We start from the raw sequence: 71908 nt of genomic DNA on the forward strand, positions 1-71908 counted from the left end.
GTATCTCCGTCTCTTCCTCACGCGAATGACGGGGATCTGGGCCTTGTCTGGAGTCTGTAGAATATCCTTCGCGAACGCCTCGTTGAAAAAAAAGTGTTCGTCCAACGCGAGGTGAGTAATCGCTGTCCTGATATCCAGAAGCTCTCTTTGGTTATAAGAGACGATGGCATAAACATTATGTACAAAATAAATTACAAATAACGCGGAAAAACACACATAATAGTACAATTGGTTAGAGGGCTGTAAAACGGCAGCCATCTTCTTCCGGCGCTGTTCTTCACATTCTTTCATTACTAAATACATGCTTTATCACTGTTTCTTTAGCATGCTGATGAATATCTTGAACAATCTCTTCCATGGAAATCACTACAGTATTTACTGTACTTTGACCAACACCTGCTGCCTTTAGATCAGAAATAACAGCTGCACAACTATTTACAATGTATGGCGAAGATAACTCTGACTCAGCCTCTAAACATTCAGTCGACACTTCAACATGAGAAATATTACTGGTGTTGACGGTACTTTGAGGGTCTGAAAGATCATCTTCTATAGAATCTACTAAACTTTCTCCGTGGCACTTGTTAAGATGTTTTCTAAAACCAGAAAAGCTACCAAAAGAACGTGAGCATCCTTCTTGACCACATTTCAGAAAAAGAGTCCTGCCTGTACATAGCCCATGAATTATCTTAAGGTGCTTAACAAGGTTGTTTGGACTTCCATGGTCACTTTTGCAAAGAAAACACTTCATAGTTTTATCTCAACTAACGCACCATTCTTGCTCGCAACTCAGCAACTCTAGGAGTCTCCTTTGTTTCCCCCATGTCGATGTTATAGATGGTTGTTTGCACAAAAGTGAAAAAGCTGCTCAAGGAAGAACTGTATGACGTACCAAATACGTAATGGGCTTTAAAGACTTCGTCAAAAGCTCCTACTGAACCTGTTGCCTTGCATGGAAGAGTATGCTTGTCAACCACAATGAAGTAGGAGTGAATGCTGCTCTGTGTGGATCCCTGGGCGAGAAGGTAGGGCTGACTGCTTTGGGTGATGTTGTCAAGATGCTGCTGCACACTGGTTCCAACCTACAAAAAAAACACATTCAACAGAATTGTTTTGGTGACTAACCTCTGACAATAGATAAGATCACCTCAAACTGTGCACAAGATTGAGATGATGGAATATATATTTTAAACAACTGTTAAGCATACCTTTTGAAATCTGATGAGCTGATCTACAGCTTGATATGCAGACATCTTTCCCGGCCTCTTTCTACCTTGTGCAGATGGTGGTAGCAAATGTAGCAGCAGCAAGATGGCAGACATGTCACTGTCCCAGCCTACAAATAAGTAAATAAAAACCTGGTTAACATTGTGCCGTAGCATAACATTCTTATTCACAACTTGCACCATTATGGACATATAATGCACACCTACATTATCCACATAAAAAGTAAAACAGTTCATTCATACCATTCTCAACTTCAGCAGCTGACTCAGCATTGCGCATCAAATCCAAGAGTTCTGTGGTGGATACAAGTCCATGGCTTTCCTTTATTACTTTTGCTTTGAAAGTGGTTGGCCACTTCTCCAAGAATTTGTTGGCTGTGGCCTCACCAAACAGAAGTCTGAAATCTTGTTCTATCTGCAATGTAACACACAAAGACAGAAATAATGAGTGTTACCTTATTCTTCATTGGATATTTTTGGTGATGCAGTGAATTAAGTTGTCATACCAGTCCTGGTGTGTCCAGAAATCTTGGGAAGACCGAGAAGACATCTGATGATTTGGCTTCATCGTTGACCATTGCTTGCCGATATATGAAGGTCATTTTCATCTTCTCACGGACAGTGTTTTCATCAGCAGAGTGTCTCAAAACAGCAATAGCTGCTTCCACATCCTCATCAGATGGCTCTCTGTCATAGGTGAAGGGCTGACGATCACGGCCTGGCCCACCAACTTAAGACAAAATACAGTGTTAAGAAATCCTTTCTGTACAATTCACAGGTCACCATTATAATTACATGTCACTGATCAGAAAACATACCTTTAGGAGATTTGCTGACTGAGGCACCTCTTTCCTCTGCTGTTATTCTTTGTATGGTCTTCAATCGCCATGCAAGGTATCCGGAACCACTCTCCGGATCGTAGTAATGATCCTATATTATTATAAATAAATTATAAAGGAGTACTATTCCCATTTCATAGAGTGAATATGTGCATAATGTTGCAATAACCCATTTACTTACATATCCATGTTGTGAGTATGGGTCTTCTAGATAGGGAAACAAAGCTACTATCCCCTGTGCATACATCACTCTGACACTTTTGGGGGGGGATGTCCTAGCATATGAATTCAAAGTTAACATCACACTGAATTGATATTGCACAACACATTTTACATAATTAATAACCGGAAAATAATAACAATGTTTCTTTACAGCCCATCTATATGCTTAATGCTTACCCATGTGTTTCTGTCATCTCAGCAGCAAGTATGTTGATCATCTGTCTTCTGGTGGCATCTGTCAGAGATTTGGTTTTTCCATACTCTTGCATAATGCGTTCACCACCAGGCTTTGATGTTAGGATTTTTTCAATCAGCTATAGGTGGAAAGAAATGTGCTTTCCGTAATTGTAAAACAATATGTAATGCTGTCACATGATGAAACAACATTCAGATTGGACTTAACAGCAATGTTCACCACTTACTGCTTTTGCCTCATAGTTTATGTGGTGGCCTTTTAGGCTGGCTTCCTTCGCCAGCCGCTACTTCTTCAACATCGTCACACACAGTGAAATTCAGAATGATGGTGTCATCAGATGTACCCGAGCATGATGATGAATGAGAGGTATCTGTTCATTATGAAATTTGTGCAAAACATAGAAACATATTACAATAAACTGTTATTTTTAAGACAATAAAGGTTCTCATTCTGGCCTTTAAACTAAAAAACTAATTGAATGAATGAATACCAAGTCCATTGCCCAGCATGATTCTGAAAGTTCCAGGTGACTCCTTTACTAATTCTTCAAAAACATCTGAGTCAACTTCTGTGTCAGACTGGTCATACACCTTAATGTCTGGCTTTCTGCTTTCTGGTATGTTGAATTTTAGACACACTGTTAAAAAAAGAAGAAAAAAAAGAAAAACATGCATTCCCTTCTCACAAGAATCCAAGTTCATACTTAAGGTTGCCTCATGTGTTCACAAAATGATGAAAGACAAGGATCTGCACCTGATTTTATGTTACTGAAAATATAAAGCACAGCAGAAATGACTATAGACCTAAATAGATATCATAAGATAATAGCTTAATGCTGTATTATTTTGTCATTAGGGTGATATGTATTGCTTTAACCTATTATACCTACCTTCTTTCAAGAAAGCATTGAATGTCAGCTCAGACAGCTTGACGTATTTCTGCTCTTCCCCGAGCTGAACACGCAACAGCATTTTGCCTCTGTTAACAAAGAAAATATATATTCAAAATCATCATTTAGTGCTGGTTCAACTAAGCGTTAGCTAACTATCCATTTATCTCAGTAGTACTAGCTACGCAATGCACTATGCATTACTTAGACGTTACACTGCAATTACAAAGGCTGAAGTAGACAAAGTTGTGCTGGTTGAATATAACGTTAAGCTGCCATTTTCTGCAGCAAATGGGTGTAGGCTAGTTCAAGTTTAGAGGCACATTGTCCCATTAGCTACCAAATAACTAGCTATGTGTCAAAGTTAGCTAGCTCATTAGCCATTTTAGTTCGAACAGTAGCTAACCATTAAAATGGTTAAGCAATGTTAAACAAACCCGTCATGCAAATCAGTGATCTAAGTTATCGTTTTATAACACCAACATTAGCTGGCTAACTATCAGAAGCATGCTAACATTACCGTTATATATAGCTTTATAAAAAACAGTTAACGTTAGTGTAAGGAAGCCTGGGAAGCTATACAATAACGTTAGCTAACAATACTATCTGTATAAATGTTTTGTTGTTAGCGAACGTTATATTACGTATTTACCATTCTGACAAACTTCATTCGTGAAAATATTGCAACACAAAGAAAGACAGTTACCGATACTGATTGCAAGCTAGCTAACCGCATGACAAGCACAATCTGCGCTCATGCCAAACGGTGGTGTCCTTCAAACGAACTGATTAGCTAAGTTAACGTTACCTATTTTTAGCCATATGAAACAGCAAGCCATTCACAAAAATATCAAACATATTCCATGGGTATATCATATAACAGTTATTACTGTCAACCATCTGAACTTACAAGCTAATTTAGCTGGCTGATGACGAGCTCACTGCAAGGGGGACCGCCGCATGGAACTCGTAACTTAAAATATGACCTTGACATCAGCACAACTCTAAAATTATGTAAAGTTAAAAAATACCGGTTTGGTGTTGAAAAAACGGGGATGTAACTTACCTAGCAATATCTGTGGCCTAGCTACTCCTTCGCAATCTTCCTCCACCAACGTACGTGCCAAACTTCAGCAAAGCAGAGTGGCGGGTATTCATCACTGCTGTAGAGTTGAAATTGTCACTGCGTATCTGCAGATTTTTACACTCACTTTTAACTCCACTGATAGAGCAACTTTACTCTCAAAAATGTTGAAAATACTCTATCTGGGTTAAAATAACTTTACTCTGAAATATTAACACCCCATTTTTTACTGTGTAGGCAATTAGCAAGACACCCCCAATAAAGGACTGGTTTTGCAGGTGGTGACCACAGACCACTTCTCAGTTCCTATGCTTCCTGGCTGACGTTTTGGTCACTTTTGAATGCTGGCGGTGCTTTCACTCTAGTGGTAGCATGAGACGGAGTCTACAACCCACACAAGTGGCTCAGGTACTGCAGCTCATCCAGGATGGCACATCAATGCGAGCTGTGGCAAGAAGGTTTGCTGTGTCTGTCAGCGTAGTGTCCAGAGCATGGAGGCGCTACCAGGAGACAGGCCAGTACATCAGGAGACGTGGAGGAGGCCGTAGGAGGGCAACAACCCAGCAGCAGGACTGCTACCTCCGCCTTTGTGCAAAGAGGAGCAGGAGGAGCACTGCCAGAGCCCTGCAAAATGACCTCCAGCAGGCCACAAATGTGCATGTGTCTGCTCAAACGGTCAGAAACAGACTCCATGAGGGTGGTATGAGGGCCCGACGTCCACAGGTGGGGGTTGTGCTTACAGCCCAACACCGTGCAGGACGTTTGGCATTTGCCAGAGAACACCAAGATTGGCAAATTCGCCACTGGCGCCCTGTGCTCTTCACAGATGAAAGCAGGTTCACACTGAGCACATGTGACAGACGTGATAGAGTCTGGAGACGCCGTGGAGAACGTTCTGCTGCCTGCAACATCCTCCAGCATGACCGGTTTGGCGGTGGGTCAGTCATGGTGTGGGGTGGCATTTCTTTGGGGGGCCGCACAGCCCTCCATGTGCTCGCCAGAGGTAGCCTGACTGCCATTAGGTACCGAGATGAGATCCTCAGACCCCTTGTGAGACCATATGCTGGTGCGGTTGGCCCTGGGTTCCTCCTAATGCAAGACAATGCTAGACCTCATGTGGCTGGAGTGTGTCAGCAGTTCCTGCAAGAGGAAGGCATTGATGCTATGGACTGGCCCGCCCGTTCCCCAGACCTGAATCCAATTGAGCACATCTGGGACATCATGTCTCGCTCCATCCACCAACGCCACGTTGCACCACAGACTGTCCAGGAGTTGGCGGATGCTTTAGTCCAGGTCTGGGAGGAGATCCCTCAGGAGACCATCCGCCACCTCATCAGGAGCATGCCCAGGCGTTGTAGGGAGGTCATACAGGCACGTGGAGGCCACACACACTACTGAGCCTCATTTTGACTTGTTTTAAGGACATTACATCAAAGTTGGATCAGCCTGTAGTGTGGTTTTCCACTTTAATTTTGAGGGTGACTCCAAATCCAGACCTCCATGGGTTGATAAATTTGATTTCCATTGATAATTTTTGTGTGATTTTGTTGTCAGCACATTCAACTATGTAAAGAAAAAAGTATTTAATAAGATTATTTCATTCATTCAGATCTAGGATGTGTTATTTTAGTGTTCCCTTTTGTTTTTTTGAGCAGTGTATATACATTATATATATATAGTGTTTAATGTGTATTTTATATTGTTTTATACAGGGCACATTTGGTCTCATGGGTCTCAATATGTTTTCCCTGTCAAAATAAAAGTTAAAAATACTATAAAAAATTAAATAATGAGACCCCCTTCACGCCTTGTACTAACACACTGTAACCAGTTGCTGAAGTGTCAGACAAAGGCAAAACACCCTCCAACATGAAGGACTGGGCTGCCCAAGTGTCTCGCAGTATATTTACCAGCTGCTTAACAGCATCGCCACTCTGCAGAGACACCAACCCATACACATCTACTTAACAGCATCGCCACTCTGCAGAGACACCAACCCATACACATCTGCTTAACAGCATCGCCACTCTGCAGAGACACCAACCCATACACATCTGCTTAACAGCATCGCCACTCTGCAGAGACACCAACCCATACACATCTACTTAACAGCATCGCCACTCTGCAGAGACACCAACCCATACACATCTGCTTAACAGCATCGCCACTCTGCAGAGACACCAACCCATACACATCTACTTAACAGCATCACCACTCTGCAGAGACACCAACCCATACACATCTGCTTAACAGCATCGCCACTCTGCAGAGACACCAACCCATACACATCTACTTAACAGCATCGCCACTCTGCAGAGACACCAACCCATACACATCTGCTTAACAGCATCACTCTGCAGAGACACCAACCCATACACATCTGCTTAACAGCATCGCCACTCTGCAGAGACACCAACCCATACACATCTGCTTAACAGCATCGCCACTCTGCAGAGACACCAACCCATACACATCTGCTTAACAGCATCGCCACTCTGCAGAGACACCAACCCATACACATCTGCTTAACAGCATCGCCACTCTGCAGAGACACCAACCCATACACATCTACTTAACAGCATCGCCACTCTGCAGAGACACCAACCCATACACATCTGCTTAACAGCATCGCCACTCTGCAGAGACACCAACCCATACACATCTACTTAACAGCATCACCACTCTGCAGAGACACCAACCCATACACATCTGCTTAACAGCATCGCCACTCTCCAGAGACACCAACCCATACACATCTACTTAACAGCATCGCCACTCTGCAGAGACACCAACCCATACACATCTGCTTAACAGCATCGCCACTCTGCAGAGACACCAACCCATACACATCTGCTTAACAGCATCACCACTCTGCAGAGACACCAACCCATACACATCTACTTAACAGCATCGCCACTCTGCAGAGACACCAACCCATACACATCTGCTTAACAGCATCACCACTCTGCAGAGACACCAACCCATACACATCTGCTTAACAGCATCACCACTCTGCAGAGACACCAACCCATACACATCTGCTTAACAGCATCGCCACTCTGCAGAGACACCAACCCATACACATCTGATCCAGAATGCTGTTTAGGAGATCCACCAACCAGAGACTTAATGGGCTGGAGTGCTCCCACAAGAACAAACTGCTTTTTCTCTCTCATTTTTCTGTTTCAACTTAAGACACTGAGAAACAATGTGTAATTTCTCACGGCAGTAATGACAAACTGGCGGTTACGAAAAAAACAGTTTTCTGCCGATCCTTATCTGTAGAAAAAGACTGAAACCTTGTAGTAGGTGACTTCTCGGATTGCTTTTTGCGTAGGGATAGCTACTGGGTGCTTTGTTTGTGAAGGTAGTTTTATGTGTCAACACAAACTCATCTGCCAGAACTGCAGCTGTCTCAAGAGTGAGATCCTTGTGCTCATAAATGTAGGTAGCAACCCTTTCATCAAGGCAAGTCTTTCAATCCTCAAGAACCTCGATCTCTTGAGAACCACACCACCGATGTAAAAGACATGCTTGTTCCCTTGCCAACGCAACATGGCTTTGTGATTCTGTCTTTTGTAATTAACAGAACTGTTGTCTGTATGCCTCTGGGACCAACTCTCCTCAACTCGTATGCCTGAAGAATAGCAGCTTTAACAAAATCTGATCTAAAGAGATAAAGCGCCGTACACTTTGAGCATTTCCCACAAGAACACTTTGGAGGGGCAGTGACCAAATGTCTCACAGACATTTTAGGGATGTTGGAATCCACTCAGAGTAAAATATACTGTACATCCAGCTCCCATTCGTTGAAAGGCGGTACAAGTTGGCTGTTCCGACCAAGATCAACCTCTGTTGAGGGTGCAGGACGGCCTGACTGGATTCGGAGTGGCTCTCCTAATCTCATCCTCACGTTCCTGTTCCTTTTCCTTGTGCTCTAATTTCTGTTTCCAACTTTGCCGTTTAGTTGCAGCTCCCTCAAAATGATTCCACCAATCTTGTAACCCCTCAGGGTAAATGATTCCACCAATCTTGTAACCCCTCAGGGTAAATGTCAGTGACAGAAACTGTACCACAAAAGTGTATTTTTAATACTCAAATATCGGGCCACAGCAGAGCTTCAGAGTAGGTGTTTGAAGTGACTACCATACTCATGGGAAACAAGATCCTGGACGAGCTCCCATTTTGTTATGTTCCACAGCAAGAAAACCTAAAATGTCGCTCAAACAGAAGGGGAACTAACAAATAGTCACTGACCACAACCAAAACGAAACAGGTGGGGTTTTAGGAGGGGTTCTGAAAGACAGTCATGGGGGGGTCCACTGGAGGTTGACTAGCAACAACTACTGGGACCTAACAGACACCCACCACTAAATGTGACCAAGAAGAAGAAAACAAAAGAAAAAGCCACACCAAACTTAAATATATAAATAAAGACCGGAAGCAAACCATAAAGTGGAGCAAAACAAAAACAGGGAAGATCAGAAAAATGATTGTATTTTTTAAATAAATCAAATAGGGAGAGCCAACTAAAGGTGTTGACCCTCCACATCTCTCAACACAACTAAAGGTGTTGACCCTCCACATCTCTCAAGACAACTAAAGGTGTTGACCCTCCACATCTCTCAAGACAACTAAAGGTGTTGACCCTCCACATCTCTCAAGACAACTGGAGCACTGGGCCAGCCACTCTTAAATATCAACTGGGACAGCACAGGTGAAACACCTTCCCACTAACGAGACGGACAAACCAGCACAGGTGCAACACATACTGACCAATGAGGTGAAACCAATCGGTGCGACCCATGTGCCAACGTGCTAACGTCCAACCTCGAAATATAAATGGAAAAACCAAAGCCTGTAGCCTATATAATATTAGGTATAACCTACACTATACAGAAGTATGTGGACACCCCTTCAAATTAGTGGATTCGGCTAGTTCAGCCACACCCGTTGCTGACAGGTGTATATAATCGAGCACACAGCCATGTAATCTCCATAGACAAACATTGGCAGTAGAATGGCCTTACTGAAGAGCTCAGTGACTTTCAACGTGGCACCGTCATAGGATGCCACCTTCCCAACAAGTCAGTTCGTCAAATTTCTGCCCTGCTAGAGCTGCCCGGCAGCCGCACACAAGCCTAAGATCACCATGCGCAATGCCATGCGTCGGCTGGAGTGGTGTAAGGCTTGCCAACATTGGACTCTGGAGCAGTGGAAACGCGTTCTCTGGAGTGATGAATCACACTCCACCATCTAGCAGTCCGACGGACGAATCTGGGTTTGGTGGATGCCAGGAGAACGCTACCTGCCCCAATGCATAGTGCCAACTATAAAGTTTGGTGGAGGAGGAATAATGGTCTGGGGCTGTTTTTCATGGTTCGGGCTAGGCACCTTAGTTCCAGTGAAGGGAAATCTTAACGCTACAACATACAATGACATTCTAGACGATTCTGTGCTTCCAACTTTGTGGCTACAGTTTGTAAAGGCCCTTTCCTGTTTCAGCATGACAATGCCCCCGTGCACAAAGCGAGGTCCATACAGAAATGGTTTGTCAATATCGGTGTGGAAGAACTTGACTGGCCTGCACAGAGCCCTGACCTCAACTTCATTAGACACCTTTGGGATGAATTGGAATGCCGACTGCGAGCCAGGCCTAATCGCCCAACATCATTGCCTGACCTCACTAATGCTCTTGTGGCTGAATGGAAGCAAGTCCCCGCAGCAATGTTCCAACATCTAGTGGAAAGCCTTCCCAGAACAGTGGAGGCTGTTATAGCAGCAAAGGGGCGACCAACTCCATATTAATGCCTATGAATTTGGAATGAGATGTTTAAAGAGAAGGTTTCCACATACTTTTGGTCATGTATAGTAGCATTTCAAAGATAGGCATCTGCTAGTGTGTTTATCTTTCTACAGAACTTTCTTTGCTTTTTAATGTTGGTAAATGTGTTGATTCTCAGTCAGATGTTGTGCTGTTACCCCAGGGGACTTTGCGTTGTGAGTTTAATCACAGCCAGGAAATTATGCCTGAATTGGGTGTGTAATATCTGTTTTTATTTATATTTATTTATTGAACCTTTATTTAACTTTGGGGAAGGCCCTTTCCTGTTTCAGCATGACAATGCCAACGTGCAACCCTTGATACAGTTCGGAAATCAACTTTAGAGGTTTGTCAGACTGCCTTAAAATAATTTTAATCTTTGAAGCTTCTGGTTTGTCCAGTGTTTGTTGCACAGAGAGAATAAAGCGTTGCATCTGCAAAAGTTCACCTCAGTGCTGACTGGTCTTTCCTGGTTCCCTGACCCTGCACCTCAGTGCCATCGCAGACTGGTCTTCCCTGGTTCCCTGACCCTGCACCTCAGTGCCATCGCAGACTGGTCTTCCCTGGTTCCCTGACCCTGCACCTCAGTGCTGACTGGTCTTCCCTGGTTCCCTGACCCTGCACCTCAGTGCCATCACAGACTGGTCTTCCCTGGTTCCCTTACCCTGCACCTCAGTGCCATCACAGACTGGTCTTCCCTGGTTCCCTGACCCTGCACCTCAGTGCTGACTGGTCTTCCCTGGTTCCCTGACCCTGCACCTCAGTGCTGACTGGTCTTCCCTGGTTCCCTGACCCTGCACCTCAGTGCCATCGCAGACTGGTCTTCCCTGGCTGCCTGACCCTGCACCTCAGTGCCATCACAGACTGGTCTTCCCTGGTTCCCTGACCCTGCACCTCAGTGCCATCACAGACTGGTCTTCCCTGGTTCCCTGACCCTGCACCTCAGTGCTGACTGGTCTTCCCTGGTTCCCTGACCCTGCACCTCAGTGCCATCACAGACTGGTCTTCCCTGGTTCCCTGACCCTGCACCTCAGTGCTGACTGGTCTTCCCTGGTTCCCTGACCCTGCACCTCAGTGCCATCGCAGACTGGTCTTCCCTGGTTCCCTGACCCTGCACCTCAGTGCTGACTGGTCTTCCCTGGTTCCCTGACCCTGCACCTCAGTGCCATCACAGACTGGTCTTCCCTGGTTCCCTGACCCTGCACCTCAGTGCCATCACAGACTGGTCTTCCCTGGTTCCCTGACCCTGCACCTCAGTGCCATCACAGACTGGTCTTCCCTGGTTCCCTGACCCTGCACCTCAGTGCTGACTGGTCTTCCCTGGTTCCCTTACCCTGCACCTCAGTGCCATCACAGACTGGTCTTCCCTGGTTCCCTGACCCTGCACCTCAGTGCTGACTGGTCTTCCCTGGTTCCCTGACCCTGCACCTCAGTGCCATCACAGACTGGTCTTCCCTGGTTCCCTTACCCTGCACCTCAGTGCCATCACAGACTGGTCTTCCCTGGTTCCCTGACCCTGCACCTCAGTGCTGACTGGTCTTCCCTGGTTCCCTGACCCTGCACCTCAGTGCTGACTGGTCTTCCCTGGTTCCCTGACCCTGCACCTCAGTGCCATCGCAGACTGGTCTTCCCTGGCTGCCTGACCCTGCACCTCAGTGCCATCACAGACTGGTCTTCCCTGGTTCCCTGACCCTGCACCTCAGTGCCATCACAGACTGGTCTTCCCTGGTTCCCTGACCCTGCACCTCAGTGCTGACTGGTCTTCCCTGGTTCCCTGACCCTGCACCTCAGTGCCATCACAGACTGGTCTTCCCTGGTTCCCTGACCCTGCACCTCAGTGCTGACTGGTCTTCCCTGGTTCCCTGACCCTGCACCTCAGTGCCATCGCAGACTGGTCTTCCCTGGTTCCCTGACCCTGCACCTCAGTGCTGACTGGTCTTCCCTGGTTCCCTGACCCTGCACCTCAGTGCCATCACAGACTGGTCTTCCCTGGTTCCCTGACCCTGCACCTCAGTGCCATCACAGACTGGTCTTCCCTGGTTCCCTGACCCTGCACCTCAGTGCCATCACAGACTGGTCTTCCCTGGTTCCCTGACCCTGCACCTCAGTGCTGACTGGTCTTCCCTGGTTCCCTTACCCTGCACCTCAGTGCCATCACAGACTGGTCTTCCCTGGTTCCCTGACCCTGCACCTCAGTGCTGACTGGTCTTCCCTGGTTCCCTTACCCTGCACCTCAGTGCCATCACAGACTGGTCTTCCCTGGTTCCCTGACCCTGCACCTCAGTGCCATCACAGACTGGTCTTCCCTGGTTCCCTGACCCTGCACCTCAGTGCTGACTGGTCTTCCCTGGTTCCCTGACCCTGCACCTCAGCGCCATCACAGACTGGTCTTCCCTGGTTCCCTGACCCTGCACCTCAGTGCTGACTGGTCTTCCCTGGTTCCCTGACCCTGCACCTCAGTGCCATCGCAGACTGGTCTTCCCTGGTTCCCTGAACCTGCACCTCAGTGCTGACTGGTCTTCCCTGGTTCCCTGACCCTGCACCTCAGTGCCATCACAGACTGGTCTTCCCTGGTTCCCTGACCCTGCACCTCAGTGCCATCACAGACTGGTCTTCCCTGGCTGTCTGACCCTGCACCTCAGTGCCATCACAGACTGGTCTTCCCTGGTTCCCTGACCCTGCACCTCAGTGCCATCGCAGACTGGTCTTCCCTGGTTCCCTGACCCTGCACCTCAGTGCCATCGCAGACTGGTCTTCCCTGGTTCCCTGACCCTGCACCTCAGTGCCATCACAGACTGGTCTTCCCTGGCTGTCTGACCCTGCACCTCAGTGCCATCACAGACTGGTCTTCCCTGGTTCCCTGACCCTGCACCTCAGTGCCATCGCAGACTGGTCTTCCCTGGTTCCCTTACCCTGCACCTCAGTGCCATCACAGACTGGTCTTCCCTGGTTCCCTGACCCTGCACCTCAGTGCCATCACAGACTGGTCTTCCCTGGTTCCCTGACCCTGCACCTCAGTGCCATCGCAGACTGGTCTTCCCTGGTTCCCTTACCCTGCACCTCAGTGCCATCACAGACTGGTCTTCCCTGGTTCCCTGACCCTGCACCTCAGTGCCATCACAGACTGGTCTTCCCTGGCTGTCTGACCCTGCACCTCAGTGCCATCACAGACTGGTCTTCCCTGGTTCCCTGACCCTGCACCTCAGTGCCATCGCAGACTGGTCTTCCCTGGTTCCCTGACCCTGCACCTCAGTGCCATCGCAGACTGGTCTTCCCTGGTTCCCTGACCCTGCACCTCAGTGCCATCGCAGACTGGTCTTCCCTGGCTGCCTGACCCTGCACCTCAGTGCCATCACAGACTGGTCTTCCCTGGTTCCCTGACCCTGCACCTCAGTGCCATCGCAGACTGGTCTTCCCTGGTTCCCTGACCCTGCACCTCAGTGCCATCGCAGACTGGTCTTCCCTGGTTCCCTGACCCTGCACCTCAGTGCCATCACAGACTGGTCTTCCCTGGTTCCCTGACCCTGCACCTCAGTGCCATCACAGATTGGTCTTCCCTGGTTCCCTGACCCTTCACCTCAGTGCTGACTGGTCTTCCCTGGTTCCCTGACCCTGCACCTCAGTGCCATCACAGACTGGTCTTCCCTGGTTCCCTGACCCTGCACCTCAGTGCTGACTGGTCTTCCCTGGTTCCCTGACCCTGCACCTCAGTGCTGACTGGTCTTCCCTGGTTCCCTGACCCTGCACCTCAGTGCTGACTGGTCTTCCCTGGCTGCCTGACCCTGCACCTCAGTGCTGACTGGTCTTCCCTGGTTCCCTGACCCTGCACCTCTGCTCCATCACAGACTGGTCTTCCCTGGTTCCCTGACCCTGCACCTCTGCTCCATCACAGACTGGTCTTCCCTGGTTCCCTGACCCTGCACCTCTGCTCCATCACAGACTGGTCTTCCCTGGTTCCCTGACCCTGCACCTCAGCGCCATCACAGACTGGTCTTCCCTGGTTCCCTGACCCTGCACCTCTGCTCCATCACAGACTGGCCTTCCCTGGTTCCCTGACCCTGCACCTCTGCTCCATCACAGACTGGTCTTCCCTGGTTCCCTGACCCTGCACCTCTGCTCCATCACAGACTGGTCTTCCCTGGTTCCCTGACCCTGCACCTCTGCTCCATCACAGACTGGTCTTCCCTGGTTCCCTGACCCTGCACCTCAGTGCTGACTGGTCTTCCCTGGTTCCCTGACCCTGCACCTCAGTGCTGACTGGCCTTCCCTGGTTCCCTGACCCTGCACCTCAGTGCCATCACAGACTGGTCTTCCCTGGTTCCCTGACCCTGCACCTCAGTGCCATCACAGACTGGTCTTCCCTGGTTCCCTGACCCTGCACCTCAGTGCCATCACAGACTGGTCTTCCCTGGTTCCCTGACCCTGCACCTCAGTGCCATCGCAGACTGGTCTTCCCTGGCTGCCTGACCCTGCACCTCAGTGCCATCGCAGACTGGTCTTCCCTGGTTCCCTGACCCTGCACCTCAGTGCCATCGCAGACTGGTCTTCCCTGGTTCCCTGACCCTGCACCTCAGTGCTGACTGGTCTTCCCTGGTTCCCTGACCCTGCACCTCAGTGCCATCACAGACTGGTCTTCCCTGGTTCCCTGACCCTGCACCTCAGTGCCATCGCAGACTGGTCTTCCCTGGTTCCCTGACCCTGCACCTCAGTGCTGACTGGTCTTCCCTGGCTGCCTGACCCTGCACCTCAGTGCCATCACAGACTGGTCTTCCCTGGTTCCCTGACCCTGCACCTCAGTGCTGACTGGTCTTCCCTGGTTCCCTGACCCTGCACCTCAGTGCCATCACAGACTGGTCTTCCCTGGTTCCCTGACCCTGCACCTCAGTGCTGACTGGTCTTCCCTGGTTCCCTGACCCTGCACCTCAGTGCCGTCACAGACTGGTCTTCCCTGGTTCCCTGACCCTGCACCTCAGTGCTGACTGGTCTTCCCTGGTTCCCTGACCCTGCACCTCAGTGCCATCACAGACTGGTCTTCCCTGGTTCCCTGACCCTGCACCTCAGCGCCATCACAGACTGGTCTTCCCTGGTTCCCTGACACTGCACCTCAGTGCCATCACAGACTGGTCTTCCCTGGCTGTCTGACCCTGCACCTCAGTGCCATCGCAGACTGGTCTTCCCTGGTTCCCTGACCCTGCACCTCAGTGCCATCGCAGACTGGTCTTCCCTGGTTCCCTGACCCTGCACCTCAGTGCCATCGCAGACTGGTCTTCCCTGGTTCCCTGACCCTGCACCTCAGTGCTTACTGGTCTTCCCTGGTTCCCTGACCCTGCACCTCAGTGCCATCACAGACTGGTCTTCCCTGGTTCCCTGACCCTGCACCTCAGTGCCATCGCAGACTGGTCTTCCCTGGTTCCCTTACCCTGCACCTCAGTGCCATCACAGACTGGTCTTCCCTGGTTCCCTGACCCTGCACCTCAGTGCCGTCACAGACTGGTCTTCCCTGGTTCCCTGACCCTGCACCTCAGCGCCATCACAGACTGGTCTTCCCTGGTTCCCTGACCCTGCACCTCAGTGCTGACTGGCCTTCCCTGGTTCCCTGACCCTGCACCTCAGTGCTGACTGGTCTTCCCTGGCTGCCTGACCCTGCACCTCAGTGCCATCACAGACTGGTCTTCCCTGGTTCCCTGACCCTGCACCTCAGTGCTGACTGGTCTTCCCTGGTTCCCTGACCCTGCACCTCAGTGCCATCACAGACTGGTCTTCCCTGGTTCCCTGACCCTGCACCTCAGTGCCGTCACAGACTGGTCTTCCCTGGTTCCCTGACCCTGCACCTCAGTGCCGTCACAGACTGGTCTTCCCTGGTTCCCTGACCCTGCACCTCAGCGCCATCACAGACTGGTCTTCCCTGGTTCCCTGACCCTGCACCTCAGTGCCATCACAGACTGGTCTTCCCTGGCTGTCTGACCCTGCACCTCAGTGCCATCGCAGACTGGTCTTCCCTGGTTCCCTGACCCTGCACCTCAGTGCCATCGCAGACTGGTCTTCCCTGGTTCCCTGACCCTGCACCTCAGTGCTGACTGGTCTTCCCTGGTTCCCTGACCCTGCACCTCAGTGCCATCACAGACTGGTCTTCCCTGGTTCCCTGACCCTGCACCTCAGTGCCATCACAGACTGGTCTTCCCTGGCTGCCTGACCCTGCACCTCAGTGCCATCACAGACTGGTCTTCCCTGGTTCCCTGACCCTGCACCTCAGTGCCATCGCAGACTGGTCTTCCCTGGTTCCCTTACCCTGCACCTCAGTGCCATCACAGACTGGTCTTCCCTGGTTCCCTGACCCTGCACCTCAGTGCCATCGCAGACTGGTCTTCCCTGGTTCCCTGACCCTGCACCTCAGCGCCATCACAGACTGGTCTTCCCTGGTTCCCTGACCCTGCACCTCAGTGCTGACTGGTCTTCCCTGGTTCCCTGACCCTGCACCTCTGCTCCATCACAGACTGGTCTTCCCTGGTTCCCTTACCCTGCACCTCTGCTCCGTCACAGACTGGTCTTCCCTGGTTCCCTGACCCTGCACCTCAGTGCTGACTGGTCTTCCCTGGTTCCCTGACCCTGCTGAGACCCCTGTCACCATCAGATCCTGCTCAGATGAGGCATGACAAAGAATTACCTTGGTGTACATTTATACATTATATTATCCAAGAATAGAATCAATGGTTCAATAATTGAAATTACCTTTATTCCCAGATCCCAGACTGATTGTTATAATATACTGCAAAATTCCCCTGAGCTCCGTAGACTGGTCTTCCCTGGCTCTGACCCTGCAGGGACACCTGTCACCATCTGATCCTGCTAAGACATGATGAGCATAGTGTTGTGTACTGACTGTGCACCATGACAGTGAAGGCTGTAGAGCTGTTTATACCATGTCAGTGTGAAAAGTAGGGAATTAGCTAGGGAAACTGACAGATCAATAACGTTACATTGCTATACTGACTGTGATTGAGGCAAAAATAATATCTAACGTTAGCCAACTTTTGGCTGGCTCTAATGGTACATCAACTGGTGAAAACAAGCCAAGTTAATTTACTTCTGTTGAAATGGGACAAAACAAAGGTTACAAAACATTTCCGTACACGCAACAGCTGTTAGATACAGCTACCTGTTTGGACAGGTATTACTAGAGACGTTGGTTTTGGAATTATTATCCAAGCATGTGCGTTAATCCAGAGGACGATTCACACAGGATTAGTTTTCCCAAACTGCCCCATGTAATTCCATATTTTTTTATTTTTTTTTTAATGTAATTGATTAATGACGGAAGCCTGGAGGTTGTTATTGTAGGTGTGAAGCTATTTCAACATGTCTAAACATTAATAGGCTACACTGATATCTCGTGCTTGGCTGCCAAATGTATAGGTCTCCCCATAATATTTAAATTGATGAAGTGTGATCATAGTAATTATCTTAGTGATCCATGGTAGACGTCCCTCCTCATAACAATGCCCCCCATCCTGCTGATTTCAGCTGCTGAGCCGTATTTCCACTTGACTGTGTTTATGGATGAGAAAGTGAATTTGCCATTTCCAAAAAGTTTAGCAGGGATGCTGCTTTGCGATCTATTGCCTAGGACAGGGCTCTACAACCCTGTTTGTGGAGAGCTGGGTCATTCCTACCATGCGGTGCTTTTTCTGTCCCCAGGAAATATCAGTTCTTATTTGGTGTAAAATGTGGATTCCAAAAGGCTTTAAATATAAGGTCCGGTGTCATTTACCTTAAAAACACAAAAATATGTGTTTAAAATTGTATGCATTTTAAAAACTTTTTGTCAGTGGATGTAGGTGTTTTTGCCATGTCCTCAGGTGCTATCAACTTTCACAAGAAATATAAGCCTAAAATAATAAAATGTTTAAAATCTTAAAGTCTCTTTCATCAATAAAGTTTTTCATGATTATTGTATTTTTTATTTCAGATTTTCTGTATCCCTGATATCACTTTCCACCCTGTTAGTTTGTTGTAATTCTCCATTGAAGAAAACAACCCCTTCCTACAATAACACCACATTTTTCTTTACATTTTACGTCATTTAGCAGACGCTCTTATCCAGAGCGACTTACAGTTAGTGAATACATATTTTTTTTATACTGGCCCCCCGTGGGAATCGAACCCACAACCCTGGCGTTGCAAACGCCATGCTCTATCAACTGAGCTACATCCCTGCCAGCCATTCCCTCCCCTACCCTGGACGACGCTGGGCCAATTGTGCGCCGCCCATGAGTCTCCCAGTCACGGCCGGCTGCGACAGAGCCTGGATTCGAACCAGGATCTAGTGGCACAGTTAGCACTGCGATGCAGTGCCTTAGACCACTGCACCACTCAGGAGACATTCAGGAAGTGCCAAAAACCTATGGTTTAAAGGTACATAAATATAAACACTCAGTTGTATCTATTTGTCCATGTTTCATGTCCATGTCTTAAAACTGCATTGTTGGTTAAGGGCTTGTCAGTAAGCGTTTCACTGTAAGGGCTATACCTGTTGGTTAAGGGCTTGTCAGTAAGCGTTTCACTGTAAGGGCTATACCTGTTGGTTAAGGGCTTGTCAGTAAGCGTTTCACTGTAAGGGCTATACCTGTTGGTTAAGGGCTTGTCAGTAAGCGTTTCACTGTAAGGGCTATACCTGTTGGTTAAGGGCTTGTCAGTAAGCGTTTCACTGTAAGGGCTATACCTGTTGGTTAAGGGCTTGTCAGTAAGCGTTTCACTGTAAGGGCTATACCTGTTGGTTAAGGGCTTGTCAGTAAGCGTTTCACTGTAAGGGCTATACCTGTTGTATTCAGCGCATGTAACATTTGATTTGATGTTGTTAGTTTGTATGTCCCACTCATACATTTCCACCCTATTAGGCTAAATTATTGAGAGATAAAAAAATCGAAATGTTAAAATATGTTTGATAGAGCAGTTAAAATTCTGTTCAAATGTTCACCATTATGCTAGCTCAATCTTGCTCACTCACAGAGCTATGGCTAATTTAGGCTCAACATCTCCTCCCTGTTAGGTGCCATCCACCCTTTTAGGATTATGGACAAATTGGAAAATGCACCCAAAAATGTGTGCCTGAGCTTGACCAATATGTTTTTCGTATAGGTCAAACATGTCCTTTTTCTGACGGAATACTGTTTTTTTTCTCAAAGGTTTTGAGGTCCAAATGGCACCCTATTGTAGGAATGACCCAGCTACCCTCCTGTAGGTTTTCTCTCCAACCCTAATCCATCGCATCTGATTAAATAATGATGGTTGATAAACTGAATCAGGTTAGTTACTGGGGGTGAAGCAAAAACCTACTGGAAGGTAGCTTTCCAGGAACAGGGTTGGAGAGCCCTGACCTAGGACATCAACAGCCAGCCAGGGTTTCATTAAATAAACTATCGGTACAATACTTTTTATTTCACATTTGGGCCAAATTAAACTGATGCATTTGGCGATGTTCAACTTCAATTCAATGGCACTATGAAGAATAGCTTAGCCATACTCATTGATAGCCTAATATATACTTTAATATACGTTTGGTGAATTTATGAGGCATTGCTAGACAAGACATTGCTAGACACAGATGACCAAGATATAGCCTATGCGCACGGTTCTGACTGTCGGTCTGTCTGCCCCGATCCTCTCTCCCCATTGCGGTTGCCCCTGCGGGCTAGTGTGTGATTAGTCTTCGGTCTGCTGCTGGTAGAATAGCTCAGCCTACTCATTGATAGCCCCTACTTTAGTGAAGGCCTTTAGCCGATGCACGGTTCTGTCTGGTGGCTGACACGCCTACCTATGCCTGGCTGTGCCCCTCCCATCTCACTCTCTCTTTCTTTGCTGTGAAAGATGAGATAGTTTTGTGTTCTCGAAGTAGACTACGGCAAATAGTTTCCTCCATTGCAAAATACTGAATATTAGGAGTCAAGCTTGACGCCCAGAAATGCGAGTCGACGGGCAAGGTGTTGAGGAATCGATTATTTTGGAGTCGACTCCTCACCACTATCTAAAGCACACCGGGGGAGGTTACAAAAATGCAATTTCAGAATGTGTGTGTGTGTGTGTGTGTGTGTGTGTGTGGGGGGGGGGGGGGGGTCATGTCCCCCGTCCCCAACGAAAGTTGTGCCCCTGAGTACAATGCAGTTGCAGAATAGAATGATATTATATGAAAGTATATACATTAGTAGTGAAGTAAGGTGGCATAACTATTGCATTGGTTCTGTAGACAAAACTGATTTCAGTGTGTACAGAATATGAATAAATGGTAAGTGTGTGGTAGGGTGCAGTAGTCAGCCCAGGGTTCAGTGTGTGGGACAGTCTTGTGGCTTGGGGGTAGAGTCTGGCTTTGAGACAGGTGGTCCGAGACTTGATGTTGACCTGGGCGTTAGGAAGGCGGCAAATAGCAAGCAGGAGGACATTTTTTATTATCTGGGAAGCTGTTTACTAATCTGCCTCCACCTACCTAGTAAAGTAGCCTAGCATGTTAGACTCTGAAAAACATATATACATCTTACATAGCACTGAGCCTGGGAACGTTTGAAACGCAGTTTCCCATTGTTTAGCTAGCTAAATAACTGATGGTGAAATGAACAGCTGAGATAAGATTCGTTGCATTTAGTGGAAGCATGGAAATGAAAGGTTCGTAGTTAAACATCTTATTTTTCAATTTCCCCTAGCTAGCTAGCTACCAGTACTGTACCAAGCAAGCTAACGTTAGCTAGCTAATATGTTTTCCCTCAGAGAATAAGCATGTTGTTGGACGCCGATGTATTTCTTAAACAATATGAGCAAACAAGCCTTGTAGCTAATTACCAATCATCACGTATTTTAGCATCTGTAGCCAACTTGTACGATGTGTTTTTAAAAAAATATTACGGTGAGGGGCCTTTGTTTCTAAGCGGTGCTTGATATTGACCAATTAGCAACAGTGATTTTAGCTACCGCTAGCTAGCAAGCTAACTTGGTTAGCCAGGCCTGGTCAAGCAGAGCAACCTTGTTAGGTAGCTAACGTTAGCTAGCTACAGTTTCCATTTAGTTAGCTACGAGTTATACCATCGTGGTATTGTTAGCGAACTAGTCAACCAGTTATTTAGTTGTAATTTTGATAGCCATCTCGCAGACGTTAGCTAGCTAGCTAATTAACTAGCTTGCTACCTAGCATGAAGCAATGCTAGCAATAGTGAGATTACAGCTTCACCAGCTAGCTAAAAATGTCGCTAGTTAGCTACAAGGCTTGTTTGCTCATATTGTTTAAGAAATACATCGGCGTCCAACAACATGCTTATTCTCTGAGGGAAAACATATTAGCTAGCTAACGTTCAACACTTTTTTTTTTAATTGCGCCTGCTTTTAACTTGCTATTGAGGCCAGGGGCTAGTTTGCTATATTGAATCTAGCTGGTTAACTTCAAAACAATAAAACCAGCTAACGTTAGCTAGCCAACAAAAACAACCTCAGAACTGAGTCTGGGCCAAATCAAGGATGACATCTTCTGGCTCATATTGTCAAATTAATTGTAGGCAGACAGACAATACCTCTGTCTTCACAGCTGATATTTCAGTACTGATAAAAAAGACCGGTCGTTATCTGGCTAGCAATGCTCCTCGACTAGCTAGCTAACCCATGATGGCTAACATTACATTTACATTTACGTCATTTAGCAGACGCTCTTATCCAGAGCGACTTACAAATTGCTAGCTAGTTTTGCCTGAAATATGTGGCCATTATATAGTAAAATGGGTCTCATCAAATTACATTCATAAAGCCCTAATAAGTAGTTTCATGTGGGATGCCTGATGATCAAGGTAAACGTTGATCATTTTGAGAGTTAACTTCCAGTAGGTAGCTAGCTGAAGAATATCAGACTACCTGTGTCATTTGACAGTAAGTCATAGCTACATCCATCATAAAAATATTCTAACATACATAGAATATAATTAACTTATTCTGACATTTCTGTTGGCTATTATCTGGGCATTGGTTGATCTGTGGCCATTTCAGGTCACTACTGCTATTTGAAAGACACTTCAGTTCAGGGCCAGACAGCAAAGGGTTTTACATCAAACTAATTGTTGATTGGTCCCAACAACTGTCTGAATGTTCTGTCCTCAGAGTGGGGCCTCCAGCCCGTACCATGAAGCAGTCAGTGATAACCTAGGTCCTAGGGAACACTGATCCATTCCTATTAATTAGATCACCCCATTTGAGAGGTGCGCACATGGGATTACCATCAATAGCATGAAATATAAGCCTTCTGGTGAGTACAAGTCAGACAGGTCGGATTTCTTACCAATTTAACCTTATTTTAGATGTTTGTCAATATGTCACTATGCATATATCCAGTTATTCACATTAATGTGTATTTGGATTACATAATCACCAGTCTAAATTAAAATGGTATGTCCAGGCAAATAAGAAACAGAAGTTGGAAAGTGGCAGGTGACATAGTCTAGCAGTGTCAGGGCAACAGCATTAGTGTTGTCTTCCAGACGTGTCTAGGGTGGTAGCAGGTCAGTTGAGACAGGCCATGAACCACAACTAGCTAGATGCTGAGGAGTCAGTTGAGACAGGCCATTAAAAACAACTAGCTAGATGCTGAGGAGTCAGTTGAGACAGGCCATGAACCACAACTAGCTAGATGCTGAGGAGACAGTTGAGACAGGCCATGAACCACAACTAGCTAGATGCTGAGGAGACAGTTGAGACAGGCCATGAACCACAACTAGCTAGATGCTGAGGAGACAGTTGAGACAGGCCATGAACCACAACTAGCTAGAAGCTGAGGAGACAGTTGAGACAGGCCATGAACCACAACTAGCTAGAAGCTGAGGAGTCAGTTGAGACAGGCCATTAAAAACAACTAGCTAGATGCTGAGGAGACAGTTGAGACAGGCCATTAAAAACAACTAGCTAGATGCTGAGGAGACAGTTGAGACAGGCCATGAACCACAACTAGCTAGATGCTGAGGAGACAGTTGAGACAGGCCATGAACCACAACTAGCTAGAAGCTGAGGAGACAGTTGAGACAGGCCATTAAAAACAACTAGCTAGATGCTGAGGAGACCGTTGAGACAGGCCATGAACCACAACTAGCTAGAAGCTGAGGAGACAGTTGAGACAGGCCATTAAAAACAACTAGCTAGATGCTGAGGAGACAGTTGAGACAGGCCATGAACCACAACTAGCTAGATGCTGAGGAGACAGTTGAGACAGGCCATGAACCACAACTAGCTAGATGAGGAGACAGTTGAGACAGGCCATTAAAAACAACTAGCTAGATGCTGAGGAGACAGTTGAGACAGGCCATTAAAAACAACTAGCTAGATGCTGAGGAGACCGTTGAGACAGGCCATGAACCACAACTAGCTAGAAGCTGAGGAGTCAGTTGAGACAGGCCATTAAAAACAACTATCTAGATGCTGAGGAGTCAGTTGAGACAGGCCATTAAAAACAACTAGCTAGATGCTGAGGAGACAGTTGAGACAGGCCATGAACCACAACTAGCTAGAAGCTGAGGAGTCAGTTGAGACAGGCCATTAAAAACAACTATCTAGATGCTGAGGAGTCAGTTGAGACAGGCCATTAAAAACAACTAGCTAGATGCTGAGGAGTCAGTTGAGACAGGCCATGAACCACAACTAGCTAGAAGCTGAGGAGTCAGTTGAGACAGGCCATGAACCACAACTAGCTAGAAGCTGAGGAGTCAGTTGAGACAGGCCATGAACCACAACTATCTAGATGCTGAGGAGACCGTTGAGACAGGCCATTAAAAACAACTAGCTAGATGCTGAGGAGTCAGTTGAGACAGGCCATGAACCACAACTATCTAGATGCTGAGGAGACAGTTGAAACAGGCCATTGTATCTCTCTCTCTCTCTCTCTCTGTCTCTCTCTCTTTGCGTCTCTCTCTGTCTTTGCGTCTCTCTCTCTCTGTCTGTCTCTCTGTCTTTGCGTCTCTCTCTCTCTGTCTCTATGTCTCTGTGTCTCTCTCTCTCTCTCTCGGTCTCTCGCTCTTTGCGTCTCTATCTCTCTCTCTGTGTCTCTCTCAATTCAATTATATTCAATTTAAGGGTTTTATTGGCATGGGAAACGTATGTTAACGTTGCCAAAGCAAGTGAAGTAGATAGTAAACAAAAGTGAAATAAACAATAAATATTAACAGTAAACATTACACTCAGAAGTTCCAAAAGAATAAAGACATTTCAAATGTCATATTATGTCTATATACAGTGTTGTAACAATGTGCAAATAGTTAAAGTACAAATGGGAAAATAAATAATCATAAATATGGGTTGTATTTACAATGGTGTTTGTTCTTCACTGGTTGCCCTTTTCTTGTGGCGACAGGTCACAAATCTTGCTGCTGTGATGGCACACTGTGGTTTTTCACCCAGTAGATAAGGGAGTTTATCAAAATTGGGTTTGTTTTCGAATTCTTTGTGGATCGCTGTAATATGGTCATACATTTGGCAGGAGGTTAGGAAGTGCAGCTCAGTTTCCACCTCATTTTGTGGGCAGTGTGCACATAGCCTGTCTTCTCTTGAGAGCCAGGTCAGCCTACGGCGGCCTTTCTCAATAGCAAGGCTATGCTTACTGAGTCTGTACATAGTCAAAGCTTTCCTTAAGTTTGGGTCAGTCACAGTGGTCAGGTATTCTGCCACTGCGTACTCTCTGTTTAGGGCCAAATAGCATTCTAGTTTGCTCTGTTTTTTTTGTTAATTCTTTCCAATGTGTCAAGTAATTCTCTTTTTGTTTTCCCATGATTTGGTTGGGTCTAATTGTGTTGTTGTCCTGGGGCTCTGTGGGGTCTGTTTGTGTTTGTGAACAGAGCCCCAGGACCAGCTTACTTAAGGGACTCTTCTCCAAGTTCATCTCTCTGTAGGTGATGGCTTTGTTATGGAAGGTTTGGGAATCTCTTCCTTTTAAGTGGTTATAGAATTTAACGGCTCTTTTCTGGATTTTGATCATTAGCGGGTATCGGCCTAATTCTGCTCTGCATGCATTATTTGGTGTTTTTCGTTGTACACTGAGGATATTTTTGCAGAATTCTGCATGCAGTCTCAATTTGGTGTTTGTCCCATTTTGTGAATTCTTGGTTGGTGAGCGGACCCCAGACCTCAGAACCATAAAGGGCAATGGGTTCTATAACTGATTCAAGTATTTTTAGCCAGATCCTAATTGGAATGTCAAATTATATGTTCCTTCTGATGGCATAGAAGGCCCTTCTTGCCTTGTCTCTCAGATCGTTCACAGCTTTGTGGAAGTTACCTATATCTCTCTCTCTCTCTCCTTCCACTCTCCATATATCTCTCTCTCCTTCCCCTCTCTATATATCTCTACCTCCCCTTCATCTCTCTCTCTCACCTTCCCCTCTCCATCTCTCTCCCCTTCCACTCTATAAACCCTGTTCCTTAACCTTTAACCTGGCTTCAGTAGAATGTTGTGACTTGTCATCTGATGTGGTAATGCAGTGCTGATGGCTCAGTCCCAGTCTGATGTTGTTGTGTATTAGTCTTAACTGCTCCTCTGCTCCCCTGTAGGAAAGGTTAAGTGGTGAAGCTGCTGCTGAGGGGGAAGCCATGTCACGGGTCCCTTCCCCTCCTCCACCAGGGGACATGTCTACAGGGCCTGTGGCGGAGAGCTGGTGTTACACACAGGTAGGGGACATGTCTACAGGGCCTGTGGCGGAGAGCTGGTGTTACACACAGGTAGGGGACATGGCTGTGTGTGTGTGTGTGTAGGTAGGGGTGTGTAGGTAGGGGTGTGTAGGTGTGTGTGTGTAGGTGTGTGTGTGTGTGTAGGTAGGGGTGTGTAGGTAGGGGTGTGTGTGTCTGCCCACTGTCTCTATGTGTGTAGGTAGGGGTGGGTGTGTGTAGGTAGGGGTGGGTGTGTAGGTAGGGGTGGGTGTGTAGGTAGGGGTGGGTGTGTAGGTAGGGGTGGGTGTGTAGGTAGGGGTGGGTGTGTAGGTAGGGGTGTGTAGGTGTGTGTGTGTGTGTAGGTAGGGGTGTGTAGGTGTGTGTGTGTGTGTGTGTGTGTAGGTAGGGGTGTGTAGTTGTGTGTGTGTGTGTAGGTAGGGGTGTGTAGGTGTGTGTGTGTGTGTGTGTGTAGGTAGGGGTGGGTGTGTCTGCCCACTGTCTCTCCATCATCAACATGCAGTCCCTTCAGAAAGTATTCACACCCCTGGACTTTTTCCGCATTCTGTTGTGTTACAGCCTGAATTTAAAATGGGTTAAATATAGTTGTTGTTTTTTGTCACTGGCCTACGCACAATACCCTATAATGTTAAAGTGGAATTATGTTTTTAGAAATTTTTACAAGTTAATAAATAATGAAAAGCTGAAATGTCTTGAGTCAATAAGTATTCAACCCCTTTGTTATGGCAAGCCTAAATAAGTTCAGGAGTAAAAATGTGCTTAACAAGTCACATTGCATGGACTCATGGTGTGTTCAAAAATAGTGTTTAATATGATTTTGTAGTCCACACATACAATTTATCTGTAAGGTCCCTCAGTCAAGCAGTGAATTGCAAACCCAATGCCTCGCAAAGAAGGGCACCTATTGGTAGATGGGTAAAAAAAAAAGCAGACATTGAATATCCCTTTGAGCATGGTTTTATTAATTAATTAATTGCATCTACTTTGGATGGTGTATCAATACACCCAGTCACTACAAAGATTCAGGCGTCCTTCCTAACTCAGTTGCCGGAGAGGAAGGAAACCGCTCAGGGATTTCACCATGAGGCCAATGGTGACTTTAACCGATGTTAAAAGTCAATGTCCGCCCCCCCTTGGAAATCTAATTAGCTTAAGAGACTCTCACGAACATGTACATGGACTCACAAGCCTCGTCTGAAGGTAAAAGGGGATATCAGGAAGGTAGGCTGTTCTGAGGGCAAAAGGGGGTGCAACTCAATATTAGGAAGGTGTATATGGATGTAGTTTAGTGGCAATATTTTTTTGTTAAATAAAACAAATAATTCCTGATATTTCTTATACAGTGCATTCGGAAATTATTCAGACCCCTTACCCTTTTCCACATTTTGTTACGTTACAGCCTTATTCGAAAATTGATTACATTTTTAAAAAATCCTCATCAATCTACACACAATACCCCATAATGACAAAGTGAAACGTTTTTTTGACATTTTTGCAGATTTATTAAAAAAAAAAAACTGATATCACATTTACATAAGTATTCAGACCTTTTACTCAGTACTTTGTTGAAAAAGTCAAGGGGTCTGAATACTTTCCGAATGCACTGTATCTCTCAGATATAGGACAGACACTAAAATACACTTTTTCCATGAATGAATTAGTTATTCAATAACGCTTCTATGGGCTAGTAGCAGGAAGGCTAGACTCTTAAGGATTAATAATATGCCATTTAGCAGACGCTTTTATCCAAAGCGACTTACAGTCATGCGTGCATACATTTTTTTTTTTGTGTATGGGTGGTCCCGGGGATCGAACCCACTACCTTGGCGTTACAAGCGCCGTGCTCTACCAGCTGAGCTACAGAGGACCACAGCGGAGCTACAGAGGACCACATTCCTCCATAAAGCTACAGGACTGTTTGCTAGCACAGACTGGAACATGTTCCGGGATTCTTCAGACAGCATTGAGGAGTACACCACATCAGTCACTGGCTTCATCAATAAGTGCATCGATGATGTCGTCCCCACAGTGACCGTACGTACATACCCCAACCAGAAGCCATGGATTACAGGAAACATCAGCACTGAGCTAAAGGGACGCTTATAACCCGGACGCTTATAAGAAATCCCGCTATGCCCTCCGACGAACCATCAAACAGGCAAAGAGTCAATACAGGACTAAGATTGAATCGTACTACACTGGCTCTGACGCTCGTCGGATGTGGCAGGGCTTGAAAACAATTACAGACTACAAAGGGAAGCACAGCCGCGAGCTGCCCAGTGACACAAGACTTCCAGACGAGCTAAACCACTTCTATGCTCGCTTCGAGGCAAGCAACACTGAAGCATGCATGAGAGCACCAGCTGTTCTGGATGACTATGTGATCACGCTCTCCGTAGCCGATGTGAGTAAGACTTTTAAGCAGGTCAACATTCACAAGGCCGCAGGGCCAGACGGATTACCAGGACGTGTACTCCGAGCATGTGCTGACCAACTGGCAAGTGTCTTCACTGACATTTTCAACATGTCCCTGACTGAGTCTGTAATACCAACATGTTTCAAGCAGACCACCATAGTCCCCGTGCCCAAGGACTCTAAGATAACCTGCCTGAATGACTACCGACCCGTAGCACTGACGTCTGTAGCCATGAAGTGCTTTGAAAGGCTGGTCATGGCTCACATCAACAGCATTATCCCAGAAACCCTAGACCCACTCCAATTTGCATACCGCCCCAACAGATCCACAGATGATGCAATCTCTATTGCACTCCACACTGCCCTTTCCCACCTGGACAAGAGGAACACCTACGTGAGAATGCTAGTCATTGACTACAGCTCAGCATTCAACACCATAGTGCCCTCAGAGCTCATCACTATGCTAAGGATCCTGGGACTAAACACCTCCCTCTGCAACTGGATCCTGGACTTCCTGACGGGCCGCCCCCAGGTGGTAAGGGTAGGTAACAACACATCTGCCAAACTGATCCTCAACACGGGGGCCCCTCAGGGGTACGTGCTCAGTCCCCTCCTGTACTCCCTGTTCACCCATGACTGCATGGCCAGGCACGACTCCAACACCATCATTAAGTTTGCCGACGACACAACAGTGGTAGGCCTGATCACCGACAACGATGAGACAGCCTATAGGGAGGAGGTCAGAGACCTGGCCGTGTGGTGCCAGGATAACAACCTCTCCTTCAACGTGACCAAGACAAAGGAGATGATTGTGGACTACAGGAAAAATAAAAGGACTGAGCACGCACCCATTCTCATCGACGGGGCTGTAGTGGAACAGGTTGAGAGCTTCAAGTTCCTTGGTGTCCACATCACCAACGAACTATCATGGTCCAAGCACACCAAGACAGTCGTGAAGAGGGCACGACAAAACCTATTCCCCCTCAGGAGACTGAAAAGATTTGGCATGGGTCCTCAGATCCTCAAAAAATTATACAGCTGCACCATCGAGAGCATCCTGACTGGTTGCATCACTGCCTGGTATGGCAACTGCTTGGCCTCCGACCGCAAGGCACTACGGAGGGTAGTGCGTACGGCCCAGTACATCACTGGGGCCAAGCTTCCTGCCATCCAGGACCTCTATACAAGGCGTTGTCAGAGGAAGGCCCAAAAAATTGCCAAAGACTCCAGCCACCCTAGCCATAGACTGTTCTCTCTGCTACCGCACGGCAAGCGGTACCGGAGTGCCAAGTCTAGGTCCAAAAGGCTTCTTAACAGCTTCTACCCCCAAGCCATCATGGCTACCCGGACTATTAACAGCTTCTACCCCCAAGCCATCATGGCTACCCGGACTATTAACAGCTTCTACCCCCAAGCCATCATGGCTACCCGGACTATTAACAGCTTCTACCCCCAAGCCATCATGGCTACCCGGACTATTTGCATTGTTGTCGTCCCCCCCTTTACGTTGCTGCTACTCTGTTTATTATCTATGCATAGTCACTTTACCTCTACCTACATGTACATATTACCTCAATTACCTCGACTAACCTGTGCCCCCGCACATTGACACTTTACTGGTACCCCCTGTATATAGCCTCCCTACTGTTATTTTACTGCTGCTCTATTTTACTTGTCTCTTTTTTACTTCAGTTTATTTTAGTAAATACTTTCTTAACACTTATTTTTCTTAACTGCATTGTTGGTTAAGGTCTTGTAAGTAAGCATTTCACTGTACGGTCTACACCTGTTGTATTCGGCGTATGTGACAAATAACATTTGATTTGATTTGTTGCAAAACCAGCAGCTACTCTTCCTGGGGTCCACACGAAACATTACATAATACAGAACATTAATAGACTAGAACAGAACAACATAAACAATTTTGAAAGACACACGTAGCCTAAATATCAATACATAGACACAAACTATCAAGGTCAAATAGGGGAGAGGCTTTGTGCCGTGAGGTGTTGTTTTATCAGTTTTTTTTAAACCAGGTTTGCTGTTTATTTGAGCAATATGAGATGGAACAGATTTCCATGCAATAATGGCTCTATATAATACTGTTCTGGATTTGGGGACTATGAAAAGACCCCTGGTGGCGTGTCTAGTGGGGTAAGTGTGTGTGTCAGAGCTGTGTGTAAGTTGACTATGCAAACAATTTGGAATTTTCAACAAATTAATGTTTCTTATAAAAAGAAGAAGTGATGCAGTCAGTCTCTCCTCAACTCTTAGCCAAGAGAGATTGGCAGGAATAGTATTTATATCAGCCCTCTGATTACCATGAAGAGCAAGACGTGCTGCTCTGTTCTGGGCCAGCTGCAGCTTAACTAGGTCCTGCTCTGTTCTGGGCCAGCTGCAGCTTAACTAGGTCCTGCTCTGTTCTTGGCCAGCTGCAGCTTAACTAGGTCCTGCTCTGTTCTGGGCCAGCTGCAGCTTAACTAGGTCCTGCTCTGTTCTGGGCCAGCTGCAGCTTAACTAGGTCCTGCTCTGTTCTGGGCCAGCTGCAGCTTAACTAGGTCCTGCTCTGTTCTGGGCCAGCTGCAGCTTAACTAGGTCCTGCTCTGTTCTGGGCCAGCTGCAGCTTAACTAGGTCCTGCTCTGTTCTGGGCCAGCTGCATCTTAACTAGGTCCTGCTCTGTTCTGGGCCAGCTGCAGCTTAACTAGGTCCTGCTCTGTTCTGGGCCAGCTGCAGATTAACTAGGTCTTTCCTTGCAGCACTGGACCACATGACTGGACAATAATCAAGATTAGACAAAACTAGAGCCTGCAGAACTTGCTGTTTGGAGTGTGGTGTCAAAAAAGCAGAGCATCTCTTTATTACGGACAGACCTCTTTTTTTGTTGTTGACCATGACAGTTTATAGTCTAACGCCAAATAATTTAGTCTTCTCAACTTGTTCAACAGCCACACCATTCATTACCAGATTCAGCTGAGGTCTAGAACTTAGGGAATGATTTGTACCAAATACAATGCTCTTAGTTTTAGAGATGTTCAGGACCAGTTTATTACTGGCCACCCATTCCAAAACAGACCAACTCTTTAAGGGTTTCAGTGACTTCATTAGCTGTGGCTGCTGATTCATATATGGTTGAATCATCAGCATACATGGACACACATGCTTTGTTTAATGCCAGTGGCAGGTCATTGGTAAAAATAGAAAAGAGTAGAGAGCTGCCCTGCGGTACACCACACTTTACATGTTTGACATTAGAGAAGCTTCCGTTAACCTCTACGGGATTGGTGTCCCGTATACGGGACGGTTGAGCTAACGTGCGCTAATGTGATTAGCATGACTGTTGTAAATAACAGCAAACTTTCCAGGACATAGACATGTCTTATATGGGCAGAAAGCTTAAATTATTGTTAATCTAACTGCACTGTCCAATTTACAGTAGCTATTACAGTGAAAAGATACCATACTATTGTTTGAGGAGAGTGCACAACAACAACTAAATTATCACGGCAACTGGTTTGATACATTCACCTCAGTAATCTTGCTCTGATTTGTCATCCTAAGGGTCCCAGTGATTAAATGTAGCATAGTTTTGTTTGATAAAATCAATTTTTATTTTCAAATGTAGGAACTGGGTGCTACAGTTTGAAACTCTGCTGTCTCTGGCTCCACACCCACCCCGCCCGGCCATCTAGATGTGTGAAAGTTATTGTATAAGCTAATGATCCATCATGTATGACATTCCTGGGAGTGTGTAAACTTACATTTTGTATTACCATATCATTTTTGTATGTTCTCTATAGTTATGTACTTGAAAATGTATCAATTGACCAATTCGGCACGTATGGGCAGACTTGATACAAAATAGTCCAGTATTGCAATGCTTCGCTGGATCAATCTGAAACTTTGCACACACACACTGCTGTCATCTAGTGGCCAAAATCTAAACTGCGCCTAAACTGCAATATTATAATGTGGCCTTTCTCTTGCATTTCAAAGATAATGGAACAAAAAAATTTATAGAAAATGCATGTTTTTTTGTTTGTATTATCTTTTACCAGATCTAATGTGTGTTATTCTCCTACATTAATTTCACATTTCCACAAACTTCAAAGTGTTTCATTTCAAATGATATCAAGAATATGCATATCCTTGCTTCAGGTCCTGAGCTACAGGCAGTTAGATTTGGGTGTGTCATTTTAGGCGGAAATTGAAAACAAGGGTCCGATCCTTAAGAGGTTAAAGAAAACCCTTTGAGTTCTATTAGATAGATAGCTCTGAATCCACTATATGGCAGAGGTTATAAAGCCATAATACATACGTTTTCTCAACAACAGGTTATGGTCAGTAATATCAAAGGCTGCACTGAAATCTAACAGTACAGCTCCCACAATCTTCTTATTATCAATTTCTTTCAACCAATCATCAGTCATTTGTGTCAGTGCAGTACATGTTGAGTGCCCTTCTCTATAAGCATGCTGAAAGTCTGTTGTTAATTTGTTTACAGAGAAATAGCTTTGTACTTGGTCAAACACCATTTTTTCCAACAGTTTGCTAAGAGCTGGTAGCAAGCTGATAGGTCTGCTGTTAGAACCAGTAAAGGCCGCTTTACCACTCTCGGGTAGCGGAATGACTTTGGCTTCCCTCCAGGCCTGAGGAGAAAGACTTTCCTCTAGGCTCAGATTAAAGATATGACAGATAGGAGTGGCTATAGAGTCAGCTACCATCCTCAGTAGCTTTCCATCTAAGTTGTCAATGCCAGGAGGTTTGTCATTCTTGATCAATATAAAAAAAAAATCCACCTCTCCCACACTAACTTTTAAAAAATTCAAACTTGCAATGCTTTTCTTTCATTATTTGTTTTTTTTATGCATTGTGAGTACCGTGTATTGTGCTCTTGTTATTACGGGTCTCGTCCCGTGTATTGTTTCACCTCGCTCTTTTGTTTAGGTTACATCCCTGTGTTATATATATTTACGTGTTTGTTTTGGGCTTCGTCCCCATCAAAAATAAAACCCCTATTACGTATTCCTGCCCCAGTCTTCAAATCCTTATACAACGTGACAGAAAAATCAACCCAATAAAATGGAGACAGGGGAAAGGCTTAGCTGGCAACCATCGTAGAGACAGGCCAGCATCACGAGGACTGTCTCCAGACCCGGCAGCGCCATGGACACCGTGCCCGCAACCATCCTGCGGTTGGAAGGGAAAGTGCAGTCCCTCCAGTCTCCAGCACTGGTTCCGGCACCAGCCCCCACACCACCACTTCCTGCCTCCGTTCCATCTGAGCCGGTCCGCGGAATACCCCAGTCCCACTCGGTGCGCTTTGACGGCGCGCCAGCGAGATGCAAGTGATTCCTTCTGCATTGCGACCTATACCTCGCTCGCTACGCCGAGGCTGTCTCCGGGAGAGACAGGGTTGCCACAGTCATCTTGGCACTGACCGGACGGGCCCTGGACTGGGGTGCTGCGGTTTGGGAAACGGGCAGACCCGAGGTCGAGTCCCACGAGCGCTTCACCCTCCTCTTCCGCTCGGTGTTTGATTATCCTGTGGAGGGCCGAGAGAGGGGTGAGCGTCTACTCCGACTACGCCAGGGATCTAGGACCACCTCAGAGTTTGCCCTGGAGTTCCGGACCATCGCGGCCTCCACGGGATGGAACGAGTCGGCTCTGGTCACCGTGTTCCACAGCGGACTGCAGGAGGAGGTATAGATGGAGTTAGCCTGCCGTGATGACAACCTGTCACTCGACCAGCTCATCAGCATGGCGATCCGGTTGAAAAACCTCCTGCGGTCCCGACGAAGACCTGCGCGGAATCCGGAGGCTCCGTGGCCAGAGCCGATGGAGGTGGGCTCTGCACGTTTGCCCGAGGCAGAGCGTAGGAGGAGGAGGAATCTGGGCCTCTGCTCCTCTGCTCTCATTTCTCCCCGACCTGCCCTCTATCCACTAATAGGCGAGGAGGTGACAAGCCAGGGAATTCCCCTGCTCCAACCCAGGCAGAGGAGAGACAGGAAGAGGAGACCCCCATCATCCCTCCGTTCCGAATCATTGCGTCCGTGGTGTGGGACGTGGCTGCCGACATTCTTCAGGCCCTGCGTACTGACCCTCACCGTGCCCGGAGAACCGCGCCTCCTTGCCCACGGGTGTGCGTGACCGCCTCCTTTCCTGGGCGCACACGGCTCCTGGGTCGGGTCATCCTGGGATAGGCCGTACCATCGCCTGCCTGACTGAGAAGTACTGGTGGCCCACCTTGGCTAGGGACGTCCGGGTTTACGTCTCTTCCTGCTCCATCTGTGCCCAGTCTAAGACACCTCCCTAATGGAAAGCTCCTTCCCCTGCCGGTTCCACAACGACCCTGGTCTCACCTCTCGGTGGACTTTGTCACTGACCTTCCCCCCTCACAGGGGAACACCACCGTTCTTGTCGTGGTGGACCGGTTTTCCAAAGCTTGTCGCCTCCTTCCACTGCCTGGGCTCCCGTCGGCCATGCAAACCGCGGACGCTCTTTTTACGCATGTCTTCCGGTACTACGGGATCCCGGGGGACATTGTGTCAGACCGTGGTCCTCAGTTCAACACACGCGTATGGAAAGCATTCATGGAACGCCTGGGGGTCACAGTCAGTCTCACCTCCGGGTACCGTCCTCAAGCTAATGGGCAGGTGGAGAGGGTCAATCAGGAAGTGGGCAGGGTCCTGAGGTGTTACTGTCAGGACCGGATGGGGGAGTGGGCGGATGTTCTGCCTTGGGCTGAGGACGCGCAGAATTCCCTCCGCCACTCCTCCACTAACCTCACTCCTTTCCAGTGCGTGTTGGGGTCTCTCCAGGCGACCGGGTCTGGCTCTCCACCCAGAACCTGCCCCTCTGCCTGCCCTGCCGGAAGCTGAGCCCGCGGTTTGTGGGGCTGTTTAAAGTTCTGAGGAGGGTTAATGAGGTAACGTACCGTTTGCAACTCCCTGCTGATTACCGCATTAACCCGACTTTTCATGTGTCTCTCCTCAGGCCAGTGGTGCCTGGTCCCCTCGCTGAGGCTGGACCAGTGACGCCCCGCCTCCTCCTCTGGACATTGCGGGAGGTCCGGCGTACTCGGTCCATGAAGTCCTGGATTCAAGGCATCGGGCGTGGCGTCTCCAGTACCTCATCGACTGGCCCAGAGGAGCGGTGCTGGGTTCCTGTGGTGGACATCTTGGATGCTTCGCTGACCAGGGATTTTCACCGTTGGCGCCCTCACCGACCCGCGGCGCATTCCTGTGTTCATCCCCGAGTGTCGTCTCGCTGGGGAGGGGTGTACTGTCACGGATCCCCCCGGTACTGCTGCTCATTCCGTTCACCAGCTCCGGAGGTCTACGTCACCGGCCTTCTAGGCATCACTAATCTGGTTCATTACCACCAACCCCAGACTGTCTTGTCTCATTACGCAATCCTGGTACCCGTTCCCCCTGATTTAGTATGTGTATATTTCAATGTTCCCCATTGTCTTTGTCGATTATTGTCCCATGTCCGTTGGTCTTGTGAGTACCGTGTATTGTGCTCTTGTTATTACGGGTCTCCTCCCGTGTGTTTAGAGGTTTACACCTCGCTCTTTTGTTTGGGTTTACGTGTTTGTTTTGGGCTTCGTCCCCGTCGTTGTTCAAATCAAATCACATTTTATTTGTCACATATGTGTTTAGCAGATGTTATTGCGGGTGTAGCGAAATGCTTGTGCTTCTAGCTCCGAGAGTGCAGTAATATCTAACAAGTAACATCTAACAATTTCACAATATCTACCCAATACACACAAATCTAGTAAGGAATGGAATTTAAGAATATATACATATGGACAAGCAATGACAAAGCGGCATGGACTAAAATACAGTAGAATATTATAGAATAGAATACAGTATATACATATGAGATGAGTAGTGCAAGATATGTAAACATTTTTAAAGTGACTAGTGTTCCATTTCTTAAAGTGGCCAGTGATTTCAATAGGCAGCAGCAGCCTCTAATGTGCTAGTGATGGCTATTTAACAGTCTGATGGCCTTGAGATAGAAGCTGTTTTTCAGTCTCTCGGTCCCAACTTTGATGCACCTGTACTGACCTCACCTTCTGGATGATAGCGGGGTGAACAGGTAGTGGCTCGGGTGGTTGAAGTCCTTGATTATCTTTTTGGCCTTCCTGTGACATCGGGTGCTGTTGGTGTCTTGGAGGGCGAGTAGTTTTCCTCCGGTAATGCGTTCGGCAGACCGCTCCACCCTCTGGAGAGCCCTGCGGTTGCGGGCGGTGCAGTTGCCGTACCAGGCGGTGATACAGCCCGATAGGATGCTCTCAATTGTGCATCGGTAAAAGTTTGTGAGGGTTTTAGGTGCCAAGCCAAATTTCTTCAGCCTCCTGAGGTTGAAGAGGCTCTGTTGCGCCTTCTTCACCACACTGTCTGCGTGGCTGGACCATTTCAGTTTGTCAGTGATGTGTACACCAAGGAACTTAAATCTTTCCACCTTCTCCACTGCGGTCCCGTCGATGTGGATAGGTGGGTGCACCCTCTGCTGTTTCCTGAAGTCCACGATCAGCTCCTTCGTTTTGTTGACATTGAGGGAGAGGTTATTTTCCTGGCACCACACTCCTAGAGCCCTCACTTCCTCCCTGTAGGCGGTCTCGTCATTGTTTGTAATCAAGCCTACTACTGTTGTGTCGTCTGCGAACTTGATGATTGAGTTGGAGGCGTGCTTGGTCACGCAGTCATGGGTGAACAGGGAGTACAGGAGGGGGCTGAGCACGCACCCTTGTCGGGACCCAGTGATGAGGATCAGCGAAGTGGAGATGTTTGATTCCTACCTTGACCACCTGGGGGCGGCCCGTCAGGAAGTCCAGGACCCAGTTGCACAGGGCGGGGTTCAGACCCAGGGCCTCGAGCTTAATGATGAGCTTGGAGGGTACTATGGTGTTGAATGCTGAGCTATAGTCAATGAACAGCATTCTTACAAAAATCCAGAAAATCACATTGTATGATTTTTAAGTAATTAATTTGCATTTTAATGCATGACATAAGTATTTGATACATCAGAAAAGCAGAACTTAATATTTGGTACAGAAACCTTTGTTTGCAATTACAGAGATCATATGTTTCCTGTAGGTCTTGACCAGGTTTGCACACACTGCAGCAGGGATTTTGGCCCACTCCTCCATACAGACCTTCTCCAGATCCTTCAGGTTTCGGGGCTGTCGCTGGGCAATACGGACTATCAGCTCCCTCCAAAGATTTTCTATTGGGTTCAGGTCTGGAGACTGGCTAGGCCAATCCAGGACCTTGAGATGCTTTTTACGGAGCCACTCCTTAGTTGCCCTGGCTGTGTGTTTCAGTTCGTTGTCATGCTGGAAGACCCAGCCACGACCCATCTTCAATGCTCTTACTGAGGGAAGGAGGTTGTTGGCCAAGATCTCGCGATACACGGCCCCATCCATCCTCCCCTCAATACGGTGCAGTCGTCCTGTCCCCTTTGCAGAAAAGCATCCCCAAAGAATGATGTTTCCACCTCCATGCTTCACGGTTGGGATGGAGTTCTTGGGGTTGTACTCATCCTTCTTCCTCCAAACACGGCGAGTGGAGTTTAGACCAAAAAGCTCTATTTTTGTCTCATCAGACCACATGACCTTCTCCCATTCCTCCTCTGGATCATCCAGATGGTCATTGGCAAACTTCAGACGGGCCTGGACATGCGCTGGCTTGAGCAGGGGGACCTTGCGTGCGCTGCAGGATTTTAATTCATGACGGCGTAGTGTGTTACTAATGGTTTTCTTTGAGACTGTGGTCCCAGCTCTCTTCAGGTCATTGACCAGGTCATGCCGTGTAGTTCTGGGCTGATCCCTCACCTTCCTCATGATCATTGATGCCCCACGAGGTGAGATCTTGCATGGAGCCCCAGACCGAGGGTGATTGACCGTCATCTTGAACTTCTTCAATTTTCTAATAATTGCGCCAACAGTTGTTGTTCCTCTCAAGTTCTTGGCTCTTTCCAGAACAGCTACCTTATCCTTGAACCTCAGGAACTTGACCACTATCGGCCTGGGCCTGTCACCGGTGGTGGGTTTTCCAGTCCTGTGGGCTCCACCTCAATCTTCTGTTTCTCAGAGATCATTTCCCTCACTTTGTCCTCAGACTCCGTCCAGGTCTCGTGGAGATTCTGCAATTCCATCCACAACGTTGTTCCGTCTTGATTGTCCCCCTTGTCTGATTTATCCTTCATTGTTATCATGGATTCACACACAGAACTGATGTCCTCTCTCAATAACTTACAGATTGCTGTCATCTTGCTGTTCTCCTGTTTCCACTCATCGAGCTGACCCTGGAAGAACTGCAAACTGTTCTTCAGGTCCTGGACCTCTCTGGTCAAACTGTTCTTCAGGTCCTGGACCTCTCTGGTCAAACTGTTCATCAGGTCCTGGACCTCTCTGGTCAAACTGTTCTTCAGGTCCTGGACCTCTCTGGTCAAACTGTTCTTCAGGTCCTGGACCTCTCTGGTCAAACTGTTCTTCAGGTCCTGGACCTCTCTGGTCAAACTGTTCTTCAGGTCCTGGACCTCTCTGGTCAAACTGTTCTTCAGGTCCTGGACCTCTCTGGTCAAACTGTTCTTCAGGTCCTGGACCTCTCTGGTCAAACTGTTCTTCAGGTCCTGGACCTCTCTGGTCAAACTGTTCTTCAGGTCCTGGACCTCTCTGGTCAAACTGTTCTTCAGGTCCTGGACCTCTCTGGTCAAACTGTTCTTCAGGTCCTGGACCTCTCTGGTCAAACTGTTCTTCAGGTCCTGGACCTCTCTGGTCAAACTGTTCTTCAGGTCCTGGACCTCTCTGGTCAAACTGTTCTTCAGGTCCTGGACCTCTCTGGTCAAACTGTTCTTCAGGTCCTGGACCTCTCTGGTCAGGTCGTCCATTCTTTTATTAGTTGACACCACCATTATTTGGACAAAACACTTGAAGATATTTTCTTGTTGTTGTAACAACACCTTGTAGAACTATTTTTGTTTGTTTAAAATATCCTTCACGTGTGATAGACACCATTGTCCTCAACGGTACTCCCGCCGGCTTTGGTCTTTGTCATGCTAGCAACGTAGGTTACGCTGTTACTCCTTCACTTCCAGACAGGGCAGGTCACAGGGAAGATGGGAAACAACAAACAGCAGGGATCTAGACAGCCACAAACACGGGACAATCTGGCAATGGCTAACCGTGTTGCGGGCTGCGTTCAAGCCCTCAAGAAACCCTGCTAGCTTGTTACGCAGCAAGATGGCAGCTAGGCTAGCGGCTACGCCAAATAGCTCCTCAGACCCGGCCTTGGTTGGCAGGATCACTGGACAGAGACTAGCAGTCCCAGCAACTGATGTCAAGCGTCACAGGATCCAAACTAAAAAAGACAGCTTGCTTGTCAACAGCACAGGCTGTCTTTTGAAATGGATAGAACAGTTGTGATTGTTGCCTTTTCGTTTCAGGTAAAAGTAGTGAAGTTCTCCTACATGTGGACCATCAACAACTTCAGTTTCTGTAGAGAGGAGATGGGGGAGGTTTTAAAGAGTTCCACCTTCTCCTCTGGACCCAATGACAAGATGAAATGGTAAACTTCATTAGTCACAACATTTGCTGTATTAATACAAAAAAAAAAATATATATATATATATATATATATATACATATATAAAAAAAATACTGTCATCAATTCATTATACATATACTTATAAAATGCTTCTAGTCAGGACAAAGAGTATTATCTTGATCTCAACAGCTTTTTTTTTGTTGTGAATAATGACGGGTAATACAGCCTCTGCTAAACTAATATTCTGTTGTGTTCCTCCTCTGTTTCCTGCCCAGGTGTCTGAGAGTCAACCCAAAAGGACTGGATCTGGCTGTACCAGAACTAATATTCTGTTGTGTTCCACCTCTGTTTCCTGCCCAGGTGTCTGAGAGTCAACCCAAAAGGACTGGATCTGGCTGTACCAGAACTAATATTATGTTGTGTTCCACCTCTGTTTCCTGCCCAGGTGTCTGAGAGTCAACCCAAAAGGACTGGATCTGGCTGTACCAGAACTAATATTCTGTTGTGTTCCACCTCTGTTTCCTGCCCAGGTGTCTGAGAGTCAACCCAAAAGGACTGGATCTGGCTGTACCAGAACTAATATTCTGTTGTGTTTCTCTGTTTCCTGCCCAGGTGTCTGAGAGTCAACCCAAAAGGACTGGATGATGAAAGCAAAGATTATCTGTCGTTGTATTTACTTCTTGTTAGTTGTCCAAAAAGTGAAGTCAGAGCGAAGTTCAAGTTTTCCTTATTGAACACTAAAAGAGAAGAGACTAAAGCTATGGGTTAGTAACAAACACAACTGACTTTATGGAAATCATCATTCAACAAACATACTAGTTACTTGTATTCTCCTAGTTAGAGCCTCATAGACACAAACTAAGTGTGTTTTGGATTCTGCCTCCTCCCTGCAGAAAGCCAAAGAGCCTATCGGTTTGTCCAGGGGAAGGACTGGGGCTTCAAAAAGTTTATTAGAAGAGATTTCCTGCTTGATGAAGCCAACGGGCTTTTACCTGACGACAAGCTAACCCTGTTCTGTGAGGTAAGACACTCTTATACAGAGCGACTTACAGTTAGTGCATTCATCTGAAGATAGCTAGGTGGGACAACCACATATCTCAGTCATAGTAAGTACATTTTTCCTCAATAAAGTAGCTATCAGCAGAGTCAGAGGTAGTGGGGGGGGGAGGGGGTCGGGGTGAGGAGCTAGTGGGGGGGGGAAAGGTGAAGTACGAGTGTTAGTTCACAAAAGGCTTTTTTTGTGTGGGGGGGGGGTCGGGGTGAGGAGCTGGTGCAAGGGGGTGCTGTGGAATTATTTAACATACTCTTTGAAGAGGTAGGGTTTCAGATGTTTTCGGAAGATGGGCTGTGAAATTATTTAAGATGCTCTTTGACACAGTCTACATGGACTCAGTATCACTATATGGGGTAGATCAGCTTTAATATTGCAGATAGATTGTAGGTTCTATCAATGTAATTGTTTGTATCATTTATAATCCCCCTTATTGTTTTCCCCCATACCATCCCTAATTAGAGTAAACTAGCAGACAACAATACTTCTAACCCTTACAGCTATTTCTCTCACATCTGCAGTAGTTAAATAATTATACATATATTCCTCATTTCCTCTTTAAGTGCTGGATTTTCACCCACAGCGGCAAATCACCATTCATTCTGATCTTAACTCCAACCCTCTGATGTCCAGCCTACAGAGTATCCACACCTCTTTCTCTCTAGGGTAGTCAACAGAGTATCCACACCTCTTTCTCTCTAGGGTAGTCAACAGAGTATCCACACCTCTTTCTCTCTAGGGTAGTCAACAGAGTATCCACACCTCTTTCTCTCTAGGGTAGTCAACAGAGTATCCACACCTCTTTCTCTCTAGGGTAGTCAACAGAGTATCCACACCTCTTTCTCTCTAGGGTAGTCAACAGAGTATCCACACCTCTTTCTCTCTAGGGTAGTCAACAGAGTATCCACACCTCTTTCTCTCTAGGGTAGTCAACAGAGTATCCACACCTCTTTCTCTCTAGGGTAGTCAACAGAGTATCCACACCTCTTTCTCTCTAGGGTAGTCAACAGAGTATCCACACCTCTCTCTCTCTCTCTCTCTCAATTCAATGTTCAATTGAAGGGCTTTATTGACATGGGAAACGCATGTTAACATTGCCAAAGCAAGTGAAGTAGATAATAACCAAAAGTGAAATAAACAATAAATATTAACAGTAAACATTACACTCAGAAGTTCCAAAAGAATAAAGACATTTCAAATGTCATATTATGTGCAGATAGTTAAGGTACAAATGGGAAAATAAATAATCATAAATATGGGTTGTATTTAAAATGGTGTTTGTTCTTCACTGGTTGCCCTTTTCTTGTGGCAACAGGTCACAAATCTTGCTGCTGTGATTGCACACTGTGGTATTTCACCCAATAGATATGGGAGTTTATCAAAATGGGTTTGTTTTCAAATTCTTTGTGGGTCTGTGTAATCTGAGGGAAATATGTGTCTCTAATATGGTCATGCATTTAGTGTTTGTCCCATTTTTGTGAATTCTTGTTTGGTGAGCGGACCCCAGACCTCACAACCATGAAGGGCAATGGGTTCTATAACTGATTCAAGTATTTTTTGCCAGATCCTAATTGGTATGTCAAATGTTATGTTCCTTTTGATGGCATAGAAGGCCCTTCTTGCCTTGTCTCTCAGATCGTTCACAGCTTTGTGGAAGTTACCTGTGGTGCTGATGTTTAGGCCGAGGTATGTATAGTTTTTTGTATGCTCTAGGGCAACAGTGTCTAGATGGAATTTGTGTTTGTGGTCCTGGCAACTGGACCTTTTTTGGAACACCATTATTTTTGTCTTACTGAGATTTACTGTCAGGGCCCAGGTTTGACAGAATCTGTGCAGAAGATGTAGGTGAGTCCAGTTGTTTATGAAAGGACTTAGGTATGAGTTCCGGGATGTTCTGGAATAGGTAAAGCAGTTGTGGGAGGAAGACCATTTTAATGGTATTAATTCTTCCGAGCAGGGAAATTGGGAGAGTTCTCCAAAATTGTGTTTGCCTTGAGTTTTTGCATCAGAGAGGGGACATTTTTCTTTAAATAGAGAGGAGTATTGTTTGGTAACTACAATTCCTAGATAGGTAAATTTATCTGAAGATAACTCAAATGGAAGAAGTTCTAACCAAGAGGGGTTTTGCAACCGTATGGGCATTAATTCACTCTTGTTCCCATTTATTCTGTATCCGACAAGGAACCAAACAGGTTCATCACAGCAAGAATAGCTGGAATACTAGATTGGGGTTCCATTACATAGAGGAGAATGTCATCTGCGTATAGAGTTTGTTGCGTGAGATCTGATCGCTTGAGCGAGAGGTTCAATGGCTATAGCAAAAAGCAGAGGCGACAGCGCACAACCCTGCCCTGTCCCTCTATAAAGGTTAAATCGGGGCGACAATGATTAGTTAGTGAGTATTCTCGCACAGGGGTTCCTATATAGAAGCTGGATCCATTTTATGAACCCATCTCCAATATTACATTTCTGTAGGACCTTAAATAGATAGGACCACTCAACTTGGTCAAAGGCCTTTTCGGCGTCAATGAGATATAACGGCATGGTCCACGTTAGGTAACCTCTGAGAATACATAATGTTGAAGAGGCGCCTGAGATTGAAGAATGAGTTTCTGTTAGGGATAAAGCCGGTCTGGTCCGAATGGACCAATTTGCCCACTAAAGTGCTAAGCCTGTTAGCCAGAGTTTTTGCTAAGATCTTTTGGTCTGTATTGAGGAGGGATATTGGTCTGTATGACCCTACTTCTGGATCTTTACCCTTTTTATGTATAACTGTAATAAACGCCTCATCCAAGGTAGATGGGAGAGCTCCATCCTCATTGGCCTGAACAAACTGTTTGAGCAGGTAGGGAGAGAGAATGTTGCTGAATGTTTTATAGAATTCACCAGGGTATCCATCTGGGCCCGGGGTCTTGCCACTCTTTAGAGATTTAATTGTTTCTCAAATTTCTCAGACAGATATTTCCTTATTCAGGAAGTTAAAATCTTCCTGGTTCAGGGCAGGGAGATTACAGTCCTCCAAAAAGTTTTGCATAATTAAGGGGTTTGGATCTGCTTCAGATCTATATAGAGTCTCGTAAAACTGACGGAATCTTTCATTGATGTCCTTGGGGGAAGAGAGAAATTCCCCAGTTAAAGATTTAACTTTGTGAATCATTCGGTCACTCTCAGTTTTTCAAAGTTGTCTGGCAAGTAATTTGTGCGGTTTATCACCAAACTCAAAATACTATTGTTTGGAATAGAGTAAAGATTTTGCAATTTTAGCTGAGAGAATCAGATTATTTTTTTCTGTTTCTCAATAGATGGATGACTAGCATTCTCCCTATCCAGTAAGTGAATTTGTCCCTCCAATTCTACAAATTTTTCTCTGCTTTGCCTTCTCCTGGCAGCCTGAAAGGAGATGATACAGCCTCTCAAATAAGCCTTCAGTGTTTCCCACAATACAGCTGGGGAAGTGTCTGTGTTGTCGTTGGTATCAAAGAAAACATCCACTTTTTTTTTTATGGGGGGTGGGGGAAGAAGGATTACTTTTATACTATTCCAGGTATTCCTTAAAGAGGTAGGGTTTCAAGTGTCTCCGGAAGGTGGTCAGTGACTCCGCTGTCCTGGCGTCGTGGGGGGGCTTGTTCCACCATTGGGGTGCCAGAGCAGCAAATAGCTTTGACTGGGCTGAGCGGGAACTGCTTCCGTAGAGGTAGGGGAGCAAGCAGGCCAGAGGTGGATGAACGTAGTGCCCTCGTTTGGGTGTAGGGTCTGATCAGAGCCTGAAGGTAAGGAGGTGCCGTTCCCCTCACATCTCTGTAGGAAAGCACCATGGTCTTGTAGTAGATGCGAGCCTCAACTGGAAGCCAGTGGAGTGTGCAGAGGAGCGGGGTGACATGAGTGAACTTGGAAAGGTTGAACACCAGACGGACTGCAGCGTTCTGGATAAGTTGAAGGGGTTTAATGGCACAGGCAGGGAGCCCAGCCAACAGCGAGTTGCAGTAATCCAGACGGGAGATGACAAGTGCCTGGATTAGGACCTGTGCCGCTTTCTGTGTAAGGTAGGGTCGTACTCTGCGAATGTTGTAGAGCATGAACCTGCAGGATCGGGTCACCGCTTTGATGTTAGCGGAGAACGACAGGGTATTGTCCAGGGTCACGCCAAGGTTCTTTGCACTCTGGGAGGAGGACACATTGGAGTTGTCAACCGTGATGGTGAGATCATGGAGCAGGCAGTCCTTCCCCGGGAGGAAGAGCAGCTCTGTCTTGCCGAGGTTCAGCTTGAGGTGTTGATCCGACATCCACACTGATATGTCTGCCAGACATGCAGAGATGCGATTCGCCACCTGGTTATCAGAAGGAGGAAAGGAGAAAATTAATTGTGTGTCGTCTGCGTAGCAATGATAGGAGAGACCATGTGAGGATATGACAGAGCCAAGTGACTTGGTGTATAGAGAGAATAGGAGAGGGCCTAGAACTGAGCCCTGGGGGACACTAGTGGTGAGAGCACGTGGTGCGGAGACAGATTCTCGCCACGCCACCTGGTAGGAGCGACCGGTCAGGTAGGACGCAATCCAAGAGTGAGCCGCGCCTGAGATGCCCAACTCGGAGAGGGTGGAGAGGAGGATCTGATGGTTCACAGTATCAAAGGCAGCGGATAGGTCTAGAAGGATAAGAGCAGAGGAGAGAGAGTTAGCTTTAGCAGTGTGGAGAGCCTCCGTGATGCAGAGAAGAGCAGTCTCAGTTGAATGACCAGTCTTGAAACCTGACTGGTTTGGATCAAGAAGGTCATTCTGAGAGAGATAGCAGGAGAGTTGGCTAGAGACGGCAGGCTCAAGAGTTTTGGAGAGAAAAGAAAGAAGGGATACTGGTCTGTAGTTGTTGACATCGGAGGGATCGAGTGTAGGTTTTTTGAGGAGGGGTGCAACTCTCGCTCTCTTGAAGACGGAAGGGACATGGCCAGCGGTCAAGGATGAGTTGATGAGCGAGGTGAGGTAAGGGAGAAGGTCTCCGGAAATGGTCTGGAGAAGAGAGGAGGGGATAGGGTAATGCGGGCAGGTTGTTGGGCGGCCGGCCGTCACAAGTCGCAAGATTTCATCTGGAGAGAGAGGGGAGAAAGAAGTCAAAGCAAATAGTAGGGCGGTGTCATTTGACTTAATAAATGAGGATCGGATGTCGTCAACCTTCTTTTCAAAATGGTTGACAAAGTCGTCCACAGAGAGGGATGAGGAGGGGGATTCAGCAGGGAGGAGAAGGTGGCAAAGAGCTTCCTAGGGTTAGAGGCAGAGGCTTGAAATTTAGAGTGGTAGAAAGTGGCTTTAGCAGCAGAAACAGAGGAAGAAAATGTAGAGAGGAGGGAGTGAAAAGATGCATCAGAAAAGCAGAACTTAATATTTGGTACAGAAACCTTTGTTTGCAATTACAGAGATCATACGTTTCCTGTAGGTCTTGACCAGGTTTGCGCACACTGCAGCAGGGATTTTGGCCCACTCCTCCATACAGACCTTCTCCAGATCCTTCAGGTTTCGGGGCTGTCGCTGGGCAATACAGACTTTCAGCTCCCTCCAAAGATTTTCTATTGGGTTCAGGTCTGGAGACTGGCTAGGCCACTCCAGGACCTTGAGATGCTTCTTACGGAGCCACTCCTTAGTTGCCCTGGCTGTGTGTTTCGGGTCGTTGTCATGCTGGAAGAACCAGCCACGACCCATCTTCAATGCTCTTACTGAGGGAAGGAGGTTGTTGGCCAAGATCTCGCAATACATGGCCCCATCCATCCTCCCCTCAATACGGTGCAGTCGTCCCTTTGCAGAAAAGCATCCCCAAAGAATGATGTTTCCACCTCCATGCTTCAAGGTTGGGATGGTGTTCTTGGGGTTGTACTCATCCTTCTTCTTCCTCCAAACACGGCGAGTGGAGTTTAGACCAAAAAGCTTTATTTTTGTCTCATCAACCCACATTACCTTCTCCCATTCCTCCTCTGGATCATCCAGATGGTCATTAGCAAACTTCAGACGGGCCTGGACATGCGCTGGCTTGAGCAGGGGGACCTTGCGTGCGCTGCAGGATTTAAATCCATGACGGCGTAGTGTGTTACTAATGGTTTTCTTTGAGACTGTGATCACAGCTCTCTTCAGGTCATTGACCAGGTCCTGCCGTGTAGTTCTGGGCTGATCCCTCACCTTCCTCATGATCATTGATGCCCCACGTGGTGAGATCTTGCATGGAGCCCCAGACCGAGGGTGATTGACCGTCATGTTGAACTTCTTCCATTTTCTAATAATTACGCCAACAGTTGTTACCTTCTCACCAAGCTGCTTGCCTATTGTCCTGTAGCCCATCCCAGCCTTGTGCAGGTCTACAATGTTATCCCTGATGTCCTTACACAGCTCTCTGGTCTTGGCCATTGTGGAGAGGTTGGAGTCTGTTTGATTGAGTGTGTGGACAGGTGTCTTTTATACAGGTAACGAGTTCAAACAGGTGCAGTTAATACAGGTAATGAGTGGAGAACAGGAGGGCTTCTTAAAGAAAAACTAACAGGTCTGTGAGAGCTGGAATTCTTACTGGTTGGTAGGTGATCAAATACTTATGTCATGCAATAAAATGCAAATTATTACTTAAAAATCATACAATGTGATTTTTTGGATTTATTCTTTTTTTTTTGGATTTTAGATTCTGTCTCTCACAGTTGAAGTGTACCTATGATAAAAATTACAGACCTCTACATGCTTTGTAAGTAGGAAAACCTGCAAAATCGGCAGTGTGTCAAATACTTGTTCTCCCCACTGTATATCCACAGTAAAACAAGTCCTATATCAACATAACCTGAAAGGCCACTCGGCAAGGAAGAAGCCACTGCTCCAAAACCGCCATAAAAAAGCCAGACAACGGTTTGCAACTGCACATGGGGACAAAGATCGTACTTTTTTGAGAAATGTCCTCTGGTTTGATGAAACAAAAATAGAACTGTTTGGCCATAATGACCATTGTTATGTTTGGAGGAAAAAGGGGGTCCCTTGCAAGCCGAAGAACACGATCCCAACCGTGACGCACAGGGGTGGCTGCATCATGCTGTGGGGGTGCTTTGCTGCAGGAGGGACTGGTGCACTTCACAAAATAGATGGCATCATGAGGAAGGAAAATTATGTGGATATATTGAAGCAACATCTAAAGACATCAGTCAGGAAGTTAAAGCTTGGTCGCAAATGGGTCTTCCAAATGGACAATGACCCCAAGCATACTTCCAAAGTTGTGGCAAAATGGCTTAAGGACAACAAAGTCAAGGTATTGGAGTGGCCATCATAAAACCCTGACCTCAATCCTATAGAACATTTGTGGGCAGAACTGAAAAGGCGTGTGTGAGCAAGGAGGCCTACAAACCTGACACAGTTACACCAGCTCTGTCAGGAGGAATGGGCCAAAATTCACCCAACTTATTGTGGGAAGCTTGTGGAAGGCTACTCGAAACGTTTGACCCAAGTTAAACAATTGAAAGGCAATGCTATCAAATACTAATTGAGTGTATGTAAACTTCTGACCCACTGGGAATGTGATGAAAGAACTAAAAGCTCAAATAAATAATTCTCTCTACTATTATTCTGACATTTCACATTCTTAAAATAAAGTGGTGATCCTAACTAACCTAAGACAGGGAATTTTTACTAGGATTAAATGTCAGGAACTGTGAAAAACTGAGTTTAAATGTATTTGGCTAAGGTGTATGTAAACTTCCAACTTCAACTGTACTTCTCCCCATCTTAGCTACTGTTGTATCAATTTGTTTTGACCATGACAGTTTACAATTCAGGGTTACTCCAAGCAGTTTAGTCACCTCAACTTGCTCAATTTCCACATTATTTGTTACAATATTTAGTTGAAGTTTAGGGTTTAGTGGATGATTTGTCCCAAATTCAATGCTTTTAGTTTTAGAAATATTTTAGGACTAACTTATTCCTTGCCACCCACTCTGAAACTAACTGCAGCGCTTTGTTAAGTGTTGCAGTCATTTCAGTCGCTTTAGTAGCTGACATGTATAGAGTTGAGTCATCCGCATGCATATACTCTCTGGTTTTACTCAAAGCCAGTGGCATGTCATTAGTAAAGATTGAAAACGGGGCCTAGACAGCTGCCCTGGGGAATTCCTGTTTCTACCTGGATTATGTTGGAGAGGCTTCCATTAAAGAACACCCTCTGTGTTCTGTTAGACAGGTAACTCTTTATCCACATAATAGCAGGGGGTGTAAAGCCATAACACATACGTTTTTCCAGCAGCAGACTATGATCAATAATGTCAAAAGTCGCACTGAAGTCTAACAAAACAGCCCCCACAATCTTTTTATCATCAATTTCTCTAAGCCAATCATCAGTCATTTGTGTAAGTGCTGTGCTTGTTGAATGCCCTTTTCTATAAGCATGCTAAAAGTTTGTTGTCAATTTGTTTACTGTGAAAAAGCATTGTATCTGGTCAAACACCATTTTTTCCCAAATGTTTACTAAGGGTTAGTAACAGGCTGATTGATCGGCTATTTGAGCCAGTAAAGGGGGCTTTACTATTCTTAGGTAGCGGAATGACTTTTGCTTCCCTCCAGGCCTGAGGGCACACATTTTAGTAGGCTTAGATTGAAGATATGGCAAATAGGAGTGGCAATATCATCCGCTATTATCCTCAGCAATTTTCCATCCAAGTTGTCACACCCCAGTGGCTTGTCATTGTCAATTTTTCACCTCTTCCACACTCACTTTACGGAATTCAAAATTACAATGCTTGTCTTTCATCATTTGGTCAGATATACTTGGATGTGTAGTGACATGTCATGCCTAAGTTTGCTAATCTTGCCAATGGAAAAATTATTAAAGTAGTTGGCAATATCAGTTGGCTTTGTGATGAATTAGCCATCTGATTCAATTAATTGTGCGGAGTTTGTATTTTTTCCCAAAATGTCATTTAAGGTGCTCCAAAGCTTTTTACTATCATTCTTTATGTCATTTATCTTCTTTTTTTTGGGGGGGGGGGGGGGGGGTTGGTAGATCAGCTTAATATTGCAGATAGATTGTAACTTCCATCAATGTAATTGTCTGCATCACTTCCAATCCCCCATGTTTTTTTTTATATATACTCCCCTTTATTACTTTTCAACCCCGCCATCCTTTCCCTACTTGGGGTAAATTAGTGAACAACAATGCTTAGGCCTCTACTTCCAGCTTATACTTACTATCTACATTTTATGGACACAGTCAATTTTACAATAATTATATTTTGTTTGTTTTTTCTCCTGAACTTCTTCTACTCTCAACCTCTCCGATCATTTTCATGATGTCCATCCGGTTTGCTTCTATATGCCATATCTTTCTAACTATGCTCTTTCACAAAAGCTCCCAACATACAACCTATATACTTATTATGGACACAGTATGCTTACATTATTAGTTATCTTGTTATTATTTGTTGTTAGTTGTTATTAATCCCATCCTTCAACTCCATTCAATACCTCCCATCTATCTCTTAACACCATCCATATAGGATTTATATTTGCCATATATATTTCAACTGTACTGTGATGTTTTACAAAAGTTCTGAACCTTTCTATTCTCATTGTTTCTGCAGATTGTGAATTAAAAATAAACATTTTTGCTAAAATACTGGACTATCTGTTCCTGAAGTTTATCTCCATCCCATGTCCTTGACTACACACCCAGACCAGCTGCAGGGAGCTAGAGGGAACCATCCTTTCTCAGAAGCACAGCATTTACACTAAAGAAATGTCTCTACTATTGTTAAGCATATTATAATATATGTAATGGAAAAATACCTGTAGAGCCATTTCATCATGGCTCTGTTTTAACCCTTTAATTGGTTCTTAATCCATAGGCATATAGGGCATATAGGCGTTTCATTCTACAACATGCATCATTCATATAATTGGTTTGTTATGTTGTCTGCCCTGAAGTGAGACAGAGTAGTTAACTAGAAATCTCCAATATATTCCCCCTTTGGGACTTAATAGGTCCCACACAAACACTGCAAATGTATATAGTGACTAATATATGAATATATGGATATGTAGTGACTAACATCCTTGCATTAAGGTTATATTTTCAAACATCACAGTCTTCAGCAGTTTAGTTTAATATTGATGCATACATTGTAACATTTGACTAAATACTGCCTCTATGGTCTCCTGAGTGGCGTAGTGGTCTAAAGCTAGCTGTGCCGCTAGAAATCCTGGTTCGAATCCAGGCTCTGTCGTAGCCGGCCGCGACCGGGAGACCCATGGGGCGGCGCACAATTGGCCCAGCGTCGTCCAGGGTATGAGAGGGAATGGCCGGCAGGGATGTAGTTCAGTTGATAGAGCATGGCATTTGCAACGCCAGGGTTGTGGGTTCGATTCCCACGGGGGGCCAGTATGAAATAAATAAATAAAAAATAATGTATGCACTCACTACCTGTAAGTTGCTCTGGATAAGAGCGTCTGCTAAATTACTAAAATGTAGATGTAGCTTTTGTAAAATGAAACATAGCCAACAGTGAGTGATAGGTGTCAAAAAGTTCATTGTTCAAAGTTCCAAATAAATTTTTGCAGATTGTGCAAAACGCCCCCGTCAGAGGACTCCAATTTTGATACGGTAAAGCTTGACAACATTCAGCTGTTTTCGTGATATGTATTATCTAACGCTGACAATTCCTTTCCTTTTTGCTGTCTTAACAGTTCTGTCAACATTTAGCAACTAAGCTAGCAATATTAGAAAATCCGTTAGCTATATTTCAGACGTACAAATTTGGATATTAAATGATGTGTTGTCTGTCGCGCAGTCGAATTTTACAATATGCAGCGTGTCCCACAAAATGTGTACATGTAACTTTTTTGAAAACTCTCAAAACCTAACTTAACTTGCATAAATTGCACTGAAAATCTGTGGTCAGCTAGCTAGAAGGGTGTCGTTAGTCGCAAAACGTACTGTTATTTTCCAGTCCATTTAAATGTTGAGCTCGAGGTGATTTAGTCATCCAACCGCTAGAGACTGTCTGAAGTTAGGGGGTGTGCGATGTAGGGGGAAAATTTGCTAGAAAGCTAAAACGCTATACCTAGCTAGCGAGTTGATCGCTGTGGCTACCCAAAAAGGACTTGTTTTGAAAGTTGGATCATCTTATCCTTTGAGGCTTTAAAAGCATTCTTACACTATGATATTGAACATTCAAAGCAACTGGAAAACATCCATGGCATGCATTGTCACCTTAGCTTGCTACATAACTTCTGAGTGATAGGAAGCACGAGCACCACAACCAATCAGCCTACATTACTGTACACACACCCATCATTACTATGACAACTAGCTTAGCCATGTCAGCAAATGACTGCTGTCTGAACACATACAAATCCAATTTGGTCACTTGTAACTTGCTGTTTGCACAGTCAGTATTCCAAAACGGATTTGGAAAACCAAACGGATTTGAGTATTAAGGCTTGCAAGGTTTTAGAAGTTCTCTCCAAACCATCTATTATTGTGTCCACATAGTACTTGTGTTTTAGTATAGATGAATGTATTTAGGTGAGTGTGGTGCAGGACTCTGTGTACATCTCTGGCCAGTCCAACATGATTTAGTATTGATAATGTAAATGTATAGATAAATGTATGGATAATGTATAAATAATGTATTGTATGTTATATTATATTCTAGGTGAGTGTGGTTCAGGACTCTGTGAACATCTCTGGCCAGTCCAACATGAACATGCTGAAGGTCCCAGAGTGCCAGCTGTCAGACGACCTGGGGAGCCTGTGGGAGTGTTCTCGCTTCACTGACTGTTCCCTCTATGTGGGGGGGCAGGAGTTCAAGGCACACAAATCCATCCTGGCAGGTACCACTACTACTACTACTACACCACTACTACTACTGCTACACCACCACAACACTACTACACCACTACTACTACTACTACTACTACTACTACTACTACTACACCTACACCTACTACCACTACTACTACTACTACTACTACTACTACTACTACACCACAACTACATACAAAACCATACTACTACTACACTACTTCTACACCACTACTACACTGCTACTAATAGTACTACTACACCACTAATACTACACCAGAAGTACTACACCACCACTACTAATACAGTACTACACCACTACTACACCATTACTACAATACTACCACTACTACTACTACACTAATATAACTGCTACACTAGTACTACTACTGCTATTACTACATCACTACTACTGCACTATTACTATTACTACTACTACTGTACTACACCACTTATACACAATTATTATGCCACAACTACACCATTACTACTACACCACTACTACTACACTACTAGTTCCCTCTATGTGGGAGGGCAGGAGTTTAAGGCATACAAATCCATCCTGGCAGGTAATACCGCTCAGCCAAGCAGTACCTGGGTTCTAATCCCCTGACCCTAGCCCTCCCCTCCCTCTGGCTATCTCCCATACCCTCCGTCCAGCAGTACCTGGGTTCTATTCCCCTGACCCTAGCCCTCCCCTCCCTCTGGCTATCTCCCATACCCTCCGTCCAGCAGTACCTGGGTTCTAATCCCCTGACCCTAGCCCTCCCCTCCCTCTGGCTATCTCCCATACCCTCCGTCCAGCAGTACCTGGGTTCTAATCCCCTGACCCTAGCCCTCCCCTCCCTCTGGCTATCTCCCATACCCTCCGTCCAGCAGTACCTGGGTTCTAATCCCCTGACCCTAGCCCTCCCCTCCCTCTGGCTATCTCCCATACCCTCCATCCAGCAGTACCTGGGTTCTAATCCCCTGACCCTAGCCCTCCCCTCCCTCTGGCTATCTCCCATACCCTGCGTCCAGCAGTACCTGGGTTCTAATCCCCTGACCCTAGCCCTCCCCTCCCTCTGGCTATCTCCCATACCCTCCGTCCAGCAGTACCTGGGTTCTAATCCCCTGACCCTAGCCCTCCCCTCCCTCTGGCTATCTCCCATACCCTCCGTCCAGCAGTACCTGGGTTCTAATCCCCTGACCCTAGCCCTCCCCTCCCTCTGGCTATCTCCCATACCCTAGCCCTCCCCTCCCTCTGGCTATCTCCCATACCCTCCGTCCAGCAGTACCTGGGTTCTAATCCCCTGACCCTAGCCCTCCCCTCCCTCTGGCTATCTCCCATACCCTGCGTCCAGCAGTACCTGGGTTCTAATCCCCTGACCCTAGCCCTCCCCTCCCTCTGGCTATCTCCCATACCCTGCGTCCAGCAGTACCTGGGTTCTAATCCCCTGACCCTAGCCCTCCCCTCCCTCTGGCTATCTCCCATACCCTCCGTCCAGCAGTACCTGGGTTCTAATCCCCTGACCCTAGCCCTCCCCTCCCTCTGGCTATCTCCCATACCCTGCGTCCAGCAGTACCTGGGTTCTAATCCCCTGACCCTAGCCCTCCCCTCCCTCTGGCTATCTCCCATACCCTGCGTCCAGCAGTACCTGGGTTCTAATCCCCTGACCCTAGCCCTCCCCTCCCTCTGGCTATCTCCCATACCCTCCGTCCAGCAGTACCTGGGTTCTATTCCCCTGACCCTAGCCCTCCCCTCCCTCTGGCTATCTCCCATACCCTCCGTCCAGCAGTACCTGGGTTCTAATCCCCTGACCCTAATTGGATATTGCCAGTAGCTGCAATATGAACATGTGTTGTTAATATTATGTTATGTGGTTTTTGCCTTGAATCTTACTGATGTTGTTGTCTTTGATTGACAGCGAGATCTCCCGTCTTTAGCGCCATGTTTGAACATGAGATGGAGGAGAGTAAAAAGGTAGGTGTAGTTTTATTTTAACGGAATGACCGTTCCAGATATGAAAGATACTACTGGTTTACTCCTCTAGTAGACACAGTGATTTCAAACACACTGTTGTCGCCCTCCCTCTGTGTTCTGTCTCAGAACCGTGTGGACATCAGTGATGTGGACCCAGACGTATTTAAGGAGATGATGGGATTCATCTACACAGGTAAAGCCCCCAACCTGGAGAAGATGGCCGACAACCTGCTGGCAGCTGCTGACAAAGTAAGTCATAGTCATAAGAAATAATCTGCCTGTTTCAAATGTTGTTGTGTCAGCGCTTCCTCATTCAGCACTTCCCTTCTCTCTCAGTATGCTGTACTGTTAAGGGGAGATGGTGTAACCCTATAGTTCCCTTCTCTCTCAGTACGCTGTCCTGTTAAGGGGAGATGGTGTAACCCTACACTTCCCTTCTCTCTCAGTACGCTGTACTGTTAAGGGGAGATGGTGTAACCCTACACTTCCCTTCTCTCTCAGTACGCTGTACTGTTAAGGGGAGATGGTGTAACCCTATAGTTCCCTTCTCTCTCAGTACTGTTAAGGGGAGATGGTGTAACCCTACACTTCCCTTCTCTCTCAGTACGCTGTACTGTTAAGGGGAGATGGTGTAACCCTATAGTTCCCTTCTCTCTCAGTACGCTGTACTGTTATGGGGAGATGGTGTAACCCTACACTTCCCTTCTCTCTCAGTACGCTGTACTGTTAAGGGGAGATGGTGTAACCCTATAGTTCCCTTCTCTCTCAGTAGATTGGACTGTTATAATAATAATAATATAATATGCCATTTAGCAGACGCTTTTATCCAAAGCGACTTACAGTCTTGTGCGCATACATTTTTACGTATGGGTGGTCCCGGGGATCGAACCCACTACCCTGGCGTTACAAGCGCCATGCTCTACCAATTGAGCTACAGAAGACCACAAAGTTGTATTGTCAGTGATCCAATTTAGATGTTTTGTCATTTAGCAGACGCTCTTATCCAGAGCGACTTCCAATTAGTGAGTGCATAAATTTTTCATACTGGCCCCCGTGGGAATCGAACCCACAACCCTTGCGTTGCAAGTGCAATGCTCTACCAACTGAGCTACAGGAGGGCTGTAACCCTACAGCTCTCTTCTCTCCCAGTACACTGTTAGACTGTTCCTCTTCCATTCAGACCGTTCTGACCCCTAACCAACCTCTGTCTCTCCTCCAGTACGCATTGGAGCGTTTAAAGGTGATGTGTGAAGAGGCTCTGTGCAACAGCCTCTCTGTGGAGAACGTGGCTGATACCCTCATCCTGGCAGACTTACACAGTGCCGAGCAGCTCAAAGCACAAGCCATAGATTTTATCAACAGGTAAGTATCTGTAGAAAGTCCCAGTGATGAATTCCTCCTGCCAGCTGTTTACCTTCTCTCAGCGCTGCTCTGTTATCTCCTATAGGTGCAGCGTCCTCCGACAGCTGGGCTGTAAAGATGGGAAAAACTGGAATAGCAAGTATGTAACTATCTGATATACATGTAAATGTGACACCAGATTAATAACAAACTCTTATCTCTTCCAAAGAGATGCATTGGGGGAGGGGAGGGGAGGGAAGGGGAGGGGGGGTTAGATTAATAGACTCTACCTGGATAAAACTTTCGGAATGGAACTGTTTTAGAATATGAAATGAAAAATGAGTTTTATTCTGTGTGATGTTGTTAAGGACACCTTCAACCTAGATTGGTTTTCAATGTCTCTGTGTTAATTTCCTGTCTGTGTGGTTGTGTTGCAGTTATGCCACGGACATAATGGAGACGGCAGGCTGGAAGTCAATGATCCAGTCCCACCCTCACTTAGTGGCTGAGGCCTTCAGAGCCCTGGCATCGGCACAGTGCCCACCCTTCGGCCTGCCGAGGAAACGCCTAAAACAGTCCTGACTGCTACAGCCCACTGATACAGACACTAGGAGCTGAGGCAGCCCTCTGATCCAGACACTAGGAGCTGAGGCAGCCCTCTGATCCAGACACTAGGAGCTGACAGCTGAGGCAGCCCTCTGATCCAGACACTAGGAGCTGAGGCAGCCCTCTGATCCAGACACTAGGAGCTGACAGCTGAGGCAGCCCTCTGATCCAGACACTAGGAGCTGAGGCAGCCCTCTGATCCAGACACTAGGAGCTGAGGCAGCCCTCTGATCCAGACACTAGGAGCTGAGGCAGCCCTCTGATCCAGACACTAGGAGCTGAGGCAGCCCTCTGATCCAGACACTAGGAGCTGAGGCAGCCCTCTGATCCAGACACTAGGAGCTGAGGCAGCCCTCTGATCCAGACACTAGGAGCTGAGGCAGCCCTCTGATCCAGACACTAGGAGCTGAGGCAGCCCTCTGATCCAGACACTAGGAGCTGACAGCTGAGGCAGCCCTCTGATCCAGACACTAGGAGCTGAGGCAGCCCTCTGATCCAGACACTAGGAGCTGAGGCAGCCCTCTGATCCAGACACTAGGAGCTGAGGCAGCCCTCTGATCCAGACACTAGGAGCTGAGGCAGCCCTCTGATCCAGACACTAGGAGCTGAGGCAGCCCTCTGATCCAGACACTAGGAGCTGAGGCAGCCCTCTGATCCAGACACTAGGAGCTGAGGCAGCCCTCTGATCCAGACACTAGGAGCTGAGGCAGCCCTCTGATCCAGACACTAGGAGCTGAGGCACCATGGAGACACACAGGACTATGAAGAAGAGACCCCCCCCCCCCTCTCCCCTAATAGAAACCAACAGGATGAGCTGGACAGTCTATCTGAACAGGGCTGGGAGCATGGGAGGCGGACTTCAACTGGTGGAAAGTAACGTTTGGTTTTGGTCCTCAAGTTTTGTCTGCTATTTTCCTGTCATTTCAAATGGCCTTAATCTATCTGCCATTGCTCTGGAGCTGATCGACTGTGTTCTCTCTATTTAACTCTGTGCCTGACCCGTCCCACAGACCAGGCTGCCCCGTCCCACAGACCAGGCTGCCCCGTCCCACAGACCAGGCTGCCCCGTCCCACAGACCAGGCTGCCCCGTCCCACAGACCAGGCTGCCCCGTCCCACAGACCAGGCTGCCCCGTCCCACAGACCAGGCTGCCCCGTCCCACAGACCAGGCTGCCCCGTCCCACAGACCAGGCTGCCCCGTCCCACAGACCAGGCTGCCCCGTCCCACAGACCAGGCTGCCCCGTCCCACAGACCAGGCTGCCCCGTCCCACAGACCAGGCTGCCTCCAGATTGCACTAGTTTCCGTCATTTTGATATGGAGTTCTATAGGGACGTGTTAAGGGTTTGATTCATGGGAAATATTATATATTTGTAATGTTTAGCCCATTTTGTGACTAGACATTAAAAAGCGTGAACACTTTCAGTGCAAGGTCAATTCTTTACACTTTTTAAAAGATGAGTATGCCCCATATTGATGGGCCCATTTCTATGTAAATGACAGTTGAACCATCTTCAGAAGACCGGTGTAAAAGTCTGTTCTGTTTCCTGGCATTAAAAGACACAGTGTTGATGATGCTGTTATTGTATATAAGAGATAAACATGTCGATACTCTCTGCCTCTGAACTAGAAAAACTATTGGACGAATAGGAAAGGATCTTTCCCCAGGCAGTCTCCCATTGGACAATCACTTATGCAAAGATCAATCTATAGATTCAACTTCCAGAGTTTTAGCTTTCCATACTACTACCAACTTGCAAATATGTATACACTGAGTATACAAAACATTAGGAACACCTTCTCTTTCCATGACATAGACTGACCAGGTGAATCCATGTGAAAGCTATGATCCCTTATTGATGTTATTTGTTAAATCCACTTCAATGAGTGTAGATGAAGGGGAGGAAACAAGTTAAAGAAGGATTTTTAAACCTCGAGACAATTGATACATGGATTGTGTATGTGTGCCATTCAGAGTGAATGGGCAAGACAAAATATTGAAGTGCCTTTGAACAGGGTACGGTAGTAGGTGCCAGGCGCACCGGTTTGAGTGTGTCAAGAACTGCAATGCTGCTGGGTTTTTCACACAACAGTTTCCTGTGTGTGTCAAGAACGGTCCACCACCCAAAGGACATCAAACCAACTTCACACCACTGTGGAAAGCATTGGAGTCAACATGGGCCAGCATCAGTGTGGAACGCTTTCGACACCTTGTAGAGTCCATGCCCTGAAAAATTGGGGCTGTTCTGAGGGCAAAAAGGGGTTGCAACTCAATATTAGGAAGGTGTTCCTAATGTTTTGCACACTGTGTATATTCTCAATCTATTGTGCTTAACAAAAGAAAGACTAATGCATGGTCCTGTACTGGTGAGGAGAAGTGTCCAGGTTCACATTTTGTCATTATCTAAAAGTATCTTTAAAGGATTTAAATGAATTGATTCCAGTCCCAGTGCAGACTAGGCTCCAACAGTCTTGGACCTGTATAGGGTATAGGGTATAGGGTATAGGGTATAGGGTTAGGGTATAGGGTATAGGGTATAGGGTATAGGGTTAGGGTATAGGTATAGGGTTAGGGTATAGGGTTAGGGTATAGGGTTAGGGGTTAGGGTATAGGGTTAGGGGTTAGGTATAGGGTTAGGGTATAGGGTATAGGATTAGGGTTAGGGTATAGGGTTAGGGATAGGGTATAGGGTTAGGGTATAGGGTTAGGGTATAGGGTATAGGGTTAGGTATAGGGTTAGGGTATAGGGTTAGGGTATAGGGTTAGGATTAGGGTTAGGGTATAGGGTTAGGGATAGGGTATAGGGTTAGGGTTAGGGTATAGGGTATAGGGTTAGCGTATAGGGTTAGGGTATACACAAAAAAAAAGGGTTAGGGTATAGGGCATACACAAAAAAAAATGTATGCACGCACGACTGTAAGTCGCTTTGGATAAAAGCGTCTGCTAAATGGCATATTATTATTATTATTATTATATAGGGTATAGGGTTAGGGTATAGGGTATAGGGTTAGGGTTAGGGTATAGGGTATAGGGATAGGGTTAGGGTATAGGGTATAGGGTTAGGGTTAGGGTATAGGGTTAGGGTATAGGGTTAGGGTTAGGGTATAGGGTTAGGGTATAGGGTTAGGGTATAGGGTTAGGATATAGGGTATAGGGTTAGGGTATAGGGTTAGGTATAGGGTTAGGGTATAGGGTATAGGGTTAGGGTATAGGGTTAGGGTATAGGGTTAGGGTATACACAAAAAAAAGGGTTAGGGTATAGGGCATACACAAAAAAAAAATGTATGCACGCACGACTGTAAGTCGCTTTGGATAAAAGCGTCTGCTAAATGGCATATTATTATTATTATTATTATTATTATTATTATTATTATTATTATATAGGGTATAGGGTTAGGGTTAGGGTATAGGGTTTGGGTATAGGGTTTGGGTATAGGGTTAGGGTATAGGGTTAGGGTATAGGGTATAGGATATATGGTTAGGGTATAGGGTTAGGGTATAGTGTTAGGGTATAGGGAATAGGTTTAGGGTATAGGGTTAGGGTTAGGGTATAGGGTATAGGGTTAGGGTATAGGGTATAGGGTATAGGGTATAGGATATATGGTTAGGGTATAGGGTTAGGGTATAGGGTTAGGGTATAGGGTTAGGGTATAGGGAATAGGTTTAGGGTATAGGGTTAGGGTTAGGGTTAGGGTATAGGGTATAGGGTATAGGGTTAGGGTATAGGGTTAGGGTATAGGGTTAGGGTATAGGGTAAAGGGTTAGGGTATAGGGTTAGGTATAGGGTTAGGGTATAGGGTTCGGGTATAGGGTTAGGGTATAGGGTATAGGGTTAGGGTTAGGGTATAGGGTAAAGGGTTAGGGTATAGGGTTAGGGTATAGGGTATAGGGTATAGGGTTAGGGTATAGGGTATAGGGTATAGGGTATAGGGTTAGGGTATAGGGTATAGGGTTAGGGTATAGGGTAAAGGGTTAGGGTATAGGGTTAGGTATAGGGTTAGGGTATAGGGTTCGGGTATAGGGTATAGGGTTAGGGTTAGGGTATAGGGTTAGGGTTAGGGTATCGGGTGCTGAGTATCACTGTCCATGGCATTATTACTGTCTTTGTTATAGAGGTCAGTGGTCAAGCCAGCTTCACATTCTAAGCAGTCAGGACCTCAACTGATTCAATTCATCAATGGAAGAAATGTAAACTTTTCCTGATCTGAACCTGCATGGATGGTTACATGTTGGTCGTACAGCCATGATGTGTTGTATTGATGGGTCACGTGTTGGTCGTACAGCCATGATGGGTTGTATTGATGGGTCACTTGTTGGTCGTACAGCCATGATGTGTTGTATTGATGGGTCACGTGTTGGTCGTTAACAATGTGTCACACCTGCTGTTATTATGTGGGATGACAGATAAATGACGATTTAGAGGATTTTGTAAATTACTGAAAGTGACATCCTTTTCTGTGTTCTGTTGCAATGTTGAAAAAATATAGTTGTCTGAGAGAATGCCTGCATTAACCCATTATAGTTGTCTGAGAGAATGCCTGCATTAACCCATTATAGTTGTCGGAGAGAATGCCTGCATTAACCCATTATAGTTGTCTGAGAGAATGCCTGCATTAACCCATTATAGTTGTCTGAGAGAATGCCTGCATTAACCCATTATAGTTGTCTGAGAGAATGCCTGCATTAACCCATTATAGTTGTCTGAGAGAATGCCTGCATTAACCCATTATAGTTGTCTGAGAGAATGCCTGCATTAACCCATTATAGTTGTCTGAGAGAATGCCTGCATTAACCCATTATAGTTGTCTGAGAGAATGCCTGCATTAACCCATTATAGTTGTCTGAGAGAATGCCTGCATTAACCCATTATAGTTGTCTGAGAGAATGCCTGCATTAACCCATTATAGTTGTCTGAGAGAATGCCTGCATTAACCCATTATAGTTGTCTGAGAGAATGCCTGCATTAACCCATTATAGTTGTCTGAGAGAATGCCTGCATTAACCCATTAAATATGTTTTATAGCAGTTGCAACTTTATTTACCTGACATTAATGAATTCATCACGTGGTCTAGTGTTCTGAGCTGGCTGTTATATCTGTGTTGTTCTGTCAGATTGTCCTTCATCTGACCAGGTCGGTCTGGCTGTCTGCTTCATCTAAACGGTTACTGTTGTAGTCAGTCTTCACACCTGGTGGTCCTACAGTATGTTCAGAGAGGACAGAGCTGTGGTCCAGTATGTTCAGAGAGGACAGAGCTGTGGTCCAAAGGAATGTTCAGAGAGGACAGAGCTGTGGTCCAAAGGAATGTTCAGAAAGGACAGAGATGTGGTTCAGTATGTTTATAGAGGACAGAGCTATGATCCAGTATGTTTATAGAGGACAGAGCTATGATCCAGTATGTTTATAGAGGACAGAGCTATGATCCAGTATGTTTATAGAGGACAGAGCTATGATCCAGTATGTTTATGGAGGACAGAGCTATGATCCAGTATGTTTGTAGAGGCCTGGGTTTCATGTTGTTCATCACTGCAGTAGTGCCAGATTGCTATGTCAGAAATGTATACTGAACAAATATGTAAACGCAACATGTAAAGTGTTGGTCCCAGAAATACAATGTCCACCAGAGCTGTTGCCAGATAATTATATGTTAATTTCTCTACCATAAGCCGCCTCCAACGTAGTTTTAGAGAATTTGGCAGTACATCCAACCGGCCTCACAACCGCAGACCACGTGTAACCACGCCAGCCCAGGACCTTCACATCCGGCTTCTTCACCTGCGGGATCGTCTGAGGAGGGGGAGAGGGGGGGTGCTGAGTGGAAAAACTCATTCTGTTTGGCTCCTGGCCCCTGCCCAGTCATGTGAAATCCATAGGTTAGGACCTAATGAATTTATTTCAATTGACTGATTTCCTTCTATGAACTGCAACTCTGTCAAATCTTAGAAATGGTGGCATGTTTTAGGTTATTATCCTGCGCTGTCTGAGAGGATTCAGATCATCCTGATGGGATAGAGGAATCAGATCATCCTGATGGGATAGAGGATTCAGATCATCCTGATGGGATAGAGGAATCAGATCATCCTGATGGGATAGAGGATTCAGATCATCCTGATGGGATAGAGGATTCAGATCATCCTGATGGGATAGAGGATTCAGATCATCCTGATGGGATAGAGGATTCAGATCATCCTGATGGGATAGAGGATTCATGAAGGGCAGCTATAATGTATGGCCTTCATCACACCTATTTATAGGAAATAAAATAAAACCTAAAAATGTATACTTTAGAAACATACCATTGCTAGACATCTTCATAGTTTATAGTAAACAGAAAAATTACAATTCCACCTCATTCTGTGTGCCAAGTTCATGTTTAATGTCATAAAAACTTAAATGTATAAAAAAAAAAAATGTAATTTTAATATAATTAACATTTTACTTACACTATGCACATATAATATCCTATTTTCTATCTTACATAACAATAACTAGAAACAAGATGAAGCAAGCAGAAAATAAATGATAGCCTAATAATGTAATCTCTGGTATGAACATGTGACTTTGTCTACTTGATATTACTGCCAAACACAAACTAAGGAACAATTAATATCTATATTTATGGAAAATAAAAAGAAATTGACATCATTTATTATTAAGCCATATGTAAACATATTTTTTATCTTTACTGAGACGGACAAATATAGAACACACTTTGCAAACGATTAGAACTAAAACATGAACATAGATTCAGTTAGATTCAGTTCGCTCATTATAATACAGTTCTTGTCATTTTTATAATATTATAGTTTAATTTAGTTTTTAAGACAGACATCAGAAACATAAAACAAAGCTTTCTTTCCAACTCAACCAACATCTCTTTGACTCCAGTGATTGACATACAGTGCCTTGCAAAAGTATTCATACCCCTTGGATTTCTTCAAATTGTATTGTTACAAAGTGGGATTAAAATTGATATAATTGTAATTTTTTTGTCAGCAATCTACACAAAATATTCTGTAATGTCAAAGTGCAAGATTTATTTTTATTTTTAAGATTGATAGAAATTAAATAACTAAAGTATAGTCGTTGCATAAGTATTCAGCTCCATGAGTCCTTACATGTTAGAAACACCTTTGGCATTTCCAGCTGTGAGTCTTTCTGGGTGTCTCCAAGAGCTCTCCACACCTGGATTGTGCCCATTATTCTTTTCATAAATCTTCAAGCTCTGTCAAGGTGTTGGGGATCATGTCTAGACAGCAATGTTCAAGTCTTGCCATAGATTTTCAAGAAGAATTAAGTCAAAACTGGCCACTCAGGAACATTCACTGTCTTCTTGGTAAGCAGCTCCAGTGTAGATTTGGCCTTGTGTTTTAGGTTATTGTCCTGCTGAAAGGTTAATTTCTCTCCCAGTGTCTGGTGGAAAGCAGACTGAACCAGGGTTTCCTCTAGTCTCCCAGTGTCTGGTGGACAGCAGACTGAACCAGGGTTTCCTCTAGTCTCCCAGTGTCTGGTGGAAAGCAGACTGAACCAGGGTTTCCTCTAGTCTCCCAGTGTCTGGTGGACAGCAGACTGAACCAGGGTTTCCTCTAGTCTCCCAGTGTCTGGTGGACAGCAGACTGAACCAGGGTTTCCTCTAGTCTCCCAGTGTCTGGTGGACAGCAGACTGAACCAGGGTTTCCTCTAGTCTCCCAGTGTCTGGTGGACAGCAGACTGAACCAGGGTTTCCTCTAGTCTCCCAGTGTCTGGTGGAAAGCAGACTGAACCAGGGTTTCCTCTAGTCTCCCAGTGTCTGGTGGACAGCAGACTGAACCAGGGTTTCCTCTAGTCTCCCAGTGTCTGGTGGACAGCAGACTGGACCAGGGTTTCCTCTAGTCTCCCAGTGTCTGGTGGACAGCAGACTGAACCAGGGTTTCCTCTAGTCTCCCAGTGTCTGGTGGACAGCAGACTGAACCAGGGTTTCCTCTAGTCTCCCAGTGTCTGGTGGACAGCAGACTGGACCAGGGTTTCCTCTAGTCTCCCAGTGTCTGGTGGACAGCAGACTGAACCAGGGTTTCCTCTAGTCTCCCAGTGTCTGGTGGACAGCAGACTGAACCAGGGTTTCCTCTAGTCTCCCAGTGTCTGGTGGACAGCAGACTGAACCAGGGTTTCCTCTAGTCTCCCAGTGTCTGGTGGACAGCAGACTGAACCAGGGTTTCCTCTAGTCTCCCAGTGTCTGGTGGACAGCAGACTGAACCAGGGTTTCCTCTAGTCTCCCAGTGTCTGGTGGAAAGCAGACTGAACCAGGGTTTCCTCTAGTCTCCCAGTGTCTGGTGGACAGCAGACTGAACCAGGGTTTCCTCTAGTCTCCCAGTGTCTGGTGGACAGCAGACTGAACCAGGGTTTCCTCTAGTCTCCCAGTGTCTGGTGGACAGCAGACTGAACCAGGGTTTCCTCTAGTCTCCCAGTGTCTGGTGGACAGCAGACTGAACCAGGGTTTCCTCTAGTCTCCCAGTGTCTGGTGGACAGCAGACTGAACCAGGGTTTCCTCTAGTCTCCCAGTGTCTGGTGGACAGCAGACTGAACCAGGGTTTCCTCTAGGAGTTTTTTACTTTAATGCCTTGTTATTTGTATTCTTCTTTCCACAAGTCATTATTGTGGCGTCACTACAATGTTGTTGATCCATCCACCATTTTCTTCCATCACAGCTATTGAACTCTGTAGCTGTTTTAAAATCACCAATGGCCTCATGGTAACATCCCTGAGCAGTTTCATTCCTGTCCTGCAGCTCAGTTCAGAAGGATGACTGTATCTTTGATGTGTCTGGGTGGTTTAATACATAATCCACAGCATAATAATTAACATGAACATGCTTAAAGAGATATTCAATGTCTGATGTGTTATTGTTATCCATCTACCAATCACTGCCCTTCTTTATGAGGCTTTCTAAAAGCTCCCTGGTCTTTGTAGTTGAATCTGTGCTTGAAATTCAATACTTGACTGAGGGACCTTACAGATGTTGAATGTATGGGGGACAGAGGAATGGTTAGTCATTCATATCGACCTCTATTATTGCACACAGAGTGAGTCCATGTAACTTATTATGTGATGTCTTAAGCCAAATGTTACTCCTGAACTAATTTAGGCTTGCCAAAACAAAGGGTCTGAATACTGAAATTAATATATTTTAGTTATCACATTTTTATTAATTTTTCTTATACTTTGACATTAGAGTATTTTGAGTAGATTGTTGACAAAAATTACAAATACATCCATTTCAATCCCACTTTGTAACACAAAATGTGAAGAAATCCAAGGGGTCTGAATACTTTTGCAAGACACTGTACATTACATGAGGTGAAAGGCTGATGCCCTAGCAGCCTAGACAGCTGTATTTCATGATGGAACCATCTGGAACCTGACAATCCTAATGCTCGGATCCATTCTAAACATCCGTTAAAAAACAAAACACTATATTGAAGAGTTGCCTTTAGTTTTGGACATATTGGAACATAGAAACTCAGAGCCTTTATAGTGGAGGTGGCAGCCAACACATCAGGCTGGAGAAGAGGAAAAGGAGGATTTATGCAGCGGGCCGAGTACCATCTGGTATTATTATTTTCAGTATTTTGAGAGTTTGGGGAATTAACTCTCAAGGGCATGTGTGTCCTTAAGAGCAGCAGTGTAACATCATAACCCTAACCCCTAACCCTAACCCCTAACCCCTAACCCTAACCCCTAACCCCAACCCTAACCCCTAACCCTAACCCTAACCCCTAACCCCTAACCCCCACACAGCTCCTGTCATATCTCTGCTCCATGATCACTGGCATGTTATCATTCCAGAAAATCAGTATTTTAACTTTGAGCGTATAGTTTCCTCTGTCACAGAGTAAATGATCATTCCCCACGAACAAATGTTAATGGAAGCAATGAAGAGTCAGACTGAGTGGCAGGAAGAGCCAGGAGGAGGCAGGAAGAGCCAGGAGGAGGCAGGAAGAGGCAGGAAGAGCCAGGAGGAGGCAGGAAGAGGCAGGAAGAGACAGGAGGAGGCAGGAAGAGTCAGGAGGAGGCAGGAAGAGACAGGAGGAGGCAGGAAGAGGCAGGAAGGGCCAGGAAGAGCCAGGAGGAGGCAGGAAGAGTCAGGACCGTGACAAAGTGATGTTAACAGCCTGCCATCTTCACTAAACACTCATCTCTCTGTCCTGTACCTTCTATTGTAATCAGACTCTCTCCTCTAACTCATGTTGTTATCTCTCTGTCCTGTACCTTCTATTGTGATCAGACACCTCTCCTACGGATTAGAACAGCGCCGGAGAAGATGGCTGCCGTTTTACAGCCCTCTAACCAATTGTACTATTATGTGTGTTTTTCCGCGTTATTTGTAATTTATTTTGTACATAATGTTTCTGCCATCGTCTCTTATAACCAAAAAGAGCTTCTGGATATCAGGACAGCGATTACTCACCTCGCATTGGACGAATAATTTTTCTTCAACGAGGCGGCCGCGAAGGATATCCTACAGACACCCGACAAGGCCCAAATCTCCGTCATTCGCGTGAGGAAGAGACGGAGATATCGTGGACGTAGGTCGGGGTGCCTTGTAAGGATCCGACGGCGAGCGAGTAAACTGCCTCTTCCATCAATCCTATTAGCAAATCTTCAATCATTGGATAACAAATTGGATGACCTAAGATTACGGTTATCCTACCAACGGGACATTAAAAACTGTAATATCTTATGTTTCACCGAGTCGTGGCTGAACGACGACATGGATAACATACAGCTGGCGGGCTATACGCTACATCGGCAGGATAGAACGGCTGACTTCAGTAAGACAAGGGGTGGCGGTCTGTGTATATTTGTAAACAACAGCTGGTGCACAAAATCTAATACTAAGGAAGTCTCAAGGTTTTGCTCGCCTGAGGTAGAGTATCTCATGATAAGCTGTAGACCACACTATTTACCAAGAGAGTTTTCATCTATATTTTTCATAGCTGTCTATTTACCACCACAAACCAATGCTGGCATTAAGATTGAACTGAATGAGCTGTATAAGGCCATAAGTCAACAGGAAAACGCTCATCCAGAGGCAGCGCTCCTAGTGGCCGGGGACTTTAATGCAGGGAAACTTAAATCCGTTCTACCTAATTTCTACCAGCATGTTAAATGTGCAACCAGAGGGAAAAAAACTCTAGACCACCTTTACTCCACACACAGAGACGCATACAAAGCTCTCCCTCGCCCTCCATTTGGCAAATCTGACCATAATTCTATCCTCCTGATTCCTGCTTATAAGCAAAAATTAAAGCAGGAAGCACCAGTGACTCGGTTAATAAAAAAGTGGTCAGATGACGCAGATGCTAAGCTACAGGACTGTTTTGCTATCACAGACTGGAACATGTTCCGGGATTCTTCAGATAGCATTGAGGAGTACACCACATCAGTCACTGGCTTCATCAATAAGTGCATCGATGATGTCGTCCCCACAGTGACCGTACGTACATACCCCAACCAGAAGCCATGGATTACAGGAAACATCCGCACTGAGCTAAAGGGACGCTTATAACCCGGACGCTTATAAGAAATCCCGCTATGCCCTCCGACAAACCATCAAACAGGCAAAGAGTCAATACAGGACTAAGATCGAATCGTACTACACTGGCTCTGACGCTCGTCGGATGTGGCAGGGCTTGAAAACTATTACAGACTACAAAGGGAAGCAGAGCCGCGAGCTGCCCAGTGACACGAGCCAACCAGACACACTAAATTACTTCTATGCTCGCTTCGAGGCAAGTAACACTGAAGCATGCATGAGAGCACCAGCTGTTCCGGATGACTATGTGATCACGCTCTCCGTAGCCGATGTGAGTAAGACTTTTAAGCAGGTCAACATTCACAAGGCCGCAGGGCCAGACGGATTATCAGGACGTGTACTCCAAGCATGCGCTTACCAACTGGTAAGTGTCTTCACTGACATTTTCAACATGTCCCTGACTGAGTCTGTAATACCAACATGTTTCAAGCAGACCACCATAGTCCCCGTGCCCAAGAACTCTAAGATAACCTGCCTAAATGACTACCGACCCGTAGCACTGACGTCTGTAGCCATGAAGTGCTTTGAATGGCTGGTCATGGCTCACATCAACACCATTATCCCAGAAACCCTAGACCCACTCCAATTTGCATACCGCCCCAACAGATCCACAGATGATGCAATCTCTATTGCACTCCACACTGCCCTTTCCCACCTGGACAAGAGGAACACCTACGTGAGAATGCTATTCATCAGACACCTGTCCTCTACCTGTCCTGTACCTTCTATTGTTATCAGACACCTGTCCTCTACCTGTCCTGTACCTTCTATTGTTATCAGAGACCTGTCCTCTACCTGTCCTGTACCTTCTATTGTTATCAGACACCTGTCCTGGATTGTTCAGTATAATTTTACCAAAAGAGTCATAGCATGTGGAAAGACATAAAATAATAAATAGTGACAACTAGCAAATGTTTGCTTGAACTTGAAATTATCTTTAGAAAATCAAGATGCCCTCTTTTAAAACGACTGGGAGATGATAGAGTATTTAAAGTTATCCTTTAATAAGCCTAACACGTTCCAAGATGGTGCCGACAGACATAGCAACTCTGCTTCTAGCTCTTAAGCAACTTTGCTGTATTTTGTTTTACAAGCATTTCGCTACACCCGCAATAACATCTGCTAAATATGTATACAGTGAGGGAAAAAAGTATTTGATCCCCTGCTGATTTTGTACGTTTGCCCACTGACAAATAAATGATTTGTCTATAATTTTAATGGTAGGTTTATTTGAACAGTGAGAGACAGAATAACAACAACAAAATCCAGAAAAACGCATGGCAAAAATGTTATAAATTGATTTGCATTTTAATGAGGGAACTAAGTATTTGACCCCCCCCCTCAATCAGAAAGATTTCTGGCTCCCGGGTGTCTTTTATACAGGTAACGAGCTGAGATTAGGAGCACACTCTTAAAGGGAGTGCTCCTAATCTCAGCTTGTTACCTGTATAAAAGACACCTGTCCACAGAAGCAATCAATCAATCAGATTCCAAACTCTCCACCATGGCCAAGACCAAAGAGCTCTCCAAGGATGTCAGGGATAAGATTGTAGACCTACACAAGGCTGAAAAGGGCTACAAGACCATCGCCAAGCAGCTTGGTGAGAAGGTGACAACAGTTGGTGCGATTATTCGCAAATGGAAGAAACACAAAATAACTGTAAATCTCCCTCGGCCTGGGGCTCCATGCAAGATCTCACCTCGTGGAGTTGCAATGATCATGAGAACGGTGAGGAATCAGCCCAGAACTACACAGGAGGATCTTGTCAATGATCTCAAGGCAGCTGTGACCATAGTCACCAAGAAAACAATTGGTAACACACTATGCTGCGAAGGACTGAAATCCTGCAGCGCCCGCAATGTCCCCCTGCTCAAGAAAACACATATACAGGCCCGTCTGAAGTTTGCCAATGAACATCTGAATGATTCAGAGGAGAACTGGGTGAAAGTGTTGTGGTCAGATGAGACCAAAATCGAGTTCTTTGGCATCAACTCAACTCACCGTGTTTGGAGGAGGAGGAATGCTGCCTATGACCCCAAGAACACTATCCCCACCGTCAAACATGGAGGTGGAAACATTATGCTTTGAGGGTGTTTTTCTGCAAAGGGGACAGGACAACTTCAAAGGGACGATGGACGGGGCCATGTACTATCAAATCTTGGGTGAGAACCTCCTTCCCTCAGCCAGGGCATTGAAAATGGGTCGTGGATGGGTATTCCAGCATGACAATGAACCAAAACACACGGCCAAGGCAACAAAGGAGTGGCTCAAGAAGAAGCACATTAAGGTCCTGGAGTGGCCTAGCCAGTCTCCAGACCTTAATCCCATAGAAAATCTGTGGCGGGAGCTGAAGGTTCGAGTTGCCAAATGTCAGCCTCGAAACCTTAATGACTTGGAGAAGATCTGCAAAGAGGAGTGGGACAAAATCCCTCCTGAGATGTGTGCAAACCTGGTGGCCAACTACAAGAAACGTCTGACCTCTGTGATTGCCAACAAGGGTTTTGCCACCAAGTACTAAGTCATGTTTTGCAGAGGGGTCAAATACTTATTTCCCTCATTAAAATACAAATCAATTTATAACATTTTTGCAATGCATTTATCTGGATTTGTTTGTTGTTATTCTGTCTCTCACTGTTCAAATAAACCTACCATTAAAATTATAGACTGATCATGTCTTTGTCAGTGGGCAAACGTACAAAATCAGCAGGGGATCAAATACTTTTTTCCCTCACTGTATGTGACCAATAAAATGTGATTTGAGAAGTGATTTGATGTTAACATTGTTGTACAGGTCTGCAGGGTGTCATGTGGTAGTGAGAGCCAATTATCTACTCTAATACCACACATCTGGACTGTTCTAATTGGCTGGGATTTACTGAGAATACATGGAGGTGATGAGGAGGAGGAACAGAAGGATTGGTCAGGCCAATCGAACCAGGGTTGGCCATATTGTGGTCTAACTAACAGAACGGTCGAACCAGGGTTGGCCATATTGTGGTCTAACTAACTAACAGAACGGTCGAACCAGGGTTGGCCATATTGTGGTCTAACTAAGAGAATGGTTGACCAGGGTTGGCCATATTGTGGTCAAACTAAGAGAATGGTTGACCAGGGTTGGCCATATTGTGGTCAAACTAAGAGAACGGTCGAACCAGGGTTGGTCATATTGTGGTCTAACTAACAGAACGGTCGAACCAGGGTTGGTCATATTGTGGTCTAACTAACAGAACTGTCGAACCAGGGTTGGCCATCTTATGGTCTAACTAAGAGAATGGTTGACCAGGGTTGGCCATATTGTGGTCTAACTAAGAGAATGGTTGACCAGGGTTGGCCATATTGTGGTCAAACTAACTCTAAGGTACATGCTACAGACGGGATCAGCCAGTAGAGGAGTAGGGAGTGTTACTATGGTAGTTGTAGTCCAGGCAGACCTTCAGCCAGTAGAGGAGTAGGGAGTGTTACTATGGTAGTTGTAGTCCAGGCAGACCTTCAGCCAGTAGAGGAGTAGGGAGTGTTACTATGGTAGTTGTAGTCCAGGCAGACCTTCAGCCAGTAGAGGAGTAGGGAGTGTTACTATGGTAGTTGTAGTCCAGGCAGACCTTCAGCCAGTAGAGGAGTAGGGAGTGTTACTATGGTAGTTGGAGTCTGGG

At 46.1% G+C, this 71908-nt stretch overlaps 1 protein-coding gene and 3 long non-coding RNA genes across 7 annotated transcripts; 1 reads left to right on the forward strand and 3 right to left on the reverse strand.

The window, feature by feature from the left end:
• Positions 1-973: 973 nt before the first annotated feature.
• Positions 974-1781, reverse strand: LOC311121735. Its single transcript, XR_014612339.1, has 4 exons — positions 1733-1781; positions 1470-1641; positions 1209-1336; positions 974-1082 (listed from the first exon to the last, which is right to left on the reverse strand). It is a non-coding gene; the product is annotated as an uncharacterized lncRNA (long non-coding RNA).
• A 308-nt stretch (positions 1782-2089) lies between these two features.
• LOC311121736 lies at positions 2090-2690 on the reverse strand. The gene is made up of 3 exons (XR_014612340.1): positions 2465-2690; positions 2247-2340; positions 2090-2156 (listed from the first exon to the last, which is right to left on the reverse strand). It is a non-coding gene; the product is annotated as an uncharacterized lncRNA (long non-coding RNA).
• Positions 2691-2740: 50 nt separating this feature from the next.
• On the reverse strand, positions 2741-4676 carry LOC311121737. Its single transcript, XR_014612341.1, has 4 exons — positions 4439-4676; positions 3373-3461; positions 2974-3120; positions 2741-2853 (listed from the first exon to the last, which is right to left on the reverse strand). It is a non-coding gene; the product is annotated as an uncharacterized lncRNA (long non-coding RNA).
• A 15874-nt stretch (positions 4677-20550) lies between these two features.
• LOC311121738 (speckle-type POZ protein-like A) lies at positions 20551-58110 on the forward strand. 4 transcript variants are annotated; one of them, XR_014612342.1, is made up of 13 exons: positions 20551-20933; positions 22407-22551; positions 25836-25952; positions 39820-39941; positions 40533-40684; positions 40814-40941; positions 52628-52805; positions 54684-54739; positions 54866-54988; positions 55959-56101; positions 56187-56240; positions 56518-56841; positions 57233-58110. XR_014612342.1 is itself a non-coding variant. In XM_084196195.1 (11 exons), exons 2-11 carry the CDS (start codon positions 25875-25877, stop codon positions 56660-56662), a joined length of 1230 nt encoding a protein of 409 aa, XP_084052321.1. In that variant the 5' UTR covers positions 20578-20933; positions 25836-25874; the 3' UTR covers positions 56663-58110. The 4 variants fall into 4 exon arrangements, 2 of the variants coding, with proteins under 2 accessions (XP_084052321.1, XP_084052322.1); XR_014612343.1 differs by lacking the exon at positions 22407-22551 and having other exon boundaries at positions 20578-20933; XM_084196195.1 differs by lacking the exon at positions 22407-22551 and having other exon boundaries at positions 20578-20933; positions 25836-26003; positions 56518-58110.
• Positions 58111-71908: the final 13798 nt, after the last annotated feature.

Source organism: Coregonus lavaretus (genome assembly GCF_964263955.1).
Source record: "Coregonus lavaretus genome assembly, contig: HAP1_SCAFFOLD_453, whole genome shotgun sequence".
NCBI classification, from domain to species: Eukaryota; Metazoa; Chordata; class Actinopteri; order Salmoniformes; family Salmonidae; genus Coregonus; species Coregonus lavaretus.

Excerpts from the sequence above, each read along its gene's own strand:
- LOC311121738 (XM_084196195.1), top strand. The coding sequence starts at position 25,875 with ATGTCACGGGTCCCTTCCCCTCCTCCACCAGGGGACATGTCTACAGGG. Across the intron at positions 39,942-40,532 it reads CCCAATGACAAGATGAAATG|GTGTCTGAGAGTCAACCCAA; the intron begins GTAAACTTCATT and ends TTTCCTGCCCAG. Across the intron at positions 56,241-56,517 it reads GGGAAAAACTGGAATAGCAA|TTATGCCACGGACATAATGG; the intron begins GTATGTAACTAT and ends GTTGTGTTGCAG.